Source organism: Oncorhynchus masou, unplaced genomic scaffold (assembly GCF_036934945.1).
Source record: "Oncorhynchus masou masou isolate Uvic2021 unplaced genomic scaffold, UVic_Omas_1.1 unplaced_scaffold_871, whole genome shotgun sequence".
NCBI lineage: Eukaryota > Metazoa > Chordata > Actinopteri > Salmoniformes > Salmonidae > Oncorhynchus > Oncorhynchus masou.
Window position 1 is genome coordinate 172,973 of NW_027015171.1, and position 53,073 is coordinate 226,045.

Here is a 53,073-nt window from a genome sequence, read left to right on the forward strand (position 1 = left end):
TGGGTAGTACAGTGGGGCAAAAAGTATTTATTCAGCCACCAATTGTGCAAGTTCTCCACTTAAAAAATGAGAGAGGCCTGTAATTTTCATCATAGGTACACTTCAACTATGACAGACAAAATGAGAGAAAAATCCAGAAAATCACATTGTAGGATTTTTTATGAATTTATTTGCAAATGTTGGCGGAAAATAAGTATTTGGTCAACAACAAAAGTTTCTCAATACTTTGTTATATACCGTTTGCTGGGTACGACAGAGGTCAAACGTTTTCTGTAAGTCTTCAAGGTTTTCACACACTGTTGCTGGTATTTTGGCACATTCCTCCATTTTTGCAGATCTCCTAGAGCAGTGATGTTTTGGGGATGTTGTTAAGCAGTACGGACTTTCAACTCCCTCAAAGATTTTCTATGGGGTTGAGATCTGTAGACTGGAAAGGCTCAGGACCTTGAAATGCTTCTTACGAAGCCACTCCTTCGTTGCCCGGGCGGTGTGTTTGGGATCATTGTCATGCTGAAAGACCCAGCCACGTTTCATCTTCAATACCCTTGCTGATGGAAGGAGGTTTTCACTCAAAATCTCACGATACATGGCCCCATTCATTCTTTCCTTTACACAGATCAGTCGTCCTGGTCCCTTTGCAGAAAAACAGCCCCAAAGCATGATGTTTCCACCCCCATGCTTCACAGTAGGTATGGTATTCTTTGGATGCAACTCAGCATTCTTTGTCCTCCAAATGCGACGAGTTGAGTTTTTACCAAAAAGTTATATTTTGGTTTCATCTGACCATATGACATTCTTCCAATCTTCTTCTGGATCATCCAAATGCTCTCTAGCAAACTTCAGACGGGCCTGGACATGTACTGGCTTAAGCAGGGGGACACGTCTGGCACTGCAGGATTTGAGTCCCTGGCGGTGTAGTGTATTACTGATGGTAGGCTTTGTTACTTTGGTCCCAGCTCTCTGCAGGTCATTCACTAGGTCCCCCATGTGGTTCTGGGATTTTTGCTCACCGTTCTTGTGATCATTTTGACCCACGGGGTGAGATCTTGCATGGCGCCCAAGATCGAGGAGATTATCAGTGGTCTTGTATGTCTTCCATTTCCTAATTGCTCCCACAGTTGATTTCTTCAAACCAAGCTGCTTACCTATTGCAGATTCAGTCTTCCCAGCCTGGTGCAGGTCTACAATTTTGTTTCTGGTGTCCTTTGACAGCTCTTTGGTCTTGGCCCTAGTGGAGTTTGGAGTGTGACTGTTTGAGGTTGTGGACAGGTGTCTTTTATACTGATAACAAGTTCAAACAAGTGCCATTAATACAGGCAACGAGTGGAGGACAGAGGAGCCTCTTAAAGAAGAAGTTACAGGTCTGTGAGAGCCAGAAATCTTGTTTGTAAGTGACCAAATAATTATTTTCCACCATAATTTGCAAATAAATTCATAATAAATACTACAATGTGATTATCTGGAGAAATTTTTTTATCCTTTTTTCTGTCATAGTTGAAGTGTACCTATGATGAAAATTACAGGCCTCTCTCATATTTTTAAGTGGGAGAACTTGCACAATTGGTGGCTGACTAAATACTTTTTTGCCCCACTGTACATGTTTGGTATATTTCCATACTGTGTCAACTTGAATATTTTTCAGAGTTTTGACATTTAAAATGTACATTTAAGTCATTGATCAGACGTGAAGTGTAAGGGCAATTGAAAGGAACTGGTATGAGGAGCTTTAAAGTAACTGTCCAGTGAAAATCTGACTTTAAAAGTTCATATTCTAAAAACTTGGGGGACAACAGGAGGGTTCTGGGTGTTCTGAGCAGCTCCACTCCAGTGTAGAATGTATGTTTTAGAATCTCAATAGTGTTTCCATTATTTTGGAAGTTACATGTATGTTCCCAAATTACATCTTAATGTAATAATGTGCAAGAGATAATAGTTGTTTTTTTTAAATACTTACATTTTCCCTCCCAAAATGTTTAATTATATCACTAATATGGTAATTAATTATAGGTCATATTTATAGAAAACATTTAATAGAAAAAGTCATGCTGTAATGTAAAGTGCTACTGATTCCTCCAAATTTAACCAACCAAAACATACCATATATCTACCATATCTCATCTCATAATAATTCCCTTTGGAGTAGCTCAAGGGATTTACAGTTTATCTGAATTCACCTTTGATTTGACCTTTGTTAGCAGCAGTCAGTTAAGAACAAATTCTTATTTTCAATGACGGCCTAGGAACATTGGGTTAACGGCCTTGTTCAGGGGCAGATCGACAGATGTTTACCTTGTCAGCAACCTTTTGGTTACTGGCCCAATGCTCTAACCACTAGGTTACCTGCCGCCTACGGTCCAAGGACACCTAATAGTTTTGAAACAATGCACCCATGTAAAACATTAGTAAAACCTTTTTAATAGTTTATACATCATTATTAATACTTAAGGGTAAGTTAACAGCATAGATATTGAAAGAGGTTTTTTTTCATCTTTGTATCTGTGCCATTATGACGTGTGTGACAGCATGACCAGCGCCATTGAGGCCATCTTCATTTTAAAGTAGTCACTTTTATTCTTCTTTGGTGTTTGTAAAGGTGTAAAGCTAATATTGGTAATTAAAGCCACCTGCATTGCTGGAGTCCTGAACCAAATCTTTGTGTCCTTCATTTGTGGCCACTAGATTGGTAATAGAGCCATTTAAGGAACATAGCACTGTATTTGAAGAAGAACACCGATCACGCTTGCAGGAGACTGTATTCACGGTAAACACTGCATTTGTCAGCTCAAACAGAAATGATCATAGAGAATGATAGAGGCCTCTAGTGGCCAATGGGAAATTACCATAGAGAATGGCCGTATTAGCATGGGCAGCACAATTGAGGACTTCCACAATTTTAATGTACTCAACTGGGTGGGACTTCCAACTTCATTGACTAATCCCTCCTAGTGACCCTGTTGAAGTCATAACATCCATGTCCCTGGAGCTTATGCTAAATTGAGGGGAAACATTTGGGGTCACACTATCCATGTTCAAGAAAATGTGAAGGGAGGCAAAATGTTGATCAGTAGGAAAGAGGGTCAAAGAAATGAAAGCTTATCAGTGCTGCTTGGGTTTGAGAAGGTTGTGCCTAAAAGTAATTGCGGGGGAAATGCAGTGCAGCATTTGGTGGATGCCAGGGGCCTAGAGACGCTAGAGGCCCAGAGATATAAAATCAGAAGTTAGTAGGTGTTTGTTTTTATTTTCTTAGTAGTACAGAATATGCAAAACATGATTGATGTTACACTCCAGCACAGTAGGTGGCAGCATGCACCTTAAACGTTTGTTTAACAAGGACCACCATTATACCATAGAAGAAGAAAAAGAAGAAGAAGAAGAAGAAGAAGAAACAGAAGAAGAAGAAGCAGAAGAAGAGTAGGCAGGTTTCCATTGACCCAGGTTTATTAAACAATAGCAATGTCACAAACAACAACAACATTGTGACGTGTCATGGAAACGACAGCTCTATAGAATAAATGTTCTAAAGATTGACAAAATTTTGTATCCGTTTGAAAGGGGTGGATTTTTTTTCTTTCTTTGTGGCAAAACATTATTACGGAAACAGTTTTTTGAAAGAATTATGATTGACGAATAATTTTGAAGGTATGGGGTATGTGATGTCATCATGTAACTATAAAGCTCCACTCCAATTTTAATTCTGCATGCCTACTGCTTTCTAAATCTGTTCTTCAACTATACAAATAATGTTTCTTTGCAGGACAAGGGTTGTATTGACTTTCAAGAATGCTTGAATTGCTTCACCTTGCTTTTCTGGTTGGCTGGATGCAAGTTTCAGATCAAGGCTACAGGAGTGCAAGTTTCAGATCTAGGCTACAGGAGTGCAAGTTTCAGATCACTGGATAGGAGTGCTAGGCAAGTTTCAGATCTACAGGGGAGGAATGCAAGTTTCAGATCAAGGCTACAGGAGTGCAAGTTTCAGATCTAGGCTACAGGAGTGCAAGTTTCAGATCTAGGCTACAGGAGTGCAAGTTTCAGATCAAGGCTACAGGAGTGCAAGTTTCAGATCTAGGCTACAGGAGTGCAAGTTTCACCATGGCCATACGTTGTCACTTGAGAATTATTAGAATATGGCAAATATTAGTCAATTCATGCATTCTGTCCATGCAGGCTTTTGCAGGCTCCCTGAGATGTGAAACAGATAGGTGGTATGGCATACAGGCTGTCACCAATTTATAATTGTGAAATTACCCTAAATGGATCATGGAAATACATTTGACTCTAGTTTTTTTTGTAATGTTTTATTTTGTGTGACATCATTACATCCAACTGTTTTTATCGACACACCGTAGCAGTCAATTGTCACATCTATTTTCTATGCTCACTTTCTAACTAGCTACGTTTCCATCCAATTGGCAACAGATTTTCATCCGAATATCCTAAAATCAGCATGAAAACATTACAATTACTTTTGCTGTTATATTCCCATTTAATGAATAAAATATACAAGTTAAATGGGTTCCCATCATATTTTCTACTCTAGTAATGGTTTTGTCACAAAACAAATTGTGCTATATAGCGAATGTGCCCACTATGATATTAGCACGTGCGCTCTAGCCAGCAGCTCGCAGTGGCAAATTAGAGGAAAGTGGGAAGGGGAAAGGGGGATACCTAGTCAGTTGTACAATTGAATGCATTCAACTGAAATGTGTCTTCCGTATTGAATCAGAGAGGTGCGGAGGGCTGCCTTAATCGACGTCCACATCTTTGGCGCCCAGGGAACAATGGGTTGCTCAGGGGCAGAATGACATATTTTTACTTTAAATTAGTTAAATAGTTCAAATGTATGGCAAATTAGTTAATAGTAGTGATGGGGAAACAAAGCTTCATAAAGCATTAAGGCTTTCCAGACTATTGTGGCAAATAGGTTATTTACTCAAAGCTTTGATCAACAGTGTACACTAGTGGCACCTGCTGGTCAAAATCATTTAGAGCAGTCAAATTATTATAGATGACGTCTCACACACCGTATTGCATGGGCAGCATAACCTTTTTGATCTTCTGTTCAACCATTCAGGTGGTCATTCGACGAAACAAAGCTACGGACGTCATTGATCACGTGCTTCTGATAAAAATGATACAGGCATCGGCACACTGCTTAGCGATTTCGACGCATGCCTCGGAGCTCCGGTATCAAACGTAACATTACTAGTCAATAGACCAATAAGAGTTCTAAACCTCTCTGCCAATAGCAGCTAGTTTTCAGTTTTCCCCTCCCCACTCTAACCACTATCAGAAAGTCCTCGCAAAATTCTTGCTTGAGAAATTGCTCTTTGCTGAGAAGCAATTTAAAAAAAAAATAACTGAATTGAAAACAATCACAGTAAGGCACCTAATTGTTACCCAGAAATTATTTGAAATTGAGATAGAAATGGCTGCATTGGACCCTGTAAATCGGGTTGTCTTTTTTGCTTTAAAGAGCTTGGCATTTAGCTGAACTTTGGTGGTAAAGAGTAGTCTTTCAGTTCATAATCTACGTTTGCAATGTAAATCACTTTGGCATTATTTAGACAGGCAGACCAATGTTGATGTTTTTTCACTAATTGCTCTTTTGACCAATCAGATCAGCTCTGAAAAAGAGCTGTGAAACGATCTGATGTGATTGGTCAAAAGACCAATGTGTAAAAAATATCTAAATTGGGCTGCCTGTCTAAACACCGCGTTTGAACCTAAGTTTGCTGTGCTTTACTTGAGTGATTTGTTGTGCCTTCATGTACTAACTATTGAGTGGTTTTGGTCTCCTGCAAAGCGAACGCCGCCATTTTGTGTATTGCATTCTGAGAGCAGTCTTGCCCGAGCCTTATTGTATGCATTTTCATCTATTATAGTAATACAAGTAGTTATATTTTTGTATCTGTGCGGTGTGTCCATGGTCCAGTACCCAGTTCAGGTCTCTATTGACACTGCCTTATCCAGAACCTGTCTGTTACGCCATTTTTTGTAAACAATATAAATTGCAAACAAACACTTTAGCCTCAAAACAGAGTTAAAACTACAATGTTGATATCATGAATTATCAATCCTTGCACACAAAGCTCTGTCTCCAGGCCCATCCCTCAGTCTTTGACATAAACAGCGATGGGGTGACCCTTTGTTATTGTTTGAACTGCAGATTGCCCCTTTAACAACTTTGACAAATGTCAATAACGTTGGTTTATTAATAATGAAAACGTATGTTGATACAGTAAAGGTTTGAACATACCTTCAATTAAAGACGGTCTCTGGTTGGGTTCTTCATCTGGTACCTGGTATCATAATAGAACAAGAATCAGTAAGAAAATGGAACTAATGTACTTGCACATAGTTTACATGACAAGTTTTCATTCAAAAACATTGACTTTGCAAGCAAAACTATAGAAAATCTGACAATGTGACAACACGAGATCAGCATATTTCAAGAGAACGAAACGTACCTGTCTTCCTGCTTGTTTTATCTCATCATAGACTGTATCATGTCCTTTGTGTTCTGTTACTACACACAGACTGCAGATCAGCTCCTGGTCTGTCCTGCAGAACACCTCCAGAGCTCTGTGGTGTTCCTGGCAGAGTCTCTGCTGCAGGTCTTCTTTATACAGGGAGTCTCCTCTATACAGGGTGTTTCCTCTATACAGGGGGTCTCCTCTATACAGGGGTCTCCTCTATACAGGGGTCTCCTCTATACAGGGCGTCTCCTCTATCCAGGGCGTCTCCTCTATACAGGGCGTCTCCTCTATACAGGGGGTCTCCTCTATACAGGGGGTCTCCTCTATACAGGGGGTCTCCTCTATACAGGGAGTCTCCTCTATACAGGGAGTCTCCTCTATACAGGGGGTCTCCTCTATACAGGGGGTCTCCTCTATACAGGGGGTCTCCTCTATACAGGGGTCTCCTCTATACAGGGGTCTCCTCTATACAGGGGGTCTCCTCTATACAGGGGTCTCCTCTATACAGGGGTCCCCTCTATACAGGGGGGTCTCTGAACAGGTCTCCAGTCACATCCACCAGGGTGTGTCTCTGTAGTTTAGGTACTGTGTAGTGCTTCCTAATGTGGGTCTCACAGTAGGACTGAGTGCAGGTCTGACAGACTTCACAGCTTTGACCTCACATACATCACAGACCACCTCTCCTGGTCGGATGCTGTTCAGTGGAAGATGAAGAAACAACATAATGACATAAAAGAAAAAGATGTTTACAAAATAATGACATTTGCAGTATTACATGAGTAGTAGCCATATCACAACATAATATTCAGATTGTTTTATTAGTCATCCTCACAACTACTGGATAAGAATGTGGAAGAGCACAGTGTATGATCTCACTCTTCTTGTTGAGTAGAGGTTTCCTCCTTGAAAGAGACAGGAGGATCTATTGATTGGTGAGTCTTTCTGATACACAACTCTGGGATGGTGACTCTGCTCTCTCCAGATGGACCCTACAAGTACAGTAATACACAACTCTGAGATGGTGGCTCTGCTCTCTCCAGATGGACCCTACAAGTACAGTAATACACAACTCTGAGATGGTGACTCTGCTCTCTCCAGATGGACCCTACAAATACAGTAATACACAACTCTGAGATGGTGGCTCTGCTCTCTCCAGATGGACCCTACAAGTACAGTAATACACAACTCTGAGATGGTGGCTCTGCTCTCTCCAGATGGACCCTACAAGTACAGTAATACACAACTCTGAGATGGTGACTCTGCTCTCTCCAGATGGACCCTACAAGTACAGTAATACACAACTCTGAGATGGTGACTCTGCTCTCTCCAGATGGACCCTACAAGTACAGTAATACACAACTCTGAGATGGTGGCTCTGCTCTCTCCAGATGGACCCTACAAGTACAGTAATACACAACTCTGAGATGGTGGCTCTGCTCTCTCCAGATGGACCCTACAAGTACAGTAATACACAACTCTGAGATGGTGACTGCTCTCTCCAGATGGACCCTACAAGTACAGTAATACACAACTCTGAGATGGTGGCTCTGCTCTCTCCAGATGGATCCTATAAGTTACACTAATTCAAAACGTTGAGGGATGGAAGTCAGACATGAATAAAATACATTGTCAAATACTTCAAATATTTGAGCTGCCTGCACTTTATTCAGTTTGTCCCATATAATGGAACCAATGGAATAGCTTTAAAAGAGCTAACGCCATGGTAACTCAACTACACCTTGTATCATTGTTATTAGACCTACCATATGTCTGGTGGAAAAGTCAACAAATTAATTCATATTGAGATCTACATTTATAAAGTTTGAAAATAAATGTCTTACCCTCTTTTGAGTAAAGTCTCCTTCCTTGAAAGAATTAGGTATTTCCATAGATTGGTTAGTCTTCATTGATAGGTAACTGGGTGCTGGTGACTCTGCTCTCTCCATATGGACCCTGAAAACAGTAAAATACTGTATATTCAATCAAACTGACAGGAAACATATGTGATGTCTTTGTTATACACATGGGTCATACAACACTGTGTTGTATTGGTTTACCGTTCATAACAGATAGTAATTGATTACTTATTATATAATATACTAAGTAGGATTATATTATTACTAATTAAGGAATTACTAAATGTATTTCAGTATAAAGCATTTTAATTTATTCCCAATTCTTCTCTGTTATTCTATTACAACAATTGAAAAAAACATTGAACTGCGACTTAAGTGTGAATTGTGAGGTAATCAAGAAAATAAGATACACAACAAATTATAATTAGAACACCTTAGTTCTCCGTCACTCTCCAGTGTTCTAGTGGGCTCACAGCTGGGTGTAGAAAAGTCTGTTTTATGCACATGGACACTGTGAACAGAGTAGATTGAAGCTTTAGCTTCTGAGAACTTCCTGATAGTGATATGGGGAACACAGGGTACTAGTTTGATGGAAATTAAATACTGCAGTGTTTAGGCATACTGAAGGGGTTAAATGGGGGGAAACTGAGTTCCACCATTTTATCACTGGAGACTGCATACAGTTGAAAATGAAACCTACAAAATTAAAATGTAATCTATTACTAAACCTTGCTTATAATTCCAGTAATTACTATAAAATCAACTGTCATCCTGATAACTGCAATGGAAACAGACATCATGAGAATTGCTACACATGCTATTGGACACACCCACCTCTTCATATCAGGGTCCATGGTCTCATCAAGATCCTTCTGTCTTTCTTTAGGGATGGCTCCACCCTTAGCCATCTGATGATAACTCATTATAACTCTCAGAGAGGAGGCCTCAGAATCCTGAAGAGGACTGGTCTGGTCCCATATCAATCTGTAAATCAGAAGACTACATTCAAAATATTGACAAAACCTTTTAGACTAAAAAATACTGCTTCACTGCTCTGGGGGTTTATGTTGGTGTTTGTAGCCTAAACCAATCAGTGATAAACGCATTGGTAAAAACTACAATACACTATAATGTTCCTCTTCCTGTTGTATTATCTTATGATTATAAACGACAGATTGAAATGTACAGAATGGTTACCTAGGGGAAAATGATGGAGAGTAATGCTTTTTCAATTTCAGTCAAAGGGAGGTTTAGTATTTTTCAAATCTTTTTTATTTATTTTATTTCACCTTTATTTAACCAGTTAGGCTAGTTGAGAACAAGTTGTCATTTACAACCCCGATCTGGCCAAGATAAAGCAAAGCAGTGCAACACAAACAACAACACAGAGTTAGTTACACATGGAATAAACAAAACATACAGTCAACAATACAATAGAAAAAGTATATATAGAGTGTGTGCAAATGAGGTAAGATAAGTAAGTAAGATAGGTAAGGAAATAAATAGGCCATAGAGGTGAAGTAATTACAATATAGCAATTAAACACTGGAGTGATAGATGTGCAGAAGATGAATGTGCAAGTAGAGATACTGGGAGGCAAAGGAGCAAAATAAATAAATAAATACAGTATGGGGATGAGGTAGTTGAATGGGCTATTTACAGATGGGTTATGTACAGGCGCAGTAATCTGTGAGCTGCTCTGACCGCTGGTGCTTAAAGTTAGTGAGGGAGATATGAGTCTCCAGCTTCAGTGATTTTTGCAGTTTGTTCCAGTCAATGGCAGCAGAGAACTGAAAGGAAAGGCGGCCAAAGGAGGGTTTGGCATTGGGGGTGACCAGTGAAATATACCTGCTGGAGCGTGTGCTACGAGTGGGTGCAGCTATGGTGACCAGTGAGCTGAGATAAGGCGGAGCTTTACCTAGCAAAGACTTCTAGATGACCTGGTGCCAGTGGCTTTGGCGACAAGTTTGAAGTGAGGGCCAGCCAACGAGAGCGTACAGGTCGCAGTGGTGGGTAGTATATGGGGCTTTGGTGACAAAACGGATGGCACTGTGATAGACTGCATCCAATTTGTTGAGAAGAGTATTGGATGCTATTTTGTAAATGACATCGCCGAAGTCAAGGATCGGTAGGATAGTCAGTTATACGAGGGTATGTTTGGCAGCATGAGTGAAGGATGCTTTGTTGTGGAATAGGAAGCCGATTCTAGATTGGAGATGCTTGATGTCAGTCTGGAAGGAGAGTTTACATTCTAAGTCAGAACCGTCCAGAGTAGTGATGCTGGACGGGTGGGCAGGTGAGGGCAGCGATCGGTTGAAAAGCATGCATTTAGTTTTACTTGCATTTAAGAGCAGTTGGAGGCCACGGAAGGAGAGTTGTATGGCATTGAAGCTCGTCTGGAGGTTAGTTAACACAGTGTCCAAAGAAGGGCCAGAAGTATACAGAATGGTGTCGTCTGCATTGAGATGGATCAGAGAATCACCTGCAGCAAGAGCGACATCATTGATGTAATTGAACCCTGTGGCACCCCCATAGAGACTGCCAGAGGTCCGGACAACAGGCCCTCCGATTTGACACACTGAACTCTGTCTGAGTTGTAGTTGGTGAACCAGGCGAGACAGTCATTTGAAACACCAAGGCTGTTGAGTCTGCCGATAAGAATGTGGTGATTGACAGAGTTCGAAAGCATTGGCCAGGTCGATGAAGACGGCTGCACAGTATTGTATTTTATCGATGGCAGTTATGATACGGTTTAGGACCTTGAGCGTGGCTGAGCTGCACCGATGACCAGCTCGGAAACCAGATTGCATAGCGGAGCAGGTACGGTGGGATTCGAAATGGTCGGTGATCTGTATGTTAACGAGGCTTTCGAAGACCTTAGAAAGACAGGGTAGGATAGATATAGGTCTGTAGGAGTTTGGGTCTAGAGTGTCTCCCTTTGAAGAGGGGGATGATCGCGGCAGCTTTCCAATCTTTTGGGATCTCAGACAATACGAGAGAGAGAGGTTGAACAGGCTAGTAATAGGGGTTGCAACAATTTCTGCAGATAATTTTAGAAACAGAGATTCCAGATTGTCTAGCCCAGCTGATTTGTAGTGGTCCAGATTTTGCAGCTCTTTCAGAACATCAGCTATCTGGATTTGGGTGAAGGAGAAATGGGGGAGGCTTGGGTGAGTTGCTGTGGGGGGTGCAGGGATGTTGACCGGGGTAGGGGTAGCCAGGTGGAAAGCATTGCCAGCTGTAGAAAAATGCTTATTGAAATTCTCAATTATCGTGGATTTATCAGTGGTGACAGTGTTTCCTAGTGGGAGGAGGTGCTCTTATTCTCCATGGACTTCGCAGTGTCACAGAACTGTTTTTTTTACAGTGTCGCAGAACATTTTTGAGTTTGTTTTTGAGTTTGTGCCACAGGATGCACATTTCTGTTTAAAAAGCTAGCCTTTGCTTTCCTAACTGCCTGTGTATTTTGGTTCCCAACTTCTCTGAAAAGTTGTATATTATGGGGGCTATTCGATGCTAATGCAGTACGCCACAGGATGTTTTTGTGCTGGGCAAGGGCAGTCAGGTCTGGAGTGAACCAAGGGCTATATCTGTTCCTGGTTCTACATTTTTTGAATGGGGCATGTTTATTTAAGATGTTGAGGAAAGCACTTTTAAAGAATAAACAGGCATCCTCTACTGACAGGATGAGGTCAATATCCTTCCAGTATACCCGGGCCAGGTCGATTAGAAAGGCCTGCTTGCTGAAGTGTTTTAGGGAGCGTTTGACAGTGATGAGGGTTAGTCGTTTGACCGCAGACCCATTACGGCCGCAGGCAATGAGGCAGTGATTGCTGAGATCTTGGCTGAAGACAGCAGAGGTTCCTTGATAATTTGTGTGAGATTGAAGGCATCAAATTTAGATTGTAGGATGGCCGGGGCGTTAAGCAGGTCCCAGTTTAGGTCACCTAACAGCACAAGCTCTGAAGATAGATGGGGGGCAACCAATTGACATATGGTGTCCATGGCATAGCTGGGGGCAGAAGGTGGTCTATAGCAAGCAGCAAAGGTGAGATACTTGTTTCTGGAAAGGTGAATTTTTTAAAGTAGAAGCTCAAATTGTTTGGGCACAGACCTGGATAGTAAGACAGAACTCTGCAGGCTATCTGTCATGACTTCTACCGAAGTCGTTGCCTCTCCTTGTTCGGGCGGTGCTCGGCGTTCGACATCACCGGTCTTCTAGCCATCATTGATCCATTTTTAATTTTCCATTGGTTGTTTCCCCTCATGTCTTTGTCAGAGATTGTTTATTGTCAGTGTAGTGTTTTTTGTATAGGTGCGCGACGGGTCTTCGTACCCATATTTGTTTATATTCATTTTTCTATTTAGTGTTATGGAGCATGTTACTTGGACATTTATTAAAAGACTCCATTTTACACTCCGTTTGACTCTCCTGCGCCTGACTTCCCTGCCACCTATACACATATATCTGACAGAATCTCTGACCAATATATATGAAGTCAGCAGGAGAAGACACTACGCTCATGGAGGTGGAGGAACGCGTTCGGGAACAAGCGGAGGATATTGACTGTTTAAGTTCCGTCATGGATCGCATTGTCCAGAATTTTGATCGCTGGGAGAGACAGGGAGTTTCTCCAGCACCACCACCACCACCACCACAACCGGAATCTCCCTTGAACGCTTTTCCCCCTCCGGAACCGAAGATCCATTTATCCCTACCCACGGGATACAACGGAGATACTGCTGGCTGCCAGGGTTTCCTCCTAAAGCTGAACTTGTATCTGGCCACGGTCTCCCCAGTACCATCTGACCGTGAGAAGAGTTACGCCCTCGTCTCATGCCTCACCGGGAAAGCCCTGGAATGGGCCAGCGCTGTGTGTAGAAAGGAGGATGCGGCGTTGGACCATTTTGAGGAGTTCACCCGCCAATTCCGGAGAGTATTTGACCATCCACCCGTCTCTTCGAGTTTCTTTTTTGTGAAAAAAAGGATGGCGGTTTACGCCCGTGCATTGATTATCGAGGTCTTAATAAAATCACAGTGAAATATAGTTACCCGCTACCTCTGATCAATACGGTTATTGAGTTAATGCACGGGGCACGTTTAAAAAAAATTGGATCTCAGGAGTGCGTACAATCTGGTGCGTATTAGGAAGGGTGATGAGTGGAAGACGGCATTTAGCACCACCTCAGGTTATTATGAATACCTTGTCATGCCATATGGGTTGATGAATGCTCCATCAGTTTTCCAATCATTTGTAGATGAGATCTTCAGGGACCTGCACGGGCAGGGTGTAGTGGTGTATATCGATGATATTCTGATATACTCTGCTACACACGCCCGAGCATGTGTCCCTGGTGCGCAGGGTGCTTGGTCGCCTGTTGGAGCATGATCTATATGTCAAGGCTGAGAAATGCTTGTTCTTCCAACAATCCATCTCCTTCCTAGGGCATCGGATTTCCACTTCAGGAGTGGAAATGGAGAGCGACCGCATTACAGCCGTGCATAATTGGCCGACTCCAACCACTGTAAAGGAGGTGCAGCGTTTTTGGGGTTTGCCAATTACTACCGGAGGTTTATCCTGGGTTTTGGTCAGGTGGCTGCTCCCATTACCTCACTGCTAAAGGGGGGCCCGGTGCGCTTGCAGTGGTCGGCTGAGGCTAACAACAGGGCTTTTGGGCACCTGAAGACTCTGTTTACCTCGGTGCCTGTGTTGGCTCATCCGGATCCCTCTTTGCCATTCATAGTGGAGGTGGACGCATCCGAAGCTGGGATAGGAGCAGTGCTCTCTCAGCGTTCGGGTACGCCACTGAAGCTTCGCCCCTGTTTTGTCTTTTTGAAGAAGCTCAGCCCGGCGGAGCGAAACTATGATGTGGGGAACCGAGAGCTGTTAGCTGTCATAAAAGCCTTGAAGGTGTGGAGGCATTGGCTTGAGGGGGCTAAACACCCTTTTCTCATCTGGACTGACCACCGCAATCTGGAGTACATCCGGCAGGTGAAGAGACTGAATCCTCGCCAGGCAAGGTGGGCCATGTTTTTCACTCGTTTTGTGTTTACTCTTTCTTACAGACCAGGCTCCCAGAACATCAAGGCAGACGCATTGTCTCGGCTGTATGACACAGAGGAGCGATCCATGGATCCCACTCCCATACTCCCTGCTTCGTGTCTGGTGGCGCCTGTAGTGTGGGAGCTGGACGCGGACATTGAGCGGGCGTCACGTGCAGAGCCCTCTCCCCCTGAGTGTCCAGCTGGTCGTCTGTACGTTCCGTCTACTGTCCGTGACCGATTGATCTATTGGGCTCACACGTCACCCTCCTCTGGTCATCCTGGGATAGGTCGGACGATGCGCTGTCTTGATGGGAGGTACTGGTGGCCCACTTTAGCTAAGGACGTAAGGATTTATGTTTCTTCCTGCTCGGTGTGCGCCCAGTGCAAGGCTGCTAGACACCTTCCCAGAGGTAAGCTACAACCTCTACCCATTCCTCAACGGCCGTGGTCACACCTGTCGGTGGATTTTTTGACTGATCTTCCACCTTCACAGGGTTACACTACGATCCTGGTCGTTGTGGATCGGTTTTCGAAGTCCTGTCGTCTCCTCCCTTTGCCCGGTCTCCCTACGGCCTTACAAACTGCAGAGGCCCTGTTTAGACACGTTTTCCGTCACTATGGGGTGCCTGAGGATAGAGTGTCTGATCGGGGTCCCCAGTTCACATCAAGGGTCTGGAAGGCGTTCATGGAGCGTCTGAGGATCTCGGTTAGTCTTACCTCAGGTTTTCACCCCGAGAGTAATGGGCAGGTGGAGAGAGTTAACCAGGATGTGGGTATGTTTCTGCGGTCTTATTGCCAGGATCGGCCGGGGGAGTGGGCGAAGTTCGTGCCCTGGGCAGAGATGGCTTAGGACTCGCTACGTCACTCCTCCACTAACCTTACTCCTTTTCAATGTGTATTAGGGTATTAGCCAGTTCTGGCTCCTTGGCATCAGAGCCAGACCGAGGCTCCTGCGGTGGACAATTGGTTTCGGCACGCTGAGGAAACCTGGGAGGCAGCCCATGTCCAACTTCAGTGTGCCATAAGGCGCCAGAAAATTGGCGCAGACCGTCGCCACAGTGAGGCCCCAGTGTTCGCACCAGGGGACAGGGTCTGGCTCTCGACCCGAAACCTGCACCTCCGCCTACTCTGCCGGAAGCTGGGTCCGCGGTTTGTGGGGCCGTTTAAAGTCCTGAGGAGAGTGAACGAGGTATGTTATAGGTTACAACTGCCCACTAATTACCGTATTAACCCCTCGTTCCATGTGTCTCTCCTCAGGCCGGTGGTGGCTGGCCCGCTCCAGGAGGCTTACGTGCGTGATGTTCCTCCGCCTCCTCTAGACATCGAGGGGGTCCCGGCGTACTCTGTTCGATCCATTTTGGATTTGAGACGTCGGGCGAGGGGCCTTCAGTACCTCGTGGACTGGGAGGGTTACGGGCCGGAGGAGAGATGCTGGGTTCCGGTGGAGGACGTGTTAGATGCTTTCATGTTATCAGAATTCCAACGTCTCAATCCGGATCGCCTGCCTCGCCCTCCGGGTCGTCCCCGAGGCCGGTGTTGACAGGGGGGTACTGTCACAACTTCTACCGAAGTCGTTGCCTCTCCTTGTTCAGGCGGTGCTCAGCGTTCGACGTCACTGGTCTTCTAGCCATCATTGATCCATTTTTCATTTTCTATTGGTTTTGTCTTGTCTTCCCACACACCTGTTTTCAATCCCATTCATTACCTGTTGTGTATTTAACCCTCTGTTTCCCCTCATGTCTTTGTCAGTGTAGTGTTTTTTGTATAGGTGCGCGACGGGTCTTCGTACCCTTATTTGTTTATATTCATTTTTCTATTTAGTGTTATGGAGCATGTTACTTGGACATTTATTAAAAGACTCCATTTTACACTCCGTTTGACTCTCCTGCGCCTGACTTCCCTGCCACCTATACACATATCTGACACTATCTCTGCAGTAGCTTGCAACTCTGCGCCAATTGGCAGTTATATCTTGTCAGAAAATGTTATAGTTGGGGATGGAAATGTCAGGGTTTTTGGTGGTCAGGATTCAGACATGGCTAGGACATCCGGATTGGCAGAGTGTGCTTAAGCAGTGAATAAAACAAACTTATGGTGGAGGCTTCTAATGTTAACATGCATGAAACCAAGGCTTTTACGGTTACAGAAATCAACAAATGAGACCACCTGGGGAATGGGAGTGGAGATAGGCACTGCAGGACCTGGATTAACCTCTATATCACCAGAGGAACAGAGGAGTAGGAGGATAAGGGTACTGCTAAAGGCTATACGAACTGGTCGTCTAGTACATTCAGAACAGTGAGTAAAAGGAGCAGGTTTCTGGGTATGATAGAATAGATTCAAGGCATAATGTACAGATAAAGGTATGGTAGGATGTGAATACAGTGGAGGTAAACCTAGGCATTGAGTAATGTTGAGAGAAATACTGTCTCTAGAAACATAATTTAAACCAGGTGAAGTCACCGCATGTGTGAGAGGTGGAACAGCAATGGACAAGGCATATTGACATTAGGGAGAGGCATGCATAACCGAGGGATAATAGGGGTCCAGGGAGTAGTTAGGCTGGCTGGAGACATGGCGATTCAGACAGATAACAGGCCGGGGCTAGCAAACTAGCAGAAGGGCATTAGAGGGACGTCGCGATGGAAGAAGTCTGTTGTAGGCTCCTATTGCGGTTACATGGGCAGACCAGTCATGATGGATTAGCAGAGCTCTGTGTAGTAAAGGGGTCCAGTCCAATTGGCAAAAAAGGTATAGTGGCCCAAGAAATTGGCCGATGGATCTCTTCAGCTGACAGAGCAATATGCTCTAGACAGCTAGCGGGCCGCGGCTAGCAGGCTAGCAGATGGGCATTCGGGGGACATCGTGACGGAGGAGCCTGTTGAAAAATCTAGTCCATGTAATTTGTAATTGATGAAAGTTAAATATTTCTCAGTATTTTAGAATGAGAAATCGTTCTATTTAAGAAATAAGAGGTAGGCCTACCTGTATGACAGACAAAATGAGGTTATAGGCTGCTATATACATAGATTTGGTCAATTCCTCCACCCACCATGCACTCTTTAAATAGCCTACCTCAGTGTCAGTGAAGGGCTGTTAAAGGTGCAATATACAGAAATAGCTTTGGCATTTCCTGGTCGCTAAAATTTGAATAGTTTGCCTAATTTCAGTTTATGTGACTTAACAACCAGTCTTTGTGTAAAGAATCATTGTACCATCTAAACTGCTGTGAAATATGTTTTCCACAACCAAAAATATTGTATTTTCAGCTGTTTGAAAATGGTATATAAAACCAGAGGTAAAAGAAGCAAAAACAAAACGTATGATCAGGAATCATAGAAATAGCACAGATTGAACAGATACCGCTTCTTAGACTTGATTTCAATGAGAATGACGTATGACAGATCTGTAACTCACATTATGACACATTGCAGCTTTAAGTTAAAACCAAGACTGGAATTGAAGGCCTATGAGAGGGTATATCATAGGACTTATATTTACTTTGGGATGGAAAACTGCACAGGCCTACCCCTTGAAAGCTTAAGATTTAGAAGAAAATAAAACAGATGTGATTATATAACGTGATCTATAACAGGGCTTTGGTCCGCGATGCTTTAGGCTAGAAACAAGATGTAAAATACCCAGGAAAGTTTGTTTTGTTTCTTTGAGAGAAATAATCTAATTATGTCACTATCAATTGATTAAAATATTTACTTTCTATATAATACAAGATGTTTAAACCCAGACATCTATTAGGGAAACACTTATGACCTTCTCTCGTTGGGTTAAGCCACTGTTAGAAAAGTTTGGCATTGGAGAAATTTGATGAGATGAACACATAGGCATATTTCTCTGTCCATTCTTAACCTGTGATTCTGTAATTTGTGTGGTATTAAAAAAAGATTGTGCTAATATGTAAAATTATGTAAAATTGCATTACATTTTTATAAAATTGAATTTTTTCTCGAACCTTCAAATACGATGCTAGATTTATGCAAAACCTTTTTAAATATATATATATATTTTTTAAACTAGGCAAGTCAGTTAAGAACAAATTCTTATTTACAATGACGGCCTACCCCGGCCAAACCCAAGTCAATTGTTTACCGGCCTATGGGACTCCTAATCACAGCCGGTTGTGATAAAGCCTGGAATCAAACCAGGGTCTGTAGTGACTCCTCTAGCATTGAGATGCAGTGCCTTAGACAGCTGCGCCACTCGGGAGCCTTTTACTGTAAAGGACATCTTTCCACCCCTACTCTTGTCTACGGTGGTTTGCAAAGTAACAACCTTCTGGCCCGCAGCTCTGTGCTCTACCAAAATGAATCCTTACAGGACAAAGGACAGATCTGAAATTGCATCTCTAAGGCTCTGGTCTGTCCAAGAAGTGAGAATAAACGGTAGACATGTTCTCTGCTATCCACTTTGTTTTAATTATTGTTTTGGGTATGAAGGGGGTTCACTTCTTTTAAGCGTTCCGTGAGGGTTTAGGTAAAATATATTTTGCTGAAGGGAGGGCCATCCATTTTCATTTCAGAGGTCAGATTTTCTCCATGTAACCCTTCTTATAAATAACGTTCACTCCACAAGAATGGGAGTCAGGCGTTTGATATAATTTGTTGAACTTTACTGAAAGGATTATGGGGATACATAGATACATTGTTGTTCACTAAACATGTAGCTAACTAGTGCATAAATAAAACATGGAATGGAATACTGAGTGCCTCAGTATAATGAAAACATGGACTGGACTGGCAGTAATGTTCACTAGTAGGATACACTACAGTAGTTATCAGCATAATGAAAACATGGACTGGACTTTCAGTAATGTTCACTAGTAGGATACACTACAGTAGTTATCAGTATAATGAAAACATGGACTGGACTATCAGTAATGTTCACTAGTAGGATACACTACAGTAGCTTTTTCAGTATAATGAAAACATGGACTGGACTTGCAGTAATGTTCACTAGTAGGATACACTACAGTAGTTATCAGTATAATGAAAACATGGACTGGACCTTCTGTAATGTTCACTAGTAGGATACACTACAGTAGTTATCAGTATAATGAAAACATGGACTGGACTTTCAGTAATGTTCACTAGTAGGATACACTACAGTAGTTATCAGTATAATGAAAACATGGACTGGACTATCAGTAATGTTCACTAGTAGGATACACTACAGTAGTTATCAGTATAATGAAAACACGGACTGGACTGGCAGTATTGTTCACTAGTAGAATACACTACAGCAGCTTTTTCGGTATAATGAAAACATGGACTGACGACCAGTAATGTTCACTAGTAGGATACACTACAGTAGTTATCAGTATAATGAAAACATGGACTGGACTGGCAGTAATGTTCACTTGTAGGATACACTACAGTAGTTATCAGTATAATGAAAACATGGACTGGACTTGCAGTAATGTTCACTAGTAGGATACACTACAGTAGTTATCAGCATAATGAAAACATGGACTGGACTTTCAGTAATGTTCACTAGTAGGATACACTACAGTAGTTATCAGTATAATGAAAACATGGACTGGACTATCAGTAATGTTCACTAGTAGGATACACTACAGTAGCTTTTTCAGTATAATGAAAACATGGACTGGACTTGCAGTAATGTTCACTAGTAGGATACACTACAGTAGTTATCAGTATAATGAAAACATGGACTGGACCTTCTGTAATGTTCACTAGTAGGATACACTACAGTAGTTATCAGTATAATGAAAACATGGACTGGACTTTCAGTAATGTTCACTAGTAGGATACACTACAGTAGTTATCAGTATAATGAAAACATGGACTGGACTATCAGTAATGTTCACTAGTAGGATACACTACAGTAGTTATCAGTATAATGAAAACACGGACTGGACTGGCAGTATTGTTCACTAGTAGAATACACTACAGCAGCTTTTTCGGTATAATGAAAACATGGACTGGACGACCAGTAATGTTCACTAGTAGGATACACTACAGTAGTTATCAGTATAATGAAAACATGGACTGGACTGGCAGTAATGTTCACTTGTAGGATACACTACAGTAGTTATCAGTATAATGAAAACATGGACTGGACTTGCAGTAATGTTCACTAGTAGGATACACTACAGTAGTTATCAGTATAATGAAAACATGGACTGGACTACCAGTAATGTTCACTAGTAGGATACACTACAGTAGTTATCAGTATGATGAAAACATGGACTGGACCTCTGTAATGTTCACTAGTAGGATACACTACAGTAGTTATCAGTATAATGAAAATATGGACTGGATTAGAATGTTCCAATGTGGTTAGCCAAAAAGATGTCAAGATACGTCTCACATTCATCCTCCTGGGTTACTATCAAACAGATATGTTATATTTCTGGTTCCTCCATAACTTGTTTCCTGCTTGTAGCAGGGTGCGGTTACAGGAATCCTTTCTCTAACTATAAGTCACATAATTTCATCAGAAAATATGTCTGCCGTGAGGGTGTGTGATGTAGGATACCAGGGGTAACTAGCACCCCCTTCCCCTCCCCTATGAAAAATGTCTAATTGCACAAAACAGCAACTATTGGAATAAAAAAATGTACGTGGATGAAGGTCATGCTTAGGCTGGAATAAACTTTAAAGGGAAATAAACTGCTAGAGTTTACGCTTTTTTAGTTATTTTAGTAAATGTTGTTTTAAGAAAAAAGGCAGTTTTTTCTAAAGTGCCAGGGAGTGTGTTGCATGTCATGGTGTCCTAGGATGAAGATACACAACCAGCATTGTAAATAAATTTAGAATAGACTACTTGGAAACGTTCACCATCATGTGATTAAGTTTATCCTTTTTAATGAAAATATAGTTAACAATTGCCCTTAGTCTGCCTCCCTCCTATCACCATGGAGACACCTTCCTGAAAACCCCACTTTGCTTAAACCTGTTCTGCCAGTTCATGTCCTAACATATTAGAATGTTCCAATGTGGTTAGTCAATAAGATGACAAGATTGTTTACACATTCATCATCCTGGGTTACTAGAAACAGATATGTCATATTTCTGGTTTGTCCATAACTTGTTTCCTACTTGTAGCAGGGTGCGGTTACAGGAATGTTCTAACTATAAGTCATATGATTTCATGAGAAATGTTTTCTGCAGTGAGGGTGTGGAAAGCAAGTCAAGGTGTCGTTGGATGAATGTCAACAAGATGCATAACCAACCAGCATTGTCAAAATAACTATGTTTTAATTAAATCTGACAATACCAGTTCCTGCACTCAAACCCTATATCAGGGACCGCTTTAGACCCGGGTGTCACGTCTACTCTTTCCCTAATCTGTCGCTCACATCGCCTGTTTACTAACCACTGGTCCTGGCAACCCTCCATTATGTGCACCTGGCAACCCTAATTACGCATACCTGTGCCCCATCTGGACTGCATTACTTACTGATTACTCCCCTTTATCTAGCACTCCCTAGCATCACTCTTCAGGCAGTATTGTTTCTGTTTTCATGTCCAGAGGCTCTCGTTTTGTGTCATGCTATGTTCTTTATTGTTAAACTCACCCCCTGCTTCCTGTCTCTCAGCGTCATCGTTACACCGGGACAATAGCTTGGTGCAATCAATAGAACAAAACCAGCACCGTTTCAAGATTTTGAAAACCACTGCACTAAAATAAGAAAATGTTCAAATGAAGAGGTTGGCCTATTAGGATTATGTGCACAGCTATTAACCTCACATGTAGCTTTAGCAATTGATTAGGGGCCAGGCGTATTCAATGTTTACCCTACAAGGACTGGACTGCTGCTGGTTTTCTGTTCTACCTGATAATTGATGACAGCCACCTGGTGTCTCAGGTTTAAATCGGTCCCTGATTAGAGGGGAATCATTTTTAAAAAGCAGTGTAACTGGCTCTGGTCCAGATTTGAATGTGAGGCTGTTAGACTTACAACTATATTGAGAGAAAGATGGCGTTCCAGATTGTCTTTTTCTGCTTACGAACAGTATCACATCTCACAACGCCTGGTGAAGTATGTATCATGTCAGGAAACCCATTCATGTGACATATTATCATGTTGCGATCTTCTGAGACTCACAGCACAACTGCAAAAAAAAAAAAAGTACCTGGAACGCTGCCAGACAGTTTGCAAGTATGTAACAAAAATAACATTAACATCTGACAATTGTTTCATGTATGCTAAGAACAAATAAAACCCTTTTTGTAATGTTCCTTACAAATCTGTCATCATGCGAGATCTGGGCGATTAGATTTTTAACTGTTCAAATTACCTGAGAGGAATCACAATTGTTAGGACGTTGTGAGTCCTAAAGTCTTTCCCCGTTTGAATAAGAATCAGCCTACCTGCCAGTCATCAAACATATATTCACCTGACACTTTACTGTGGTGTAAAGTGCTTTTTGGTGGTATCTGTACTTTACCATTAATATTTTTGCCAACTTTTACTTTTATTTCACTACATTCCTAAAGAAAACAATGTACATTTTACTCCATAAATTCTCCCTGACACCCAAAAGTACTTGTTACATTTTGACAGGAAAATGGTCCAATTCACACACGTATCAAGAGAACATACCTGTTCATCCCTACTGCCTCTGATTTGGCGGACTCACTAAACACAAACGCTACGTTTGTAAATTATGTCTGAGTGTGCCCCTGGCTATCCGCCAATAAATAAATAAAATTAAATTGTGCCGTCTGGTTCGCTTAATAGAAGATATTTGAAATGGTTTACACTTGTACTTTTACTTTTGATATTTAAGTACATTTCAGCAATTCCATTTACTTTTAATTCACAAGTATATTTAAAACCAAATACTTTGACTTTTACTCTAGTAGTATTTTACTGGGTAACTTTCACTTTTACTTGAGTCATTTTCTATTAAGGTATCTTTACTTTAACTCAAGTATAACAATTGAGTACTAATTCTTTTATAAAACATGTTGACTTACCATTTTCCTGCTGCATTCAGAGTAGCCTAAGATGCTGTTCCAGAGGTGAGACGAGGAAGACAGACAGAAGGAGAGGGGAGGAGCATCTGCTTATACATCACATGGGACAACTTTACCAAAGATGATGACGCTTTCCCTGCGTGAGCTCACAGTTCCTCCATAATATCTGGCATGCTAACGCGAGAGTTTACTTATTGTCACGTTCTGCTCGCCCCACCCACACTGCCCCGACCAGGAAGAATTTGCCAGTGAGAAGTCTCACCCTGGGGCACCCCCTCCGCGTGGAGGGGCAATAAGTATTTCACTCGAGTGGCCCTGCTCCAATCCAAATAAATTAGGGAGTGGGGTCTCGCTTTCTCTACCGTCTCTGACTTTAGATATCCCTGTTTTTCTACAGTGAAAATACTATCCACAAGGCAGCCATGACAGCAGTTGTTTAACAGAGCAGTCAGCCTATTTCCTGTAGTCTCAAAATATTAAACATTTGGTTTAAGGTAATAAAGTGGATTTTCAGTGTCTACTTCAAATGGAGCACACTTCATTAATAACATGCATTAAATCATATGAAATATGTTGACTCACACACATAATTATATCTGAAACATGGCTCTTCAACCTCAGGAGGCTGAAGAAATTTGGCTGGTCACCAAAAACACTTACAAACTTTTACAGATGTACAATCGAGAGCATCCTGTTGGGCTGTATCACCGCCTGGTACGGCAACTGCTCTGCCCACAACCGTAAGGCTCTCCAGAGGGTAGAGAGGTCTGCACAACGTATCACTGGGGGCAAACTACCTGCCCTCCAGGACACCTACACCACCCAATGTCACAGGAAGGCGACAATGATCATCAAGGTTAACAACCACCCGAGCCACTGCCTGTTCACCCCGTTATCATCCAGAAGGTGAGGTCAGTACAGGTGCATCAAAGCAGGGACCGAGAGACTGTCAAACAGCCACCACTAACATTGAGTGGCTGCTGCCAACAATACTGACTCATCTCTAGCCACTTTAATAATGAAAAAATTGATGTAATATATGTATCACTAGACACTTTAAACAATGGCACTTTATATAATGTTTACATACCCTACATTACTCATCTCATATGTATATATATATACTGTACTCTATACTATCTACTGCATCTTGCCTATGCCGTTCGGCCATCGCTCATTCATATATTTTTATGTACATATTCTTATTCATTCCTTTACACTTGTGTGTATAAGGTAGTTGTTGAGACATTGTTAGGTTATATTACTTGTTAGATATTAATGCATGGTCAGAACTGAAGTACAAGCATTTCGCTACACATAACATCTGCTAACCATGTGTATGTGACAAATACATTTGATTCTGTTATTAACTGACGTGCCTGGTTAAATAAAGGTTAAATGATAAATAAAAAAGGAGTCCTCTATGACTGTAGCCTATTTTCAATTTCGCCGCAAATGCGTCATTCATGAAATATACTTAGCATGGCCAGAATCATATATACAGACTGACCACGCAGCATATTGGTCCGCCGATCCTTCTCGCCTCTTTTCTTCAGACGAAGAGGAGGAAAACCGTGACAATATATATTATATTATAAATTCAGGACAAACAACTTTCCGTCTGTTCATCTAAAACATTTTCAAAGAGACTCAATCTATTTTGCATAGCTCATATGATAAATAATTGATATCATAGACAAGTTTAGGCTACTTTGTATATGGTCAAATATGATTGATTAAAACAAACGCATATTATCCTAATCATTTTAACTAATGGCTGCAGGGGGTCAACCTCTCACGGCCCCTGCTCTCTCCTTTCCTTTCCTCCGGTCCAATGACCAAAGAAAGGGAAATACTCCCCGTATCAAAATATACTGGGCTGGTAATAATAATTCAAAAGCGCGGGATATCGATCCACTTGGCTGCTCATTCATTGCAGCTGCAGCGGAAGTGGTAGTAAGGCGGAGTTTGTCTTTTCAGACAAATGAAATGGTTCATATTGGGAACACTTTGTCTACCTTGTGCGCAGGGCTTCTGAAACAAGTGCACCTACCACCTACTGCGCAACACCAACAAACAAAAAAGGAGCGCAAGCATTTATAGTTGGCTTTTCTAAAGAAATGATTGGTGATCAACTAAGAATGCGGTGAAGATCGACCAGTTGATCAATTGGTGACCACTACTTTAAGGTATAGCGTGTTTTCTGGTAGGGAAACTGAGTCAGATGCATTTTTTTGGTACGGAAACTGATTCGGATGCATTTTTCTGGTAGGGAAACTGAGTCAGATGCATTTTTTTGGTACGGAAACTGATTCGGATGCATTTCTGGTAGGAAAAAGAATACATTGGATGCACTCTCGTGCACAAATAAAGATCACAGCTACAAAGCATTCCAAGCAAACAGTTTGAAGCACAACTATTCAATCTTCCTTAATCAAAATTATACCAAATCGTTTATTTAATTTTCGGCCTTATTTAAAATGACTTTGATATTGGGGTAAAGTGAGGCGAGTTTAACGGGGGTGCTGTTTAGCAAATGTTAAATTGTGAAAGCAAGCTGTGTTACAGTCATGAAATACAAACACAGTACACACACACACACAGCTTCACAACAAGATCTAAGTGAGCTTGAAATGTATTTTCTTTGTATTTCATTAGATATATTATCCATTTAAAAAAGTGTTCAATAGCTACATTTACTTGGTCTATCCCCACATTCTTTATCTTTTTAACTTTTGTAAGTAGCTATATGAGAGTGATTTTTGAAGACCCTGTGTAAAAACAACAATCACTGTAATAATGACTGGTAGACCTTTTTTGTGTGCCACTAGTAGATAATTAATCCAGTGTGATGACTATTGTATACTATAACATGCCCATATTATGCTTAAAACCATATGGGGCTACGGGTTCCCAAGTAGGAACCCCCACCCCCCCCCTTCAGCCCAAACGGTGGTGCAGGGAGAGCAAAAATGTTCTTAAAACTATTTAACCTCCACACATTAACACGTCCAATAGCTTAAATGAAAGATAAACACCTTGTTCATCTACCCAGCATGTCAGAATTTTAAAATGTTTTACAGCGAAAACATAGCACATATTTATGTTAAACCACCACTAGGAAAACATACAATATGTAGCCACATGGCTATGCAAAATAGCACAATCACAAACGCAGGATTAAAAGAAAAATAATTCACTAACCTTTTGAAAATCTTCATCAGATGACAGTAATAGCACATGTTACACAGTACATTTATGTTTTTTTCAATAATATGCAATTTATATCCATAAATCTCCATTTACATTGAGCCATGTTCAAAAAATGCAGCAGAAATGACCGGAGGAATTATAAATATCTCCGGCAGCTAACGCCAGATAACAGCAATAAACATCATAAACTTTGACTAAATATACATGTTCTACATATATTTAGAAAGATACACTTCTTCTTAATGCAAACGCTGTGTTACATTTATTTTTAACGTTACAGAATTCGTTCACTATTCAATAATCTGAGACGGCGCTCAGCCATTAGCATTATTTCTCTACTATGTTGGATTCGACAAAAATACAATTTTATAACATAAATATTCCCTTACCTTTGATGGTCTTCGACAAGAATGTCGTGGAAGGAGTTATACTTACCTAATATAACGTTTGGTTGCTGTTGGTGTGTCTTTGTATTAGCAAACGCTAACATCTTCAGGTGAATTACCCCAAAAAGGACTTCTGATCACGAAAAAAAATTGCGCATCAAAACTTCAAATTTACATATTATATGTCGACTAAACTGGTCAAACTAAGTGCAGAATCAAGCTTTAGGATGTTTTTAACGCAATACCCCAACATCAACATATGAAAATGGAGCGTTTCCAATGACATCAACCAATTAGCAGGTAATGCCTACTCATAATTGTCTAAAATTATATGACAATGTTATCTTCCTATGTTTTTTTTAGTACAAAATTGGGGAGAAAAAAGAAAAACAGAAATGTGCCATTTTCACAAATGTTGATGGAAATGATGAATATGAAGTTGAAACATTTTAATATTTCCAGATGTTTTGAATTGGATCAATAATCCATTGTCATTAACATTGTAAAGCGTAACATGTCCATGTTATGACAGCTACAAGACTGGAGCAACACTACATTTACATTACATTTAAGTCATTTAGCAACATCCAGAGCATGGCACATCACTAGTAGATCAATAATGCAGTGTGATTAACATGACACACCACTAGTAGATCAATAATACAGTGTTATTAACAGTCTGATATACCATGGCTGTCACCCAATCAGCATTCAGAGCCCGAACCACCCAGTTTATAATGGGCAATTAATTCCAGAGCTGGAACCAGCTAGTTTATAATAGCCAGTTGATCTCAGGCCTCATACCAAGGCAGAGATAGAAACACAATCATGTATTGATGAACAAAATATCAACAATTCATATTTTGCATATTAATATGGGCTGTAGGCAGCATTTACTTTTGAATTATTCAATAAACAATCAATCTTTCTGTTATATTTATCAAATCAAATTGTATGTCACATACACATGGTTAGCAGATGTTAATGCGAGTGTAGCGAAATGCTTGTGCTTCTAGTTCCGACAATGCAGTAATAACCAACGAGTAATCTAACTAACAATTCCAAAACTACTACCTTATACACACAAGTGTAAAGGGATAAAGAATATGTACATAAAGATATATGAATGAGTGATGGTACAGAGCAGCATAGGCAAGATGCAGTAGACGGTATCGAGTGCAGTATATACATATGAGATGAGTATGTAAACAAAGTGGCATAGTTTAAAGTGGCTAGTGATACATGTATTACATAAAGATGCAGTAGATGATATAGAGTACAGTATATACGTATGCATATGAGATGAATAATGTAGGGTATGTAAACATTATATTAAGTAGCATTGTTTAAAGTGGCAAGTGATATATTTTACATCAATTCCCATTATTAAAGTGGCTGGAGTTGAGTCAGTGTGTTGGCAGCAGCCACTCAATGTTAGTGGTGGCTGTTTAACAGTCTGATGGCCTTGAGATAGAAGCTGTTTTTCAGTCTCTCGGTCCCAGGTTTGATGCACCTATAACGGTGTTGTACTTATACACCTATAACGGTGTTGTACTTGTACACCTATAACGGTGTTGTACTTGTACACCTATAACGGTGTTGTACTTGTACACCTATAACGGTGTTGTACTTGTACACCTATAACGGTGTTGTACTTGTACACCTATAACGGTGTTGTACTTGTACACCTATAACGGTGGTGTTGTACTTGTACACCTATAACGGATGTATAAAGGGTGAAATAACAGCTCCGTCTGAAGGTTGCATTGCCAAATGCAAAAACATAACCCACTATGTCAATTCTCAAAAAGCTGTGCTTTATAAATAGTGACATAACGCATGCTAACTAATGCCTAATGTATGTAAGAACACAACACAAGAATGCAGGTCAAGTTACCTTTTGGGTGGCACAATTTTACATAATTGTGTAGTACACTGGATAACACATAGCAAGTTCACTGGACAACACATAGCAAGTACACTGGATAACACATAGCAAGTTCACTGGACAACACATAGCAAGTACACTGGACAACACATAGCAAGTACACTGGACAACACATAGCAAGTACACTGGACAACACATAGCAAGTACACTGGACAACACATAGCAAGTACACTGGACAACACATAGCAAGTACACTGGACAACACATAGCAAGTACACTGGACAACACAAAGCTCATTGCGTTCTTGCGTTGTAAACTTGCATAATTGGTCTTATGCTTTCCTTGCAGAGCCAACAGGTTCCATTGGCGCCTCCATTTGCTTTGATAAGGGGTCTCCAGCCCTCCTCTGGTCCCTGCATGAAGTCTCTGATGTCAACAACAGTTTGACATGATTGTCACACACACTCTTATGTCGCACATTGTTTTACTCTTTATGGATTGAAATACAATTGAAAATGAAATGAAGATCAACAATATAATAATTACCAGAGAATATTAATGTTCCTTGAATAGTTTAAAGTGGAATTGTCTACATGCACAGTATATCTTAACTTTTAACAATCTTTGCCATTCTCCCTGGCACCGTTTTGACAGTAGACTAAGGGTCACTTTCAATGACACGTTAACTATTTGATCAACAACAGTAAACAATTTACTAATTACAAAACACGTTAGAAACGCATTAGAAACAATAAATAAGATGAAATACCTATCATGAAAGTCAAGTTTTAGTAGTAAATCACTTTAACAATCAACTACATATAGTTCATGTTAATGTCAAATTATTTATCCATACAAACCTGAGAAGCCCACCTGATGTCATTTCCTCTTGACCGACTAGATGGACTTTCTATGCCAGTTCTCTGCTAACATTGACTGTAAACAGAGCTCTATAAACTGTGTTCCTTTAAAACAGGTTGGGTTCATGAGACAGTACCACCATAAATGTTATCTGTTTTTCTCCTCCACTATCCCTCTCTGCTTCCAGTCAATGGCTTTTTCCCTCTAGTTGGCGGCAGAGTGACCTTTGTGGACTTTGTGGAGATGATGGGTCAGAACTTAGATGATGGCAGAGACAGCAGACATGATAGGAGCAGTGGTGACCAGTCATTATGAGCCCCCATAACCTGCTATTCATTGGAGTGTCTGTGTGGTCCCAAATCTGGGATTTAGTGTCTCTTTTCCAAATTTAAAATGATAAACATTCAACATTGGCCATGCTGTCAATGAAGCAGGATTTGTGCTGCGCTCAAAAACAACTTAACTTGAAACTGCGAAAACTTGACTTCAGTGGGTTCAAGACAACTGGGAATTCCTGACAAAACGAGCTCCGACTGGGAAATACGTTTTGAACGTTCATCCAACTCGGAATTGTACATCGGGAACTCGGGCCTCTTTCTAGCACTAAGACTTGAAGATCACTGATGTCATCATGATTTGACCTTTTTTCCCCCCAGAGTTCCCAGTTGTCTTGAAAGAACCATAAATCCAGAGAATGCCAAACTTTGATAACAAAATTTGTCGATGAAAGACCACCGTGCCACTTTCCTGTTCAAGTGAGCACAACAGGGTGAGCACAGCACAACACAGCATGCTGATGCATAAATAATGTAATATGCCAGGGAGATATGTATACTGTAGCTAAGAAAGTAATACTAAGTGTATGTTGTGTAGTATGCTGTTAGTAGCCTATGTGCCTCACCCTAATAATTTGGTCTATTTACCCCTCTAATTTCGCCTACTGTTCTGACTTGGTGGTGCACATGTAGCCAATAACCTGTTTGAGAAATGTAATCATAAAATGTTGCTGTCATTGTCTGCTTATATGCCTCCTTTCTTTATCCTATGGTTCTGACTTGGTGTAGAGGGAGAACACTAAGAATGGCCCATGTTCTGAACTCTGTCGCTCTACATTTCAAAAGTGCTAAACAAATAGTTATATTGATTACGTCCATCCTAGCTCGCTCATTAATGTCTTATTCGAAATTACAGATCGCCTCTTATCCGCTTATTGTCCCCTCATGCCATAGTTTGTACATCTCAATTGTCATTAGAAACCACAATTGTTTAAGCAAGACAGCCGTATCAGCCATGTTTTTTAAAAGGCAGTAAATGAGGCTGAATGAACTGTTTCGCTGCCAGACAAGGCTCCGCTGGTAGCCAGGTGTAGCAGTGGTAAGATGGGACAGCTTTATGGAGGCCCTAACAGTTTGTGTGCACCGTTTGTCACCGTTATAGTGCAATTAATGTATTGTTTAGTGTTGTGCAGTGTCTTTGCTGGGATGCAGCCCACTTTTTTTTTGCCCCACCAAGATTTACCTGTTAATTTCCCCACTGGATAATATTTTTATTAACTTAAAATATATCTAGGAGGGAATGAAGTAAAATAAAGGCAATCTCAATGAAAAGTTTTTATTTAAAAAGTCCAATGATAAGTGGTATACATCGTTGTTAGTATGATGATAAGTAGATTAATCATAGGATATGATACATGGATTTTTCTACAATAAAATAATGTTTGGATTTTGAAATTAGATATATAAAAAGTATTTCAATGATAAATGTTGTACATTTGATGTTAAGTAGGTGATGAATCATTGGTTATGCATTTTTCTAAAGTAAAATAATGCAGATATTTTTTTATGAAATCAGATGAGTATACATTCTTTACATTTGACAAATCTCAGACAAATAAACAAACAATGGAATAATTAACTTATTCATTTCCGTCATGTAACATTTTAACATGCATGCAACTAAAGTAGCCCTTAATGCAACTTCCTTTCATAAGATGAGGACTAAGATGTTCTCTGCTTACAAACATACAAAAGCCTTAAACAAGTATGTATGTATCTGTTTCAGAGGCTTTTTGTAAAGGTGTAAAACAAAGCATCACATATAGAATCACATCTCTATGGATGTAAAACTAATGGACAATATTTACAATCACAGTATGTACAGTCTGCACTGATCTATGGATCCCTTTAGTCCATCACTGGGCTCGTCCTTCAAAGACTGTATGAATGATATACAAGACAAAACTAAATCAAACCAAAGATAATATACAATATCTAAGATCAAACAAACAAAATGACCTTTCTTTCATAATTAGTTACACTTCTCTTTTGTAGGTATATCCTTGTTTCATTAAATTCATCCCAATGAGCATAATCTTCATTTAATTTTAATCCAGCTGTTGATACAAATTATATGAATATATTTTTTCTAATGTTGAGATTTGTCTTCATACTCCAGTCCAAGTCAACTAGTAGTCAACAGTATGATTATAATCTCCACCCAGCACAGCCAGAAGAGGACTGGCCACACCTCAGAGCCTGGTTCCTCTCTAGGTTTCTTCCTAGGTTCCTGCCTTTCTAGGGAGTTTGTTCTAGCCACCGTGACTATACGTCTGCATTGCTTGCTGTTTGGGCTTTTAGGCTGGGTTTGTGTATAATTATCTGCTGATGTAAAAGAGCTTTATAAATACATTTGATTTAATATAATATCATTTTTTAATTAAATTTTTTTAATATAATATCGGAGTTAGACTGACAAAATCAATAGGAGACCCCAGCAGGTAATTCAACCAAAATAGTTTAGATAGCTGGCCGCTAAACAAACTTAGCAATCTAAAAATGTTTTGCGGACATGGGCTAAATGACTGACTGTCAATGACTTACATAACAAGAGAAAAACTGCTGATATAAAACCACATTTCTAAATTGCACCTTGTGTATTCTACTATTCTAACTGGTAACTTGGAACACTTAGAACCTGATGGGCAGGGATTCTGCTGTCCTAGTGACGGTAATAAGCTGCTTCCACCATTGGGATGACAGGACAAGTCCTTCAGCACGTTTCAAAGGCTCAGTTGGGGGTTTGGATCTGTTTTATATTCTGCTTTCAGCACCCATTATCCAGGAATAAATGTCCTTCTTGAAGGACCGTTCCAACCATTGTACTTAAAGCATTAACTGGTGAAAGCATCTGCAACCAAGCTGTTTGACACTTACAATTCATTTCTCCAATTTGACAGACTCCCACAAGCTTTCTGTCCACTTCTTCACTATGTCCCTCAAGGCCCACAGCATCAAAGTGCTTTGTTTTGTGTCACAGTTGGGCAGCAGAAGAGGAACAGCAAACTGACACATGGACATTTTCTGGACCATCTCCTGCTGCAGGAAACCATCTGAACACAGAAACAGGGCAGTAATCAGGTCCAGTGGATTAATTACATCGCTGTTATCAGAGTCAGTGTTCAGGTTGTCTACACCACAATAGGAAAACTCCTGGTCAGTGGTCAGACATTTCACACTCCTTGCATTCACATTTGTCATCATTAATGTCTTCAGGAAGGCCCCTGGAAGTGACTGCATAGTGGTAAGAGGTTCATCTGATGTAGTATCAGCATTTATCTCAAGGACAGTACTTAACGTCAGCTTGTTTTCATAATGATCTTCCAGTCCAGTCTTTGACAACAGCTCCATGAGACAGGATCCTAAGATAGAAATGAAAAGAGAACCATGATTACAAATCCTCCTCAACGTGTAGCAGAAACAGGTGTTTTACACTGTACTTTGGATGAAGTTAAAGCAAGCAGAGGCAGACCATCTGAGACACAGTGACTCACAGAAATGAAAGTGAGCGTGTGAATTCAGATACCTTATGAGCTGTGAATCCATTGAGCTCCTTAAATCCTAAGGGAGCTATTATGATATCAGAGGTAGGGTCATTTTACTGCCGTTTTAACACCAATGAAATATCCATTCAATGGAGAAATTGTCAGCAAACTGTTTATTGTAATAGAGCTATATCAGTATCTCTACATTACAGCATGGAATAAAGGTACAATAACAGGTTATCACGCCCTGGTCAAAATATATTATGTTAATCTTAATTTATTGGGTCAGGCCAGGGTGTGACATGGGTTTATTGTGGTGTGTTTCGTCTTGGGGTTTTGTGGGGTGTATAGTGTAGTCTATGGCTGCCTGAGGCGGTTCTCAATCAGTCAGGTGATTATCGTTGTCTCTGATTGGGAACCATATTTTGGCAGCCATATTCTTTGAGTGTTTCGTGGGTGATTGTTCCTGTCTCTGTGTCTTCACCAGATAGGACTGTTTAGGTTTTCACGTTCTGTTTGTTGTTTTTGTATTGTTCGTGATTTTTCAGTCTTTATTAAAGATGCACAAAACTAACCACGCTGCATTTTGGTCCGCCTCTCCTTCAACAGAAGAAAGCCGTTACAAGCAGCCAATGAAAATATACTGGAACTCATCACGGTTCTGGTTCCTTCGTCAACGCTGACCGCTAGCTCTGGGCTCTGGGCCACTCAATTCTGCAGCAACGCTGATACTGCTTCTCTTTTAGTCCCGGTTTCACCCTCAAGATCAGGGGCCATGATCCTCTGCTCTACAATGTTACATTTGACTGATTCTGAGATTGTGGAGCTACATGACTTCCTGCTGTACAGCTTTATGATCATGATGATGTCAGCCCCGAGGACCAGTAGCTGTTACATAGGTACAGTATCCTTCTATATCAAGATAACAGCTCATCCTGCCTCAGCAAAGCCACCCAGTGGTGCATCTATTGGTCACTAAATCCAGAGACCGAGGACCATGAAAAAAATGGCTATCTGGAGCTGAAAATATTTGCCATGGGTCACCAGATCCTTAAAAAGTTCTACACCCGTACCATCGAGAGCATCCTGACCAGTTGCATCACCACCTGGTATGGCAATTGCTTGGCATCTGACTCTAAGGTGCTAGAGGGTAATGCGAACAAAGACTCCAGTCACCCAGGTCATAGACTGTTCTTGCTTCTACCGCACGGCAAGCAGTACCAGAGCGCCATGTCTAGGTCCTAAAAGCTCCTTAACAGCTCCTACCCCCAAGCCATAAGACTGCTGAACAATTCATCAAATGGCCACCAGGACTAGTTGCATTGGCCCCCACCCCACCTTTGTTTTTACACTGCAGCTACTCATTGTTTATTATCTATGCATAGAAACTTTACACCTACCTACACGTACAAATTACCTCTACTAATATGTACCCCCGCACATTGACTCAGTACCGGTGCCCCCTGTATATAGCCTCATTGTTATTTTAGTGTGTTACTTTTTGTGATTTTTTTTATTTTAATTAGTAAATATATATTTTTTAAATATTTTAACTCTTTTCTTAAAATTGCATTGTTGGTTAAGGGCTTGTAAGTAAGCATTTCACGATATACGGCGCCATTGATTTGGTCTGAGCGGTTGGCTGTGAATACCCTCCCCAGCTATTAACTGATGCCATAGGTTCTGCTGACTACAGTGATGTCTGGTTAGAACATGATGTTGAGGACCATCACTACACACTTTGCTTGCCTAGTTTTTAAAAAATGCTGCTGCTATCTCTATGGCTCAAAACCAAAGTGGTTGCATTTTTATGAATCAATTTTGTCAATGTTGGCTGGGAGTCAGAGGCCCTATCCGAAATCCATATTGCCTACTACTTTCTAAGACAATGTGTACTACTAATCGTACTAGATACTATTTGGAAACGTACTGTTTACTAACAATGTATGCAGTAAGCAACAAATATAAACATACTCCCTCAAAAGTGTGCAGCGAAGTATAGCCGAAATGAGTATAACATCCTGGCATTTAAAGCATACTGGATTTTCCGCATTTCACATATAAAACGTTGCATTTTCGCATAGCTAAAATTCCTAATTTTAAGAACGCAAGTATGGGTATTCCGACACAACCCTGTAAAATTTTAACTCAATGACCTATGACCGCCTATCAAAGTTTGGAAGAAATACACTATGTACACAATACAATACACACGATTGTCTATTTTTCCTTTCTACATAAGTATGTCTTATTTTAGGTTAACTATATTAATACATCCGCTAAATATCTTAAATCTCAGCGTCTGGTAGCTGTGTGAAAGAGAACACTTTTCGTGGTATTCCTTGTGCGCACTCCGCCATTATGCCAGTGGGCCTAGTGGGGTACTAGATTTATTTTACTTGCCATGTATTAGAAAGAAGTTGAAAACTCGGGCCTTTATTAAAAGCAAGTTTCGTTGAGTTGAATAAGAATCGACTCCCAAAGAATCTTACACCTGACTTTAATTAATTCAAAACATTGAAATAACACGACACATCTGATACATGTTGGTATTGGCATATTGTCACGACTTCCGCCGAAGTTGGCTCTCCTGCCCATTCGGGTGGTGCTCGGCGGTCGTCGTCACCGTCCTATTAGCCACTACCGATCCCTTTTTCGTGTATCTGTTTATTTTGTCATTCGTTTTGTCTGTCGGTGTTTGCTGTTTATTATTCTCCGGTTAGTCTTTATCCTGGTTTGGATATATTCACCCTGTCTGTATTGGGGTTGACCGTTGTTTATTTTGTTCACCGGAGAATAAAACTTTATATTGCTATCTGCTCTCTGCGCCTGATTCCACCCACCTTGATTAGACGTGACACATACGCCGCAAACTCTATAAAGAAAATATTTATTGTCCATTAAAATTATTTGATAATGTGTGAATGTCTTCAGATCATGCTTATTAAATGCAGTGAAGATACAAACAAGCATAGATCAGAAAACATACAGTATTCAATTTGCATCATATTTTTGTCATTCCTGTGATAGTTGTAATCACTCCTTTGTTCCTCTAGGTGGAGACAGAGGACTTTGTAGAGCTGATGGGTCCTGAGACCTTAGCAGAGACAGTGGAAATGAAAGGAGTGAAGGGACGCTTTCAGAGGTACAGAGACCATAGGAAGTAGTTTGGGGGTGGTGATGGGGTGCTGCAATTATTTTTTTTGGGGGGGGGGGGTTAAACTGAACACAATAGGGCATTTAGTTATTTAAGAACAGTAATTTGTCATAAATTAATATTAATTTGTTGAGGTTGGTTGATACTTCTTCTAATGTGTGTAAATCAATGACAGATGGTAATGTTACAGACTCTCATTGTACACGGCATTCACCTTGTTTACTACTTCCCTCTCTCAGCCTCTTGAAACACCTCATTGGCGTAGTGGCTTGTTGTACTGCACTGTAACAGGAACAGGCAAGGCAGAGACACTAAGCAAGGTCAGAACATTGACTGATATACACAGTCTACAAAACCTTCGGAATACCTTCCTATATTGATTTTCAGGCCCCTTTTCCCTCAGAAAAGCATCAATTTGTTGGGGCATGGACTCTACAAGGTGTTGAAAGCGTTACACAGGGAAGCTGGCCCATGTTGACACAAACCGCTGTGCCTGACACTTACTACCATATCCTGTTCAATGGCACTTAAACATTTTGTCTTGCCCATTCACTCCCTGACTGAAACACATACAACAATCCAAGTCTCAATTGTCTCAAGGCTTAAAAATCCTTCTGTCTCCTCCCCTTCATTTACACTAATTGAAGTGGATTTAACAAGTGACGTCAATAAGGGATCATAGCTTTTACCTGGATTTACCTGGTCAGTCTATGGAAAGAGCAGGTAATTGTTAATGTTTTGTACTCTCTATAGATATCAAATAATGAAGTCAAACAACTTGTATTATGTACAGCAACCTCTTAAGGTTCGGACCCTTCAATTTTCACCTAAAATGACATTCCCAAATCTAATTGCCTGTAGCTCAGGACCTGAAGCAAGAATATGCATATTCTTGATACAATTTGAAAGGAAACACTTTGAAGTTTGTGGAAATGTGAAATTTGTGTAGAAGAATATAACACATTAGATCTGGTAGAAGATAATACAAAGAAAAAACATAAATTTTTTTGTCACATCTTCTAAATGCAAGAAAAGGGACATAATATTACTTAGTAGAACAAGCGCACTTTAGATGTTGGCCACTAGATGGAAGCAGTGTATGTGAAAAGTTTTAGAGATATCCAATGAACCATTGCATTACTGTTCAAAATGTTGTATCAGATCTGCCTATTGGTTTATTGATACATTTTCAAGTGCAAAACTGTGCACTCTCCTCAAACAATAGCATGGTATTCTTTCACTGTAATAGCTACTGTAAATTGGACAGTGCAGTTAGATTAACAATAATTTAAGCTTTCTGCCCATCTAAGATAAGTCTATGTCCTGGGAAATGTTCTTGTTACTTACAACCTCATGCTAATCACATTAGCGCACGTTAGCTCAAGCATCCCGAGGGTGGGACACCGATCCTGCAGAGGTTTTAACTAAGGATTCTCGTTGTATACTGTATCTATTTACTAGAGCTTCCATTGTCGTCCACTCTACTGCCCCACTGCCGTCACAACTTTCAACACCAAATCTATCCCTTTGACGCTCTCTTTCAAACGTTTCCACCCCCTCTCTCAGGATCCTCTCTTCCTCTCTTCATTCTCTCTCTCAGGATCCTCTCTCCTCTCTTCATTCTCTCTCTCAGGATCCTCTCTTCCATCTCTCTCTCAGGATCCTCTCTCCTCTCTTCATTCTCTCTCTCTGGATCCTCTCTTCCTCTCTTCAATCTCTCTCTCAGGATCCTCTCTCCTCTCTTCATTCTCTCTCTCTGGATCCTCTCTTCATTCTCTCTCAGGATCATCTCTCCTCTCTTCAATCTCTCTCTCAGGATCCTCTCTCCTCTCTTCAATCTCTCTCTCAGGATCCTCTCTTCCTCTCTTCAATCTCTCTCTCAGGATCCTCTCTCCTCTCTTCAATCTCTCTCTCAGGATCCTCTCTCCTCTCTTCAATCTCTCTCTCAGGATCCTCTCTCCTCTCTTCAATCTCTCTCTCAGGATCCTCTCTTCCAATCTCTCTTCAGGATCCTCTCTCTCTCTTCAGGATCTCTCTCAGGATCCTCCTCTCTTCAATCTCTCTCTCAGGATCCTCTCTCCTCTCTTCATTCTCTCTCTCTCAGGATCCTCTCTCCTCTCTTCATTCTCTCTCTCAGGATCCTCTCTCCTCTCTTCAATCTCTCTCTCTCAGGGTCCTCTCTTCCTCTCTTCATTCTCTCTCTCAGGATCCTCTCTCCTCTCTTCATTCTCTCTCTCAGGATCCTCTCTCCTCTCTTCATTCTCTCTCTCAGGATCCTCTCTCCTCTCTTCATTCTCTCTCAGGATCCTCTCTCCTCTCTTCAATCTCTCTCTCAGGATCCTCTCTCCTCTCTTCATCTCTCTCTCAGGATCCTCTCTTCCTCTCTTCATTCTCTCTCTCAGGATCCTCTCTCCTCTCTTCATTCTCTCTCTCAGGATCCTCTCTCCTCTCTTCATTCTCTCTCTCAGGATCCTCTCTCCTCTCTTCATTCTCTCTCTCAGGATCCTCTCTCCTCTCTTCAATCTCTCTCTCTGGATCCTCTCTCCTCTCTTCATTCTCTCTCTCAGGATCCTCTCTCCTCTCTTCATTCTCTCTCTCAGGATCCTCTCTCCTCTTCTTCCATCTCTCTCTCAGGATCCTCTCTCCTCTCTTCATTCTCTCTCTCAGGATCCTCTCTTCCTCTCTTCCATCTCTCTCTCAGGATCCTCTCTTCCATCTCTCTCTCAGGATCCTCTCTCCTCTCTTCCATCTCTCTCTCAGGATCCTCTCTTCCTCTCTTCCATCTCTCTCTCAGGATCCTCTCTCCTCTCTTCATCTCTCTCTCAGGATCCTCTCTTCCTCTCTTCATTCTCTCTCTCAGGATCCTCTCTCCTCTTCATTCTCTCTCTCATCTTCTCTCAGGATCCTCTCTCCTCTCTTCAATCTCTCTCTCAGGATCCTCTCTCCTCTCTTCATTCTCTCTCTCAGGATCCTCTCTCCTCTCTTCATTCTCTCTCTCAGGATCCTCTCCTCTCTTCTCTCAGGATCCTCTCTCCTCTCTTCTCTCTCTCAGGATCCTCTCTCCTCTCTTCATCTCTCTCTCAGGATCCTCTCTTCTCTCTTCCATCTCTCTCTCAGGATCCTCTCTCCTCTCTTCTCTTCTCTCTCTCAGGATCCTCTCTCCTCTCTTCAATCTCTCTCTCAGGATCCTCTCTCCTCTCTTCATTCTCTCTCTCAGGATCCTCTCCTCGTCTTCTTCATTCTCTCTCTCAGGATCCTCTCTCCTCTCTTCCATCTCTCTCTCAGGATCCTCTCTTCCTCTCTTCCATCTCTCTCTCAGGATCCTCTCTCCTCTCTTCATCTCTCTCAGGATCCTCTCTCCTCTCTTCATCTCTCTCTCAGGATCCTCTCTTCCTCTCTTCATCTCTCTCTCAGGATCCTCTCTCCTCTCTTCATCTCTCTCTCAGGATCCTCTCTCCTCTCTTCATTCTCTCTCTCAGGATCCTCTCTCCTCTCTTCATCTCTCTCTCAGGATCCTCTCTCCTCTCTTCATTCTCTCTCAGGATCCTCTCTCCTCTCTTCATTCTCTCTCTCAGGATCCTCTCTCCTCTCTTCATTCTCTCTCTCAGGATCCTCTCTTCCTCTCTTCATTCTCTCTCTCAGGATCCTCTCCTCCTCTCTTCATCTCTCTCTCAGGATCCTCTCTCCTCTCTTCATTCTCTCTCTCAGGATCCTCTCTCCTCTCTTCATTCTCTCTCTCAGGATCCTCTCTCCTCTCTTCATTCTCTCTCTCAGGATCCTCTCTCCTCTCTTCCATCTCTCTCTCAGGATCCTCTCTCTCTTCTCTCTCTCTCAGGATCTCTCTCTCAGGATCCTCTCTTCCTCTCTTCATTCTCTCTCTCAGGATCCTCTCTCCTCTCTTCATCTCTCTCTCAGGATCCTCTCTCCTCTCTTTCATCTCTCTCTCAGGATCCTCTCAGGATCCTCTCCTCTCTTCATTCTCTCTCTCAGGATCCTCTCTCCTCTCTTCATTCTCTCTCTCAGGATCCTCTCTCCTCTCTTCCATCTCTCTCTCAGGATCCTCTCTCCTCTCTTCATCTCTCTCTCAGGATCCTCTCCTCCTTCTTCATTCTCTCTCTCAGGATCCTCTCCTCTCTTCTTCATTCTCTCTCAGGATCCTCTCTCCTCTCTTCATTCTCTCTCTCAGGATCCTCTCCTCGTCTTCTTCATTCTCTCTCTCAGGATCATCTCATTGCTGTCTCTTCCTCCATTCATCATGACCTCTTGTTTATCTTCTCAGCAAATCCTCTGATCTTCATTCTTCATATCTCTCTCTGAGGATCCTGAAGAGCTGGATTACAATTATCACAATGTATATATACTTATCTCTCATCTAATGTGTTGGATCACGAGCTGAAATAAAAGATCCCAGAAATGTTCAAAAAACGTATCTCTCTAAATGTTGATGCACAAATTTGTTTTCATCCCTGTTCATTCTCCTCCAAGAGAATCCATCCACCTGACAGGTGTGGCATTCAAGAAGCTGATTAAACAGCATGATCATCTACACAGGTGACCTTCACTGTGGACAATAAAAGGCCACTCTAAAATTGCAGTTTTCTCACAACACAATGCCACTGATGTCTCAAGTTGATCTGTGCAATTGACATGCTGACTGCAATAATGTCCAGCAGAGCTGTTGCCACAGAATTTAATGTTAATTCCTCTAACATAACCCTTTCTCTAACGTTGTTTTAGAGAATTTGGCCTACATCCAATTTGCCTCACAACCGCAGACCAAGTGTGCCAGCCCAGGAACTCCATTTCTTCTCTCTCAGAGACCAGCCACCCGGGCAGCTGGTGAAACTGGGGAGTATTTCTGTCTGTAATTAAGCCCTTTTGTGGGGGAAAACATTCTCATTGGCTGGGCCTTGCTCTCCAGTGGGTGGGCCTGATTCCCAAGTGGCTGATTCATGCCCAGTCTCAGGGCCTCTCTTATTTATTTCAATTGACTGATTTCATATGAACTGTAACTCAGGGCTCACTGTTGAATTTATATTTTTGTTCAGCAGCATCTAAACTTTTCCCATCCAGCCACGTCTGCTCCCGCTCTTCCCTCCTGGCGCAAGATTCACACTCCTGCCATCCATCATACACATCATCACGCATCGTTATTGGACTCTCTTGAAACTGGGGAGTGTATTGACATGCTCTCTGATTCCTAACGTTGTTTTAGAGAATTTGGCAGTACATCCAATTTGCCTCACAACCGCAGACCAAGTGTAACCACGCCAGCCCAGGAACTCCTAATCCGGCTTCTTCATCCAGAGACCAGCCACCCGGGCAGCTGGTGAAACTGTATTTCTGTCTGTAATTAAGCCCTTTTGTGGGGAAAACAAATTCTCATTGGCTGGGCCTTGCTCTCCAGTGGGTGGGCCTGATTCCCAAGTGGGTGGTGCTATGCCCTCACCCATGGCTCCGCCACTGCCCAGTCATGTGAAATCCATAGATTTGGGCCTAATTTATTTATTTCAATTGACTGATTTCCTTATATGAACTGTAACTCAGGAAATTTGTTGAAATTGTTGCATGTTGAATTTATATTTTTGTTCAGTATATAGCATCTAAACTTTTCCCATCCACCTGCCACGCCTGCTCCCCTCTTCCCTTCCCCTGGCGCTTGAGGGCGCCAGATTACCCTGCATCACACGCTCCTGCCATCCATCATACACACCTGCCTTCCTCATCACTCGCATCAGCGTTATTGGACTCACCTGGACTCACTTATCTGCTGTTGATTTCCACCCCTATATTTGTCAGTTCCCCAGCTCTGTTCCCTGCTGATTCATTGATTGTTTTTTTGTCTTTGTTTTCTGTTTGCTGACGCTGTTCCTGTCTCGTTATATGTCCGTTATTTATTAAATGTTACTCCCCTCTCTTATATGTCCGTTATTTATTAAATGTTCCCCGTACCTGTCTCGTTATATGTCCGTTATTTATTAAATGTTACTCTCCCTACCTGCTTCGTTATATGTCCGTTATTTATTAAATGTTACTCCCCGTACCTGCTTCGTTATATGTCCGTTATTTATTAAATGTTACTCCCTACCTCTTCGTTATATGTCCGTTATTTATTAAATGTTACTCCCCGTCCTGCTTCGTTATATTCCGTTATTTATTAAATGTTACTCCCGTCTCTGGATGTCCGTTATTTATTAAATGTTACTCCCTCGTCTCTTCGTTATATGTCCGTTATTTATTAAATGTTACTCCCTACCCTGCTTCGTTATATGTCCGTTATTTATTAAATGTTACTCCCAGGATCCTCTCTCGTTATATGTCCGTTATTTATTAAATGTTACTCTCTCTTCGTTATATGTCCGTTATTTATTAAATGTTACTCCCCTCCTCTTATATGTCCGTTATTATTAAATGTTACTCTCTCAGGTTATTTATTAAATGTTCTCCTCATCTTCTTCGTTATTTATTAAATGTTCTCCCAGGATCCTCTTCGTTATATGTCCGTTATTTATTAAATGTTATCCCGTACCTGCTTCGTTATATGTCCGTTATTTATTAAATGTTACTCCCCTCTGCTTCAGTTATATGTCCGTTATTTATTAAATGTTACTCCCCCTGCTTCGTTATATGTCCGTTATTTATTAAATGTTACTCCCCCCTATGTCCTCTATATGTCCGTTATTTATTAAATGTTACTCCCCGTCATCGTTATATGTCCGTTATTTATTAAATGTTACTCCTCGTACCCGCTTCGTTATATGTCCGTTATTTATTAAATGTTACTCCCCGTCCTGCTTCGTTATATGTCCGTTATTTATTAAATGTTACTCTACTCCGCTTCGTGTCTCTCCAGCGACATCACCTCTCCTTCTGTCTTTCTGATGTAACAGTCACGAGATGCATTTGTTTCAAAATCTTTCCTCCCCAGGATGGTGGTTCCTGCTGCACTCTTTCCAACTCCAGTCTTCCCCACCAGAACAATCCAGACCTCATGTTCTGTTGGATTACAATGAAAATGTTGTTGCCTTTGACATGAGTATAACAATTTTTCTGTTAAATAGTTTTCCCTCCAAATTGAGTGGAACAAGGGAGGGTATCAGTTCCTGGTGTGACCAGAAAAGAGGATGTGTTTCTGTTAAATAGCTTCAGTAAAACATTTTGAAGTGAAACAGTTTTCCCCCAAAAAAAATTATATTGTGACATCACCACATGAGAACTGTGAGGACTCAAGGTCTGCTGCTGAACTGATGAAGATGATGCAGATCTCTTAGTAGTGCAGATGGTTGAATGAGGACCATGCTTTAACCCTGGTAGTAAAACAGAACCACTTGATCAGTTCAGGGTCAGATAATGACATGATGGTTTTAGAGTGCATTGATGGTGAGAAATTATCCACAACACCCGCTGTCAGTATAAACTTAACAATAGGAAGTGTATATCAAGACCAAATGTAATGATTTACAACAGAGATGTTTAATCTTAGAGTTAATGTTACTCATAACAGCTGTAGGTTTAAGTCCCATAAACATTAACAATAGGAAGTGTATATTCAGTTGGCAGATCTAAAGGTTAAGGTTATTAGGGATACAATTGGTTAAGAGTAGGTTTAATCTTAGAGTTAATGTTACTCATAGTGTTGTAGGTTTAGGGTTAAACAGTGTTATAGGATTAGGGTTACACAGTGTTGTAGGTTTAGGGTTACACAGTGTTGTAGGTTTAGGGTTACACAGTGTTGTAGGTTTAGGGTTACACAGTGTTGTAGGTTTAGGGTTACACAGTGTTATAGGATTAGGGTTAAACAGTGTTGTAGGTTTAGGGTTACACGGTGTTGTAGGTTTAGGGTTACACGGTGTTGTAGGTTTAGGGTTACACAGTGTTGTAGGTTTAGGGTTACACGGTGTTGTAGGTTTAGGGTTACACGGTGTTGTAGGTTTAGGGTTACACGGTGTTGTAGGTTTAGGGTTACAAGTGTTGTAGGTTTAGGGTTACACAGTGTTGTAGGTTTAGGGTTACACGGTGTTGTAGGTTTAGGGTTCACGGTGTTGTAGGTTTAGGGTTACAGTGTTGTAGGTTTAGGGTTACACGGTGTTGTAGGTTTAGGGTTACACAGTGTTGTAGGTTTAGGGTTACACAGTGTTGTAGTTTAGGGTTACACAGTGTTGTAGGTTTAGGGTTACACAGTGTTATAGGTTTAGGGTTACACGGTGTTATAGGTTTGGGTTACACGGTGTTGTAGGTTTAGGGTTTAGGGTCCTACAGTGTTATAGGATTAGGGTTACACAGTGTTGTAGGTTTAGGATTACACAGTGTTGTAGGTTTAGGGTACACAGTGTTATAGGTTTAGGGTTACACAGTGTTGTAGGTTTAGGGTTACACAGTGTTATAGGTTTGGGATTACACAGTGTTGTAGGTTTAGGTTTAGGGTTACACAGTGTTATAGGTTTGGGGTTACACAGTGTTATAGGTTTGGGGTTACACAGTGTTTGTAGGTTTACCTAGGGGTTCCACAGTGTTATAGGTTTAGGGTTACACAGTGTTGTAGGTTTAGGGTTACACAGTGTTGTAGGTTTAGGGTGAGGTTAACAGTGTTGTAGGTTTAGGGTTTAGTGTTGTAGGTTTGGGGTACACAGGTTTAGGGGTACAGTGTTTAGGTTTAGGGCACAGTGTTATAGGTTTGGGTTACACAGTGTTGTAGGTTTAGGGTTACACAGTGTTGTAGGTTTAATAGGTTTGGGGGTCCACAGTGTTATAGGTTTAGGGTTACACAGTGTTGTAGGTTTGGGGTTACACAGTGTTGTAGGTTTAGGGTTACACAGTGTTGTAGGTTTAGGGTTACACAGTGTTGTAGGTTTGGTTACACAGTGTTGTAGGTTTAGGGTTACACAGTGTTATAGGTTTAGGGTTACACAGTGTTGTAGGTTTAGGGTTACACAGTGTTGTAGGTTTAGGGTTACACAGTGTTGTAGGTTTAGGGTTACACAGTGTTGTAGGTTTAGGGTTACACAGTGTTGTAGGTTTAGGGTTACACAGTGTTATAGGTTTGGGATTACACAGTGTTGTAGTTTTAGGGTCCCACAGTGTTATAGGTTTAGGGTTACACCGTGTTATAGGTTTAGGGTTACACAGTGTTGTAGGTTTGGGGTTACACGGTATTGTAGGTTTAGGGTTACACGGTGTTGTAGGTTTAGGGTTACACGGTGTTGTAGGTTTAGGGTTACACAGTGTTGTAGGTTTAGGGTTACACAGTGTTATAGGTTTAGGGTTACACAGTGTTGTAGGTTTAGGGTTACACAGTGTTGTAGGTTTAGGGTTACACAGTGTTGTAGGTTTAGGGTTACACAGTGTTGTAGGTTTAGGGTTACACAGTGTTGTAGGTTTAGGGTTACACAGTGTTATAGGTTTGGGATTACACAGTGTTGTAGGTTTAGGGTTTTCCCACAGTGTTGTAGGTTTAGGGTTACACAGTGTTATAGGTTTGGGGTTACACAGTGTTGTAGGTTTAGGGTTACACAGTGTTGTAGGTTTAGGGTTACACAGTGTTGTAGGTTTAGGGTTACACAGTGTTATAGGTTTTTAGGTCCCACAGTGTTATAGGTTTGGGGTTACACAGTGTTTGTAGGTTTAGGGTTACACAGTGTTGTAGGTTTAGGGTTACACAGTGTTGTAGGTTTAGGGTTACACAGTGTTTAGGTTTAGGGTTACACGGTGTTGTAGGTTTAGGGTTACACAGTGTTGTAGGTTTAGGGTTACACAGTGTTATAGGTTTAGGGTTACACAGTGTTGTAGGTTTAGGGTTACACAGTGTTATAGGTTTAGGGTTACACGGTGTTGTAGGTTTAGGGTTACACAGTGTTGTAGGTTTAGGGTTACACAGTGTTATAGGTTTAGGGTTACACAGTGTTGTAGGTTTAGGGTTACACAGTGTTGTAGGTTTAGGGTTACAAGTGTTGTAGGTTTAGGGTTACACAGTGTTGTAGGTTTAGGGTTACACAGTGTTATAGGTTTAGGGTTACACAGTGTTGTAGTAGGTTTAGGGTCCACAGTGTTATAGGTTTAGGGTTACACAGTGTTATAGGTTTAGGGTTACACAGTGTTGTAGGTTTAGGGTTACACAGTGTTATAGGTTTAGGGTTACACGGTGTTGTAGGTTTAGGGTCCCACAGTGTTGTAGGTTTAGGGTTACACAGTGTTGTAGGTTTAGGGTTACACAGTGTTGTAGGTTTAGGGTTACACAGTGTTGTAGGTTTAGGGTTACACAGTGTTATAGGTTTAGGGTTACACAGTGTTGTAGGTTTAGGGTTACACGGTGTTGTAGGTTTAGGGTTACACAGTGTTGTAGGTTTAGGGTTACAGTGTTGTAGGTTTAGGGTTACACAGTGTTATAGGTTTAGGGTCCCACAGTGTTATAGGATTAGGGTTACACAGTGTTGTAGGTTTAGGGTTACACAGTGTTGTAGGTTTAGGGTTTAGGGTCCCACAGTGTTATAGGTTTAGGGTTACACCGTGTTATAGGTGTAGGGTTACACAGTGTTGTAGGTTTAGGGTTACACAGTGTTGTAGGTTTAGGGTTACACAGTGTTGTAGGTTTAGGGTTTAAAGTGTTGTAGGTTTAGGGTTACACAGTGTTATAGGTTTAGGGTTACACAGTGTTGTAGGTTTAGGGTTACACAGTGTTGTAGGTTTAGGGTTTAACAGTGTTGTAGGTTTAGGGTTACCCACAGTGTTGTAGGTTTAGGGTTACGGTATTTAGGTTTAGGGTTACACAGTGTTGTAGGTTGTAGGTTTAGGTTACACAGTGTTGTAGGTTTAGGGTTACACAGTGTTGTAGGTTTAGGGTTACACAGTGTTATAGGTTTAGGGTTACACAGTGTTATAGGTTTAGGTTACACGGTGTTGTAGGTTTAGGGTCCCACAGTGTTATAGGATTAGGGTTACACAGTGTTGTAGGTTTAGGGTTACACAGTGTTGTAGGTTTAGGGTTACACAGTGTTGTAGGTTTAGGGTTACACAGTGTTGTAGGTTTAGGGTTACACAGTGTTGTAGGTTTAGGGTTTACACAGTGTTGTAGGTTTGGGGTTACACAGTGTTATAGGTTTAGGGTTACACAGTGTTGTAGGTTTAGGGTTACACAGTGTTGTAGGTTTAGGGTTACACAGTGTTGTAGGTTTAGGGTTACACAGTGTTGTAGGTTTAGGGTTACACAGTGTTATAGGTTTGGGATTACACAGTGTTGTAGGTTTAGGGTTACACAGTGTTGTAGGTTTAGGGTTTAGGGTTTAGGGTCCCACAGTGTTATAGGTTTGGGGTTACACAGTGTTATAGGTTTGGGGTTACACAGTGTTGTAGGTTTAGGGTTACACAGTGTTGTAGGTTTAGGGTTACACAGTGTTGTAGGTTTAGGGTCTTTCTAGGATGTACACAGTGTTGTAGGTTTGGGGTTACAGTGTATTGATAGGGTTACACAGTGTTGTAGGTTTAGGGTTACACAGTGTTATAGGTTTAGGGTTACACAGTGTTATAGGTTTGGGATTACACAGTGTTGTAGGTTTAGGGTTACACGGTGTTGTAGGTTTAGGGTTACACAGTGTTGTAGGTTTAGGGTTTAGGGTCCCACAGTGTTATAGGTTTGGGGTTACACAGTGTTATAGGTTTAGGGTTACACAGTGTTGTAGGTTTAGGGTTACACAGTGTTGTAGGTTTAGGGTTACACGGTGTTATAGGTTTAGGGTTACACAGTGTTGTAGGTTTGGGGTTACACGGTATTGTAGGTTTAGGGTTACACAGTGTTATAGGTTTAGGGTTACACAGTGTTGTAGGTTTAGGGGTTACACAGTGTTGTAGGTTTAGGGTCCCACAGTGTTATAGGATTAGGGTTACACAGTGTTGTAGGTTTAGGGTTACACAGTGTTGTAGGTTTAGGGTTTAGGGTTACACCGTGTTATAGGTGTAGGGTTACACAGTGTTGTAGGTTTGGGGTTACACGGTATTGTAGGTTTAGGGTTACACGGTGTTGTAGGTTTAGGGTTACACGGTTTTGTAGGTTTAGGGTTACACAGTGTTGTAGGTTTAGGGTTACACAGTGTTATAGGTTTAGGGTTACACGGTGTTGTAGGTTTAGGGTCCCACAGTGTTATAGGTTTAGGGTTACACAGTGTTGTAGGTTTAGGGTTACACAGTGTTGTAGGTTTAGGGTTACACAGTGTTATAGGTTTGGGGTTACACAGTGTTGTAGGTTTAGGGTTACACAGTGTTGTAGGTTTAGGGTTACACAGTGTTATAGGTTTAGGGTTACACAGTGTTGTAGGTTTAGGGTTACACAGTGTTGTAGGTTTAGGGTTACACAGTGTTGTAGGTTTAGGGTTACACGGTGTTATAGGTTTAGGGTTACACAGTGTTGTAGGTTTGGGGTTACACGGTATTGTAGGTTTAGGGTTACACAGTGTTGTAGGTTTAGGTTTACACAGTGTTATAGGTTTAGGGTTACACAGTGTTGTAGGTTTAGGGTTACACAGTGTTGTAGGTTTATACAGTGTTATAGGTTTAGGGTTACACAGTGTTGTAGGTTTAGGGTTACACAGTGTTGTAGGTTTAGGGTTACACAGTGTTATAGGTTTAGGGTTACACAGTGTTGTAGGTTTAGGGTTACACAGTGTTGTAGGTTTAGGGTTACACAGTGTTATAGGTTTAGGGTTACACAGTGTTGTAGGTTTAGGTTTTAGGGTTACACAGTGTTATAGGTTTGGGGTTACACAGTGTAGGTTTAGGGTTACACAGTGTTGTAGGTTTAGGGTTACACGGTGTTGTAGGTTTAAGGTTACACAGTGTTGTAGGTTTAGGGTTACACAGTGTTGTAGGTTTAGGGTTACACAGTGTTGTAGGTTTAGGGTTACACAGTGTTGTAGGTTTAGGGTTACACAGTGTTGTAGGTTTAGGGTTACACAGTGTTGTAGGTTTAGGGTTACACAGTGTTGTAGGTTTAGGGTTACACAGTGTTGTAGGTTTAGGGTTACACAGTGTTATAGGTTTAGGGTTACACAGTGTTGTACACAGTGTTGTAGGTTTAGGGTTACACAGTGTTGTAGGTTTAGGGTTACACAATGTTGTAGGTTTAGTAGGTTACACAGTGTTATAGGTTTGGGATTACATGGTGTTGTAGGTTTAGGGTTACACAGTGTTGTAGGTTTAGGGTTACACAGTGTTGTAGGTTTAGGTTTAGGGTTACATGGTGTTGTAGGTTTAGGGGTTACACGGTGTTGTAGGTTTAGGGTACATGGTTTTGTAGGTTTAGGGTTTTGTAGGTGTTGTAGGTTTAGGGGTACATGGTGTTGTAGGTTTAGGGTTTGTGCCGTAGGTTTAGGGTTACACGGTGTTGTAGGTTTAGGGTTACACAGTGTTGTAGGTTTAGGGGTTACACGGTGTTGTAGGTTTAGGGTTACACGGTGTTGTAGGTTTAGGGGTACATGGTGTTGTAGGATTAGGGTTACACAGTGTTATAGGTTAAGGGTTACACACAGTTTTATAGGTCAGGTGATGCAATCACAAGTGGCAGTCTTTGGAACTCGCACCAATCACATTAGTTCTGCCCTAATCAGATTGAATAACGAAACATGTGATGGGAGACTAGTGATTCATTAACCATCTGACCCATTTCAGTTGAGAGAAAGGTAACGTTCCAGGTCATCTGTTTTTGCAGTCTTGTTGAGCACATTATCTGATGTCACAACACCTGGAGAAGAGTTTTCAGCAACCCCATTCATGTGATGTACGTGGCTAAATAACAGATGGCAAGTTACATTTCAAGCACATGATCTCAAAATAGACTTGTTTAAAGCCCTCTGCTTTACACCTCTGAAGCCCTCCCATAGTCATGGTATATTTTCAAAGAACGATACAGTGCAGAGGAGGCTGGTGGGATGAGATATAGGAGGATGGGCTCATTGTAATTGCTGGAATGGAATAAATGGAATGGAGTCAAACATGTGGTTTCCATACGTTTGATATGTTTCATACCGTTCCATTTAAACCATTCTAGCCATTACAATGAGTCCATCCTCCCATAGCTCCTACCACCAGCCTCCTCTGGTACAGTGTCATTGAATATCCTTTACTGAATCAAAGTGTATCGATGTGAACAATCCCTCTGTAAATATTGATTTAGACGTTTCCTTTCTGCATTTCTTTCTACTGTTTATGTTGATATTTTTACTGGGGAAAAGGTAGATATTCATAACTATATAGCCTCTATAGCTCATGAAGCATTGTGGGAATACATTGATACACTGTTGTTCACTCACTCTGTAGACCAACTAGTGCATAAATAAAACATGGAATGGAACATAGTGCATCAGTTATCAGTATAATGAAAACATGGACTGGACCTCTGTAATGTTCACTACTAGGTTACACTACAGTAGTTATCAGTATAATGAAAACATGGACTGGACTATCAGTAATGTTCACTAGTAGGTTACACTACAGTAGTTATCAGTATAATGAAAACATGGACTGGTAATGTTCACTAGTAGGATACACTACAGTAATGTTCATGGACTGGACGACCAGTAATGTTCACTAGTAGGTTACACTACAGTAGTTATCAGTATAATGAAAACATGGACTGGACCTCTGTAATGTTCACTAGTAGGTTACACTACAGTAGTTATCAGTATAATGAAAACATGGACTGGACCTAGTAGGTTCTGTAATGTTCACTAGTAGGTTACACTACAGTAGTTATCAGTATAATGAAAACATGGACTGGACCTCTGTAATGTACTAGTAGGTACACTACAGTAGTTATCAGTATAATGAAAACATGGACTGGACTACCAGTAATGTTCACTAGTTGGCTACACTACAGTAGTTATCAGTATAATGAAAACATGGACTGGACCTCTGTAATGTTCACTAGTAGAATACACTACAGTAGTTATCAGTATAATGAAAACATGGACTGGTAGACCAGTAACGTTCACTAGTAGGTTACACTACAGTAGTTATCAGTATAATGAAAACATGGACTGGACTATCAGTAATGTTCACTAGTAGGTTACACTACAGTAGTTATCAGTATAATGAAAACATGGACTGGACCTTCTGTAATGTTCACTAGTAGGTTACACTACAGTAGTTATCAGTATAATGAAAACATGGACTGGACGACCAGTAATGTTCACTAGTAGGTTACACTACAGTAGTTATCAGTATAATGAAAACATGGACTGGACCTCTGTAATGTTCACTAGTAGGTTACACTACAGTAGTTATCAGTATAATGAAAACATGGACTGGACTATCAGTAATGTTCACTAGTAGGTTACACTACAGTAGTTATCAGTATAATGAAAACATGGACTGGACCTTCTGTAATGTTCACTAGTAGGTTACACTACAGTAGTTATCAGTATAATGAAAACATGGACTGGACCTCTGTAATGTTCACTAGTAGGTTACACTACAGTAGTTATCAGTATAATGAAAACATGGACTGGAGTAATGTTCACTAGTAGAATACACTACAGTAGTTATCAGTATAATGAAAACATGGACTGGACCTTCTGTAATGTTCACTAGTAGGTTACACTACAGTAGTTATCAGTTAATGAAAACATGGACTGGACTATCAGTAATGTTACTACAGTAGTTATCAGTATACTACAGTAGTTATCAGTATAATGACATGGACTGGACGACCAGTAATGTTCACTAGTAGGATACACTACAGTAGTTATCAGTATAATGAAAACATGGACTGGACTACCAGTAATGTTCACAGTAGTTATCAGTATAATGGTATGTTCACTACAGTAGTTATCAGTATAATGAAAACATGGACTGGAGACCAGTAATGTTCACTAGTAGGTTACACTACAGTAGTTATCAGTATAATGAAAACATGGACTGGACCTCTGTAATGTTCACTAGTTACACTACAGTAGTTATCAGTATAATGAAAACATGGACTGGACTACCAGTAATGTTCACTAGTTGGCTACACTACAGTAGTTATCAGTATAATGAAAACATGGACTGGACCTCTGTAATGTTCACTAGTAGGCTACACTACAGTAGTTATCAGTATAATGAAAACATGGACTGGACTACCAGTAATGTTCACTAGTTGGCTACACTACAGTAGTTATCAGTATAATGAAAACATGGACTTTTGTAATGTTCACTAGTAGCTACACTACAGTAGTTATCAGTATAATGAAAACATGGACTGGACTACCAGTAATGTTCACTAGTTGGCTACACTACAGTAGTTATCAGTATAATGAAAACATGGACTGGACCTCTGTAATGTTCACTAGTAGAATACACTACAGTAGTTATCAGTATAATGAAAACATGGACTGGTAGACCAGTAACGTTCACTAGTAGGTTACACTACAGTAGTTATCAGT

The 53,073-nt window shown here is 41.0% G+C and overlaps 2 long non-coding RNA genes across 3 annotated transcripts; both read right to left on the minus strand.

Annotated features, from left to right (window-relative positions):
* Positions 1 to 3,970: 3,970 nt before the first annotated feature.
* Positions 3,971 to 6,911, minus strand: LOC135537907 (uncharacterized). The gene is made up of 3 exons (XR_010455297.1): positions 6,468 to 6,911; positions 6,257 to 6,299; positions 3,971 to 4,433 (listed from the first exon to the last, which is right to left on the minus strand). It is a non-coding gene; the product is annotated as an uncharacterized LOC135537907 (long non-coding RNA).
* A 1,416-nt stretch (positions 6,912 to 8,327) lies between these two features.
* On the minus strand, positions 8,328 to 23,456 carry LOC135537910 (uncharacterized). Of its 2 annotated transcripts, XR_010455298.1 has the most exons (5): positions 23,343 to 23,456; positions 22,321 to 22,474; positions 9,167 to 9,316; positions 8,766 to 8,843; positions 8,328 to 8,429 (listed from the first exon to the last, which is right to left on the minus strand). It is a non-coding gene; the product is annotated as an uncharacterized LOC135537910 (long non-coding RNA). The 2 variants fall into 2 exon arrangements; XR_010455299.1 differs by lacking the exon at positions 22,321 to 22,474 and having other exon boundaries at positions 23,343 to 23,446.
* Between the last annotated feature and the right edge of the window lie 29,617 nt (positions 23,457 to 53,073).